Below are 72,089 nucleotides of genomic sequence, written 5' to 3' on the forward strand. Positions count from 1 at the left end.
GCACCGCTCGCGCAAGCGCAGTACAAGCCAGCCTCCAGGTGTGTATGTGTGTGTATGTACAGGTGTGTATGTGTGTGTATGTACAGTTGTGTTCAAAATTATTCAACCCTCAATACTGTAAAGGGTTTTAGGGAATTTAGTGTACATTTGTAATTGTGTTCAGAATGAAATCTTACAAGGACTTTTTAAAGAGAACCAGAGACGAAGCACCCTCATGTATTTTATTACATTTATCAGTGGGAACATGACAGTAAACACCTACCATGCTTTTAAGCTGGCCATACACTGGCCCGATTTGCCGACGTTTCGACAGCAGATTCGATTACTGGGATTGAATCTGCTGCCAATCGTTCACGCTGCACGCCGAATTTCGATCCATTCCGTCCGATCCCGTCGATTGCGCCGTGCGGAAAATAACCGTCGATCGCCCGCGGGTAAAGAGCGCATCGCTAGCGGCGTTCGAGTGCCCGACAACCGACGTAATAGAGCTGCTGCCAATCGTTCATGCTGCACGCCGAATTTCGATCCATTCCGTCCGATCCCGTCGATCGCATCGTGCGGAAAATAACCGTCGATCGCCCGCAGGTAAGGAGCGCATCGCTAGCGGCGTTCGAGTGCCCGATGACCGACGCAATAGAGCCGCATACATTACCTGCTCCGCCGGCGCGAATCCCGTGTCTCCGCTCTTCTTCTCAGTCTCCGCTCTGGTCTGGTCTCCGGCATGCTTCCCTTCTTCCTGTCCCGGCAGGAAGTTTAAACAGTAGAGGGCGCTCTACTGTTTAAACTTCCCCCAGACAGGAAGAAGGGAAGCATGCCGGAGACCAGAGCAGACCAGAGCGGAGAAGAAGAGCGGAGACCCGGGAGTCGCGCCGGCGGAGCAGGTAATGTATGCGGGATGGGGGGAAGCGGCGGCAGCACCACCACCACCACAGATTGTGAACGGTTTCAGGTTGAAATCGGTTCACAATCTGTTTGCAGTAAAGGTAGCCATACGATCCCTCTCTGATCAGATTCGATCAGATAGGGATCTGTCTGTTGGTCGAATCTGATGGCAAATCGACCAGTGTATGGCTACCTTTAGTTTCATTCTTATCTGCTTAATTAGTCTATTATCAGCTGTGATAAGAATCCCCGACTGGCTCAGTCTAGGTTTGACCTGGAATCATTAGAGCTCAGTCACTCTTCTGTGGAGTCTTTTCAAGCCTAAGCCTGCCACCTCCTGACTCAGATTTCCTGCTTTGCATACTGAGAGCTGTGATGACATAAGAGGGGCTGCTGCTGCTGAGAGAGAATCTCTGAAACAGACACGTGTGGCAATATGATTTGTGTGCTCTGTGTGCATTCTGTCTGCATAGATACTGATGATGACTGCAGTTTTATTCCTATGAGAGAGACTTCCTACAGGCAGCTGCACATCATACCAAAATAAAAGCACACAGATGAAAGGCTGCAGCCTTTCTCATATAGCCTAGACAGCAGCCTAGTCTCATATAGCCTAGACAGCACATCCAGAACAACTCATAACCCGGAAGCAGAAGGGATTTGAGCTGGCGGCCATATTTGATTTTTCCTGGAGCAATAATGGATAACAAACACTAAAAAAGGCACACCAGAGCGGCGAAATTATCAGGTAGAGCATTTATTCTTTACAAGCTATGGACTGATATGTTTATTTTGTGTGAAACGTTCATCTCTGGTTCCCTTTAAAGAACCAAATGCAACTAAAATGACATCAATTGTTTTTGTAATACAGTATTAAATGTTTTTTGTGTGATTTCTTCATTGACAAAATTATTTAACCCCTTAAAGACTACCACTCTTAAGAACAGAGGTTCATTCAAGTGTTTTCGATCAGGTATTGAAAACACCTGTGGATGTTAACGAGCAGCAATCAAGCATAATGAGCACCAATAAGGCAGATTTAAAATGACTGTGATACTCAGCTCCTTCTAGACATTTACTGGTGTGTTTACAAACATGGTGAAGTCAAGAGAATGGTCCAGGAAGACAAGAGAAGAGGTGATTTCTCTTCACAGGAAGGGCAATGGCTATAAGAAGATTGCAAAGATGTTAAACATACCAAGAGACACCATAGGAAGCATCATTCGCAAATTCAAGGCAAAGGGCACTGTTGAAATGCTACCTGGTCATGGCAGAAAGAAGATGCTGACTTCGACTGTTGTGCGCTACCTGAAGCGCAAAGTGGAGAAAAGTCCTCGTGTGACTGCTGAGGAACTGAAAAAAGATTTGTCAGGTGCGGGTACTGAAGTTTCAGCTCAGATAATAAGGCACACACTGCATAATATAGGCCTCCATGCCAGAACTCCCAGGCGCACCCCCTTGCTGTCTCCAAAGAATAAGAAGAGTCGACTGCAGTATGCCAAAAGCCATGTGGACAAACGACAAAAGTTTTGGGATAGTCAATCATGCTTTGGGGCTGTTTTGCTTCTGCAGGTACAGGGAAGCTTCAGCGTGTGCAAGGTACCATAAATTCTCTTCAGTACCAGGAGATATTGGATGAAAATGTGATGCAGTCCGTCACAAACCTGAGGCTTGGGAGACGTTGGACCTTTCAACAGGACAATGATCCCAAGCATACCTCCAAGTCCACTAGAGCAGGGGTCCCCGACCACCGGTCCGCGGCCCACTACTGGTCCGTGGGACATTTGCAGTTGGGCCGCAGGACTGTCCTCTTGCGCCCCCTCCCCCGCCTGCTCCCCCCACGGCCGCCGCTGCTGTTACCTTAGCCAGTGGCCGCTTCCTCTATATTCCCCTCTCATGCCATGTAACTGATTCACAAAAGCATGCCCCGCGGCTGCTGTGAGGAGGCAGGAAGCAGGAGAGAGAGGTTCCCATAGTAACGGCGATACACATCACCGCTACAGGAAGCCGCGCTCTCTCCTGCTTCCTGCCTCCTCACAGCAGCCGCGGGGCATGCTGCTGTGAATCAGTTACACGGCATGAGAGGGGAATATAGAGGAAGTGGCCGCTGGCTAAGGTAACAGCAGTGGCGGCCGTGGGGGGGGGGAGGGGACGGCTATACTGGGGCACTACCTACCCATACTACGGCGCTATACTGGGGCACTGTACTACCTATACTGGGCACTACACTAGCTATACTGGGGCACTACCTACCCATACTGGGCACTATACTAGCTATACTGGGCACTATACTAGTTATACTGGGCACTACACTAGCTATACTGGGGCACCACCTACCCATACTGGGCACTATACTAGCTATACTGGGCACTATACTAGCTATACTGGGGCACTACCTACACATACTGGGCACTATACTGGACACTATACTAGCTATACTGGGCACTATACTAGCTATACTGGGGTACTATCTACCCATACTGGGCACTATACTAGCTATACTGGGCACTATACTAGCTATACTGGGCATTATACTAGCCATACTGGGGCACTACCTACCTATACTGGGCACTATACTAGCCATACTGGGCACTATACTAGCTATACTGGGCACTATACTAGCCATACTGGGCACTATACTAGCTATACTGGGCACTATACTAGCTATACTGGGCACAATACTAGCTATACTGGGGCACTACTTACCTATACTGGGCACTATACTAGCCATACTGGGCACTATACTAACTATACTGGGCACTATACTAGCTATACTGGGCACTATACTACCTACCTTTACTGGGTACTACTTACCTATACTGGGCACTATACTAGCTATACTGGGCACTATACTAGCTATACTGGGGCACTACCTACCTATACTGGGCACTATACTAGCTATACTGGGCACTATACTAGCTATACTGGGGCACTACCTACCCATACTGGGCACTATACTAGCTATACTGGGCACTATACTAGCTATACTGGGGCACTACCTACCCATACTGGGCACTATACTAGCTATACTGGGCACTATACTAGCCATACTGGGACACTACCTACCTATACTGGGCACTATACTAGCCATACTGGGCACTACACTAGCTATACTGGGCACTATACTAGCCATACTGGGCACTATACTAGCTATACTGGGCACTATACTAGCTATACTGGGGCACTACCTACCTATACTGGGCACTATACTAGCCATACTGGGCACTATACTAACTATACTGGGCACTATACTAGCTATACTGGGCACTATACTACCTACCTATACTGGGTACTACTTACCTATACTGGGCACTATACTAGCTATACTGGGCACTATACTAGCTATACTGGGGAACTACCTACCTATACTGGGCACTATACTAGCTATACTGGGCACTATACTAGCTATACTGGCACTATACTAGCTATACTGGACACTATACTAGCTATACTGGGGCACTACCAACCCATACTGGGCACTATACTAGCCATACTGGGCACTATACTAGCTATACTGAGCACTATACTAGCTATACTGGGCACTACCTACCCATACTGGGCACTATATTAGCTATACTGGGGTAACTATACTAGCCATACTGGGGCAACTGAACTCCCTATACTGGGGCAACTATGCTAGCTATGCCGCCGCACCCCAGCCCTCCCCCCCGTAACCCGCTGTGCACGACACTGTCCACTAGGACGCACCGCCGCCCCCGCAACACACACCCCACCCCCGGTCCCCGGAGAAAATTTGGTCAGGAAGTGGTCCCCGGGCCCGAAAAGGTTGGGTACTCCTGCACTAGAGCATGGTTGCAGATTAAAGGCTGGAACATTTCGGAGTGGCCATTGCAGTCACTAGACTTAAATCCGATTGAGCACACCCCCCCTGCAATAAAAAACCGTTAACTGTGGGCATGGTCATTGGTGGAGTCAAATGTACAAATGCTATTTATATAGCCAGATTTGCCCCCCCCCCCCCTTCCCCGTTTAGATAGCCAAATGTGCCCCCTTCCCCGTTCAGATAGCCAGTATGCCCCCATATATCTACCAGATGTGCCCCCATTCCCCGCTTAGATAGCCAGATGAGCCCCCCTCAACATAACCAGATGCAACAGCAGAAGAGTCACTGGCTCCAATGTTCCAGCGATGCCGTCACCTGTCCTCTACAGTGCGCCCAGCATTCTCTCCGTGGTAACGAAGGAGAGATAAAGCTGGAAGGTTGGAGCCGGTGAGTCTTCTGATGTTATTAATGTTTACTCACTCCACTGCAGAGGGAGGTAGGGAGAGAAGCAGTGGCACTTCAGGTGGCCAGCAAGCTGCCTCTCAAACGTGGGGGTGCGGCAGCCATGCTGAGCACCTTCACAATGCTGCGCCCGGGGACATTTGTCTTCCTTGCCCACCCTTAGCTACGCCCCTGCAGGTGGTCACTGAGTGACTGAGATTAATATTCAGGAAAATGGGTGTGGCCTACAAAAGCCAATCAAAATTCACCTATTGATTTTCAAGGGGAATATTTTAGGACCACAGTGTTAAACCCCCATAAAGTCCAGGCCATTTTTTGCTAAATTGGCCACTGCAGCTTTAAGGCCTCGCTGCAGGGCCGCACAACTCAGCACACTAGTTAATCCCCCCTCCCTTTTTTTCTCCACACCAACAGAGCTCTCTGTTGGTGGGGTCTGATCCCTGCAGGAATGTTTTTTTTTTTTTTAAATAAATATTTATTCTATTTTTTTTTTTTTTATAAATTTCCTTATTTATTTATTGTTTTCAAAAACCCTCCCTCCCCCAGCCAGCCAATACCCATGATCAGCTGTCATAGGCTTCAGCCTGTAACAGCCGATCACTTCTGTCTCCCCCATGAGGACAAGCGAGTCACACGGCTGTCCCCTGTACAGCGCAGCCATAGATCGCAGCGCTGTACCCCGTTAAAACAAAATAGTATGGGATCGCACACCACCAGAGAGGTGCTGGGACCAATAAAGGTCATGCAGAAAAATCCAAGAAGGTCCGCACACTCCAGGAATCAAATGCCAGACTTTTTATTCAGCCAAAGTGACACAAATCCATTCCTTACACCAACGATTTGTTTCGGGGCCCCGTGGGGTCCCCTTTGTCAAGGCAACACAGACAGAATGGTAACAGTGTTCTAATAGATCATTCACCTTATAAGCAGTCATGCGATAACATGCCACTCCCCCCATTAAATTCAAAAGAGGCTTAATTGCCATATATAAGCACACTGTACATGGCCCCAATACAAACATCATAATGCACTATACACTACATCGAGCAACTGTCAATGGCACTAGTAATGTCACTTCACATAACTGTTCAATAGTGTATATTCCCATTGTACCATTCCAGCATATTTTAGAAAATTAGTGCTGCTGGCCACAGTAACGTGCAATGGGCTGAAATCCCGCCTCTCCTGTGGTGCACTCGCGCTGGGCGGGTGTCCGTGACAGGCTCCGATGAGACCGACTCACCGAGCCCTCCATGACCAATCCTCGCCTCCTGCCGAGCTGAACCACCGCCATAGGCTGATCCCCCAGGCTGCGCCCGCTCCATGGGCCAGACCACATTCATGGTCACGCCCATTACCATGGCAACCAGTCAAGCCACTAGCGTAACCGCCGCCCTCCATGCGCTGATGACGGTATGCTACAGCCTCTGACAAGGCGCCACGTCACCGCCATCCTCCGTGCAGTGAGCCTTCCAGGCACGCCCAATTAGGGAGCGTGTCTGTTCTGCCCACAATGCCTCGCAAACAAGGCAAGCTGCACAGTTGCCACGCAACGTACGCAGCCTAAAGGGGGCCTCTACATATAAAAAGGCATTGTAATGGAGCTCAGCGCTCCAAAATCCTGAGGCCACACAACGTATGCAGCCTAAAGGGGGCCTCTACTAAAAAACAGCTAGCCAAGGAGCTAAAAGCTCCAAAAACGTAGGGCCAGCAGCGTTCTGCATACACACAAAACTTGTGAAAACCACACAAGGCAAAATGTTCATATGCACAATTATGACAAAGGGGACAGAGCATAAAGTAACACTCCACCATGGGGGGTGGGGGAGGAGACAGGGGGGTTGAAATGAGAGCAGACAACTACTTACATACCACCAGGAAAGAAAGAGATTGAGGTATAACACCGTGATAGAAAGCAGATCAGGAGTCCCCTAAGTAAAAGAGGAAGAAGTCCCTGTGAAACAGAGAAACAGGATTAGTAATATATACTGTACACAGTTACAATTTATGTACAATACATTCTTACAGTACTCATGATAAAATTCGTCATCTCACAGGTAGAAAACAGGCTAAACCATTATGACAATTCAATCCCGAGGGGGCCACTGTATTTAATGTGTAGATCCAAAAGGCCTCCCTTTGTAAAAGCAATCGTTTGCGGTCCCCACCCCTTCTAGGTGCCTGAACCCACTCTATACCCATACCTCTCAGAGCGTGGACTTGATGTTTGTGCTCTACAAAGTGCAAGGCAACAGGCTTAGTGGAATCGGGAGTCTCGCCTTTCTCAATAGCACTATACATAGTACGTATGTCACTGCGGTGGCGCTGAAACCGTTTTTTGAATGGACCAGTGGTCTTACCCACATATGCCATTCCACATGGGCATTTAAGGATATAGACCACGTGGTCTGTGTCACAATTGACATAATCCTTAATGGCATACTTTCTTCCGCTGTGAGGGTGAAAAAATGCACTGCCCGTAATTAGGGAGTTACATATGTTACATTTATAACACTTGGCAGAGATAGAGATGGACAGCACTCCTGTATGTAAATTCAATGATGTGCCACGGTCAAAGAGTCAGGCAGCACTCCTGACTCGCAAGTCCAAGTAGTAGTGTGGAGACCGGCACCATCAATTAGTAAATATGCTCTTTATTAAATAAAAAGACACATAGACATAAAGCACGACGTTTCGTAGGAGTGTCCTCCTTTCTCAAGTAGATGGCAGTGTCTAACTAAAAACAAACAAATACACATTTATATAGTACATCAACATGGAGTATAGACCAATCACATTAGAGTACGCCTGTGGCGACCAATCCCCTGTCCGCTACCCAGAGCTAGTGTTGGGCGAACAGTGTTCGCCACTGTTCGGGTTCTGCAGAACATCACCCTGTTCGGGTGATGTTCGAGTTCGGCCGAACACCTGACGGTGCTCGGCCAAACCGTTCGGCCATATGGCCGAACTAAGAGCGCATGGCCGAACGTTCCCCGAACGTTCGGCTAGCGCTGTGATTGGCCGAACGGGTCACGTGGTTCGGACCCGAACGCGCTCTGATTGGCCGAACTGTCACGTGGTTCGGGTAAATAAATACCCGAACCACGTCATATCTCCGCCATTTGTCTGTGGGTTTAGCTTTGGGTAGGCAGGCAGGGTAGTTCGCGCTCCAGCCACGCTAGCCAGGGTCCCCCCCAGTCATTGTGTGTCGCTGCTGGGAATAGTAGTACACCGCTCGCTCAGCATTCTGTTTACTGCCACTCTGTGTACCTCGCTCAGCCACACTATATAGCATTCTGTTTACTGCCACTCTGTGTCTGCTGGGAATAGTAGTACACCGCTTGCACAGCCACACTATATAGCATTCTGTTTACTGCCACTCTGTGTACCTCGCTCAGCCACACTATATAGCATTCTGTTTACTGCCACTCTGTGTCTGCTGGGAATAGTGGTACACCGCTCGCTCAGCCACACTATATAGCATTCTGTTCACTGTTCTGTGTCTGCTTGGAATAGTGGTACACCGCTCGTTCAGCCACACTATATAGCATTCTGTGTACTGTTCTGTGTCTGCTGGGAACAGTAGTACACCGCTCGTTCAGCCACACTATATAGCATTCTGTGTACTGTTCTGTGTCTGCTGGGAACAGTAGTACACCGCTCGCTCAGCCACACTATATAGCATTCTGTTCACTGTTCTGTGTCTGCTGGGAATAGTGGTACACCGCTCGCTCAGCCACACTATATAGCATTCTGTTCACTGTTCTGTGTCTGCTGGGAATAGTGGTACACCGCTCGCTCAGCCACACTATATAGCATTCTGTTCACTGTTCTGTGTCTGCTGGGAATAGTGGTACACCGCTCGCTCAGCCACACTATATAGCATTCTGTTCACTGTTCTGTGTCTGCTGGGAATAGTGGTACACCGCTCGCTCAGCCACACTATATAGCATTCTGTTTACTGTTCTGTGTCTGCTGGGAATAGTGGTACACCGCTCGCTCAGCCACACTATATAGCATTCTGTTCACTGTTCTGTGTCTGCTGGGAATAGTGGTACACCGCTCGCTCAGCCACACTATATAGCATTCTGTTCACTGTTCTGTGTCTGCTGGGAACAGTAGTACACCGCTCGTTCAGCCACACTATATAGCATTCTGTGTACTGTTCTGTGTCTGCTGGGAACAGTAGTACACCGCTCGTTCAGCCACACTATATAGCATTCTGTGTACTGTTCTGTGTCTGCTGGGAACAGTAGTACACCGCTCGTTCAGCCACACTATATAGCATTCTGTTCACTGTTCTGTGTCTGCTGGGAATAGTGGTACACCGCTCGCTCAGCCACACTATATAGCATTCTGTTCACTGTTCTGTGTCTGCTGGGAATAGTGGTACACCGCTCACCCGTCACTGTATAGCATTGTGCTCTGTGTCGCTGCTGGGAATAGTGGTACTGTATAGCATTTCTGTACTGCCACTGTACTGCTGCCAGTCAGCGTGTACTGTAAGGATAAGTGAAATGAGGAAGAAATCCGGTGAAAGAGGGAGGGGCAAGGGAAGAGGTGTTTCCCCTGACGGTTCACGTACAGGCCACAGGGGAGCACCCAAGAAAACCCACTCAATACCACCCATGTTGTCCAGGACAACAACCCTCACAAATCCAAAAGAACAGGACCAGATAATTACTTGGATGACCTCTCAAGCGTCCAGCAGTGGGTTAAGCAGCACCAGCACATCACGCACGAGGTCCGAGTCCTCAGCCAGTTACAAGGAGCCAGTGGGCACAAAGCTGACACAACCGGCAGCGACACCACGCACACAACTGCCAGATAACCAGTCCGATGAATTACCTCAGGACACAATGGGGTATTCGCAGGAGCTATTCCCAGCCCAACAAACTTCCACCTTTCAAAGGTCAATGGAGGAACAGCCAGAAATGTTGTGCCTGGATTCACAACCGTTAACTGTGGGAAATGTACCGCGCACTGAAATACGAGGCGAGTCCGAAGAGGACTCGGAAACCCAAATCCCAGAGCAATTTGGGCAGGAGGGGTTGCAATTGCAGGAGGTCGGCCGACAAGATCTGGAAGACGACGTTGGAGTGTGCTGCGCAGAGGTTGTTGTGGGGAGCTCTACTCCACGGCGGTGGCCCACAATGACATATGACGAGTTTGAGGAGATGGAAGAGGAGGGTATGGACAATGTGGACAGAGACCCAGATTTTGTTTGTGAACGAGAACATCGCCGTCGTAGCAGCAGCACAGATGAGTCTGTTGAAGAACACACTGCTGCACGAGTTCGCCTTGTGCCACAAGGTAGGCGGCGCGCAATTTCAGGCACCACAAGCGTGGAAGTTCAAGTGAGAGGCAAAAGAGGAGCAAACAGAAATCGCCAGCAAGGAGGCAGGTGCTCCAAAGTCTGGGCTTTCTTTGAAGACTGCACTGAGGATGTTACCATGGCGATTTGCAAGGTGTGCAAGACCCGCCTGAGCAGGGGGAAAAATATTAACAACCTCTCCACCACCAGCATGAGCCGTCACATGCTATCCAAACATCCCACTCTTTGGGCAAACGCGTCAGGACAGGGTACCAGAAACAACACTGCCTCCCTTGGGTTCACCAGACCCGCCTCAGCAGCAGCAGTAGCCCAGCCATTGCGTGGTTCACAACATTCACAAACATCAGACGACGCTGACACTGTCACTTTCCGGAGTAGTGCTCTTGAGGTCTCCCAGTGTTCATCAAACACAACAACCAACAGCCCTTCCGTGTGCAGCGCTACGGTTCAGTTGTCTGTGTCGGAGATGTTTGAGCGCAAGAGGAAATTGCCAGCAAATGACCCCCGGGCCGTGGCAGTAACAGCCAGCATAGCCAAGCTTCTGGCCTGCGAAATGCTGCCATATCGATTGGTGGAGACAAACAGCTTCAAGGGCATGATGTCAGTGGCCATCCCACGTTACGTGGTTCCCAGCCGCTACCACTTTGCACGCTCTGCAGTGCCTGAGTTGCATGAGCACGTGGTCAGCAAAATAACCCGAAGCTTGAAGAATGCCGTTGCCTGCAAGGTTCACCTCACCACTGACACCTGGACGAGTGCGTTCGGCCAGGGTCGATACATCTCCCTTACCGCGCACTGGGTGAACCTTGTGGAGCCTGGCAGCGATTCCTCACCTGCTACGGCACGGGTGTTGCCCACGCCACAAACAGCTGCACCGCCGTCCCTCCCACTGGATAACAGCAGCACCTACCTCTCTGACTCCTTCTCCTCCAACGCATCTCAAAGCTGTACCTCATCCGGAAACGCTAACCCAGCAGCAGTAGGATCGTGGAAGCAGTGCAGCACAGCTGTTGGCATGCGTCAGCAAGCGTTGCTGAAGCTAATCTGCCTTGGGGATAAGCAGCACACAGGGGAGGAAATTTGGAGGGGAATAAAGGAACAGACGGATTTGTGGCTGGCACCGCTGGACCTGAAACCGGGCATGGTTGTGTGTGATAATGGGAGTAATCTCATTCGCGCTTTAAGGTTGGCTAAGCTGACACACATCCCTTGCCTGGCGCACGTGATGAACCTAGTAGTTCAGCGGTTCCTGAGGACATACCCAGGCGTGCCCGATCTGCTGTTGAAGGTGCGTCGAGTGTCCAAACATTGTAGAAATTCCAGTACTGCTTCGGGGGCACTCGCCAAGATGCAGGAGCGCTTCAATCTCCCCCACCATCGCTTGCTGTGTGATGTCCCTACGCGCTGGAATTCTACGCTGCACATGCTAGCCCGCTTTTGCGAGCAGAAGAGTGCAGTGGTCCAGTACATGACGGCGCAGTACCGAGGCGCATCCGGCCAGCTGCCAAGCTTCTGTGGATCCGATTGGGCCAACATGTTGGACCTCTGCCAAGTCCTCCAAAATTTTGAGCAATCCACGTTGCTTGTGAGCAGTGACAACTCTTCAGTCAGCATTACCATACCACTGCTGTGTTTACTGAAGAGGTCGATGTTAAAAATCAAGGAAACAGCTGTCATGATGCAACTGGGGGAATCTGAAGGAGAAAACGATCAGCGTGATGGTACCAACATCAGGCCATCCGCCTCAGGGAACGCTGGCCCCAGCAGCTATGACGAAGAAGAGGAGGAGGAACAGCTGGAGTTGGAGCAGGAATTTCATGCCACCACTGACGAGGGCCAGAGCGGTGCACGTTGGACTTCCACAATTCAACGCGAATGGTCAGCAGAAGCAGACCAGGAGGAAGGTGACGACTATGATGCATCACAACAACTATCACAACGCTCACAAGAGGATGATGAGGATTCTGGTAGGACTCTGGCACACATGGCTCAATTCATGCTAGACTGCATTGAACGTGACCCACGCATTGTGCGCATTCTGGACAACACCAATTACTGGGTTTATACCCTTCTGGATCCACGGTACAAACACAATGTTCCAAAACTGCTTGAAGAAAGAGTCAGACAGGTCAAAATGGAAGAATACCAGCAGGCCCTTGTGGAGACTTTAGAGAGGAGATTGACATCCTCCCCCTCCTCTAGCCAGTTGTACGCAGACAGACTGACTTCCGCAAACCCAGGACGACCAGGAGGGCAGCAAACAACGCAAGCCGCAGCTAGTACCCAAAAGGGAATGGTATCGGCAGTGTCCTTGGAGTGGGAAAATTTTCTGACACCCATGCAGCCGCAGCCCACTGAACAGCAAGCGTGCAGATCCACCTCCAACACCGATCGCCTGGAGAAGATGGTCAAGGACTACATGTCAGATGGCGTAGCTGTGTCGAACCATCCATCTGCACCCTTCAACTATTGGGTATCGAAGCTAGACACCTGGCACGAACTGGCAATGTACGCAATAGAGGTGCTGGCTTGCCCGGCAGCCAGCGTTATGTCGGAACGCTGTTTCAGTGCTGCCGGAGGCATCGTCACAGATCGGCGTATCCGCCTCTCTACAGACAATGCAGACCGTCTGACTCAAATTAAAATGAATCAATCCTGGATTGGAAATGACTACGCAACACTCCAGGACCCCAACCAAGTAACATGACCAATGAACATCTGGGATGGTGTTGCGTTTCCGGGCCCTGTTTATTGAACCTCTCATCTGTATTACATTTATGACTGCATGGCGGCAAAAAGCATTGCTGCTATATCCGCACGCTTTTTGTCCACATGCAAGGCCTGGGTTGTTGTGTCTCACAAAGCGTGGCCTTCTCCTCCTGCGCCTGCTCCTGTTCCATCACGTCTGCTGCTGCTGGGTTAGCGTTGCCGCGTGGTCCCTGTTTATTGAACCACTTATCTTTATTACATTTATGACTGCATGGCGGTACAAAGCATGCTATCCGCACGCTTCTTGCCCTCATGCAAGGCCTGGGTTGTTGTGTCTCACAAAGCGTGGCCTTCTCCTCCTGCGCCTCCTCCTGTTCCATCACGTCTGCTGCTGCTGGGTTAGCGTTGCCGCGTGGTCCCTGTTTATTGAACCACTTATCTTTATTACATTTATGACTGCATGGCCGTACAAAGCCTGCTATCCGCACGCTTCTTGCCCTCATGCAAGGCCTGGGTTGTTGTGTCTCACAAAGCGTGGCCTTCTCCTCCTGCGCCTGCTCCTGTTCCATCACGTCTGCTGCTGCTGGGTTAGCGTTGCCGCGTGGTCCCTGTTTATTGAACCACTTATCTTTATTACATTTATGACTGCATGGCGGTACAAAGCCTGCTATCCGCACGCTTCTTGCCCTCATGCAAGGCCTGGGTTGTTGTGTCTCACAAAGCGTGGCCTTCTCCTCCTGCGCCTGCTCCTGTTCCATCACGTCTGCTGCTGCTGGGTTAGCGTTGCCGCGTGGTCCCTGTTTATTGAACCACTTATCTTTATTACATTTATGACTGCATGGCGGTACAAAGCCTGCTATCCGCACGCTTCTTGCCCTCATGCAAGGCCGGGGTTGTTGTGTCTCACAAAGCGTGGCCTTCTTCTCCTCCTGCGCCACCCTCCTCCTGTTCCATCACGTGTGCTGCTGCTGGGTTAGCGTTACCGGTCCCTTTTCCTGGAACCTCTTATATGTATTACATTTATGACTGCATGCCGACAAAAAACATGTTACCTGTGCAAAGAAAACAGACATTTCCCGCATTTAAAAGACAGTTTTCCCTTTGAAACTTTAAAATCGATTTTCTCAAAAACTATAAGCTCTTTTTGCTAATTTTTTTTTCCTCTTGTACCCACTCCCAAGGTGCACATACCCTGCAAATTTGGGGTATGTAGCATGTAAGGAGGCTTTACAAACCACAAAAGTTCGGGTCCCCATTGACTTCCATTATGTTCGGAGTTCGGGTCGAACACCCGAACATCGCGGCCATGTTCGGCCTGTTCGGCCCGAACCCGAACATCTAGATGTTCGCCCAACACTACCCAGAGCGGACCTGATGGGGAACTTCATTCTTAATATTCTAATGTGCGCTGACGTAGACTACCCAAAGAGCACAGCGCAGAGACGGACGGAGGCGCCCGCAGTTCAGCCAACAGTGTCAAGACGCCGACCAATCAGCCGACAGTCTCAGGTGACGTCATACTGGTACCGCCTACAGGACGAGGCGGACCAGATGGGAGACTGTATTGGCTCAGGAACGTCATAACAACACGTGGGTGAGATGTAAACAAACTACCCACGTGATTGTAACACCGAAGGAATCGCTGCCGGCACCACCCCCGTCCCAGCGTGTGTTGTCAGACAGTACAAGCACATAAAGGAACCTAGAGCTAATAGTAAATTCTAAACACAATATATGGGCAAGACATAATATAAAACGGAAGGATGATAAATCACATAAATGGCTGCATGTCATATTCCCTATTCATCCCGCGGGGTTGCAGAGTATCTAATCTCTTTATCCAGACAGCCTCCCTATATAGTAGCCTCTTTAGTCTGTTACCACCCCTCCTCAAAGGAGGAACATGTTCTAATATTTGAAACCTCAGTTGACTAACTGTATGGCTCGCCTGTATAAAAGGAGAGAGAACTGATAGATCACTACATCTATTACATATAGTACTCTTGTGGGCCGCAAGTCTAACCTTCATAGGCTGGGTCGTTTGGCCCACATATAGCAGGCCACATGGACATTTTAGTGCATACATGATAAATCGTGAATTGCAATCAAATTGTCCCTGTATCTTAAAGGCGGTACCTAAGTGGGGATGGCGAATGACAGGTCCTCGAATGACACTATTACAGTTAATGCAATTTAAACAAGGGTAAGTACCATTAGGACAATTAGAGAGAGGCTGGACAACACGACTAGAACCCAAGTTGGCCCATACCAATTTGTCCCTAAGTGTCGGCGCCCGCTTGTAGGACATAAGGGGAGGGGCCTGAAATTCAAAAATGTCGGGAAAACCTTCTTTCAAGATATGCCAATTATGGCGAATGACATCAGCTATTTCCCCACTATGAATATTAAATTGTGTAACAAAGGGAATCCATTTATTGTGTCCACGTCTACAATTAGTATTGTCACTTCTAGGACAATGTAACCTCTGTCTGGCCCTGCTCAAAACTTGCTGGGAATAGTGTCTCTGCAAAAATCTATGTTCCATTTCGTCTAATCTCTGTTCTCTTAATTCTGAATCCTCAACAATACGGCTAACATGCTGAAACTGGCTACCTGGGATAGAAAGAATCATACTAGGTGGGTGAAAGCTCTCAAAACACAACACTGAGTTGGTGTCTGTGGGTTTTTTATATAAGTCTGTGCTCAACCCACCATCAGACAACCGTGCAGTTGTGTCCTGAAAGCTCACCTCATCCTTATCACAATGTATAGTAAGACAAATAGCAGGACATTGTACCTGCAACTGATCCACAAATTGAACCAGGCTCGAATGTGGCTCCACCCACACGCAAGAAACATCATCTATATAACGGCGCCAATAATGGGCAAATGTAGTGAACAATTCATTAGTATAAACAAAAGATTCCTCATAGAGGTTCATAAAGATGTTTGCATAGGATGGGGCCACATTCGATCCCATAGCTGTTCCCCACACCTGTAAAAAATACTGATCCTCAACTAGAAAATAGTTATAAGTTAACAAAACTCTCAGCAGATCACACAGGAACCGTATCTGTTTCCCATCAAAATTGGATGCACAGGTAAGTATATGTTCCACAGCCTCTACACCCCCATCATGTGGGATGGAGGTGTAGAGGCTTTCCACATCTAGTGTAACCAAAAGAGCCCCTTCTGGAATAGGTGGAAGTCTATCTAATGTCTCAAGAAACATTGAGGTGTCCCTCAGATATGATTTACCCGCTATAACAAATGGTCTTAAAATACAATCAAGGTATTTGAAAATAGGGGAAAAAATAGATTCAGTACAAGCTACAATGGGGCGTCCCGGCAGCAGTTCTCGATTCTTATGAATTTTGGGACAAATGTAAAAAACAGGGACCACTGGATTTTTTTGAATTAAAAATTCAAACAGTTTTTTCGTCAATTATCTTGTTGGTACGTGCTTGAGACAGGAGATCCAACAAAAGTGTTCCAACAGAAAATACTATCCCAGGTAGCCAGTTTCAGCGTGTTAGCCATATTGTTGAGGATTCAGAATTAAGAGAACAGAGATTAGATGAAATGGAACATAGATTTTTGCAGAGACACTATCCCCAGCAGGTTTTGAGCAGGGCCAGGCAGAGGTTACATTGTCCTAGAAGTGACAATACTAATCGTAGACGTGGACACAATAAATGGATTCCCTTTGTTACACAATTTAATATTCATAGCGGGGAAATAGCTGATGTCATTCGCCATAATTGGCATATCTTGAAAGAAGGTTTTCCCGACATTTTTGAATTTCAGGCCCCTCCCCTTATGTCCTACAAGCGGGCGCCGACACTTGGGGACAAATTGGTATGGGCCAACTTGGGTTCTAGTCGTGTTGTCCAGCCTCTCTCTAATCGTCCTAATGGTACTTACCCTTGTTTAAATTGCATTAACTGTAATAGTGTCATTCGAGGACCTGTCATTCGCCATCCCCACTTAGGTACCGCCTTTAAGATACAGGGACAATTTGATTGCAATTCACGATTTATCATGTATGCACTAAAATGTCCATGTGGCCTGCTATATGTGGGCCAAACGACCCAGCCTATGAAGGTTAGACTTGCGGCCCACAAGAGTACTATACGTAATAGATGTAGTGATCTATCAGTTCCCTCTCCTTCTATACAGGCGGGCCATACAGTTAGTCAACTGAGGTTTCAAATATTAGAACATGTTCCTCCTTTGAGGAGGGGTGGTAACAGACTAAAGAGGCTACTATATAGGGAGGCTGTCTGGATAAAGAGATTAGATACTCTGCAACCCCACGGGATGAATAGGGAATATGACATGCAGCCATTTATGTGATTTATCATCCTTCTGTTTTATATTATGTCTTGCCCATATATTGTGTTTAGAATTTACTATTAGCTCTAGGTTCTTTTATGTGCTTGTACTGTCTGACAGCATGCGCTGGGACGGGGGCGGTGCCGGTGGCGATTCCTTCGGTGTTACAATCATGTGGGTGGTTTGTTTACATCTCACCCACGTGTTGTTATGACGTTCCTGAGCCGATACAGTCTCCCATCTGGTCCGCCTCGTCCTGTAGGCGGTACCAGTATGACGTCACCTGAGACTGTCGGCTGATTGGTCGGCGTCTTGACACTGTGGGCTGAACTGCGGGCGCCTCCGTCCGTCTCTGCGCTGTGCTCTTTGGGTAGTCCATGTCAGCGCACATTAGAATATTAAGAATGAAGTTCCCCATCAGGTCCGCTCTGGGTAGCGGACAGGGGATTGGTCGCCACATTCGTACTCTAATGTGATTGGTCTATACTCCATGTTGATGTACTATATAAATGTGTATTCGTTTGTTTTTAGTTAGACACTGACATCTACTTGAGAAAGAAGGACACTCCTCCGAAACGTCGTGCTTTATGTCTATGTGTCTTTTTATTTAATAAAGAGCATATTTACTAATTGATGGTGCCGGTCTCCACACTACTACATTTATAACACTTGTAACATCCCAACCTGTTCCTCATGGACAGAATCTGTTTATTCCTCTCCTCATCAATATTGCAAATCCGCAGAACCCGAAGGAAGTGCGATATTGGCAATGAGTTGATGAAGTGTGGAGGATGATAACTTTCAGCACGCAACAAACTGTTGCGGTCTGTTGGTTTTTGGTACAAGGTGGTGTTAAAGCCCTCCTCCCCCTTGCTTACACTGACATCAAGGAAAGTAATGCTGTCACCTGATATTTTTGTGTTAAACACAATGCCATCGGCCATGCCGTTCAGGAATACAATAAATTCCTGCAACGTATCAACATCTCCTCCCCAGATCAAGAACACATCATCTATAAACCTCAGCCACAATTTGGCATCTTTTCTAAAGTGATCATTTGGATAAACCATAGTCTCCTCGAGGTACCCATGAAAAGGATTGCAAAGGAAGGGGCAGCCGAGCTGCCCATTGCTGTGCCTTTGATCTGTTCGTACCAAGTGTTTTCAAAACGGAAAAAGTTATTAGTCAAAACAGTCAGCAAACATTCACTGATAAACTCAGCCGGTACACCCTGATCATTATCCTGCAACAAAAAATGGTTAACGGCCCTCAGCCCAATCTCAATGGGTATGCTCGTATACAGTGCTGAGATGTCCATGGAGCATAATACAGATGAGTCTACATCCCCTTGGAACCTCCTGAGCTTGCTCAGAAAGTCACCTGTATCCCTGAGATATGCTGGTAGTTGCTTGACCAAAGGCTGTAAGTAAAAGTCTACATACTTAGCCAGGGGGTTGTGTGGCCGATTCAGACCCCGAGATATTGGGTCTGTATTTAAGGGGAGCCACACCCTTGTGCAATTTAGGAAGTCCATAAATGACCGGGTTTTGTGGGGTTTCACATAAAAGATATCCCCTAGTTTCTGATGTAATCCATCCTTGTTTATAACCCCTTTCCACAAGTAAAGTGATCTTGTCCAAGATAGAGCTAGTGAGATTCATCATGACCTTTTTATAGCTCTGAGCATCATTCAGCATATCCATCATGGCTCCTCTGTATTCTCCGTAGTCCAATACTATGATGGACCCTCCCTTGTCTGCAGGCTTGATTATAATCGAGTTGTCATCCTTGAGATTTTTAAGGGCATCTCTTTCATTCCTTGTCAGGTTGTGCTTTGGCCGGATTGAATCATGATCTATTAGAACACTGTTACCATTCTGTCTGTCTGTCAAAGGAGACCCCACGGGGCCCTGAAACGAATCGTTGGTGTAAGGAATGGATTTATGTCACTTTGGCTGAATAAAAAGTCTGGAATTTGATTCCTGGAGTGTGCGGACCTTCTTGAATTTTTCTGCATACCCTGTTAAAAGACGGCGTTTTGCCATCTAAAAGTCTCCTAGCGGCGATCTTTGCTGGGAGGCTAATGGTAGAGCAGAGCTCCGTCATTGAAGTGGGGATGCGCGCGCACATGCAAACTCTGCCCCCAGGACTGCACGCCAATTGGCATTAGTCGGTCCTGGTGCTGCCGCCACGTCCACGCCACTTAGCGTGGAGCTGTCTTCAAGTAGTTAAATTGCTGCCATTCTCACACTGTTAATAGCTGATGCCTCAAACCTGCTACAGTTGGTCGTGGGGTGACCGGGGTTCAAATATACAAAAGGGGTGGAGTCGCAAACAGCCAATTGGATTTCTTTGCTTGATAAACTGCTTCTATTCTCACATTACTGATGCCAAGGACCCCACAGCTCTCAAACTCGGTCATTTAGTGACTGTGTGTGAAGGTTAGAGAAAGTGGGTAGAGCCAAAAAAAAACCCATATTTTTAATTGGGAAAATTTAAACTGCAGCAATTCTTACACTGTTAATGGCAGGGTTCTCAAACTTGGCACATTTAGTCACTAGGTGACTGGGATTAGTATTCAGGAAAGTGGATAAAACAGGCAAATTAAAACTCACCTATTGATTTTCAAGGGGAATATTTAAATTGATGCCATTCTTATACTGTTAATGGTAGAGGCATCAAACCTGGATCAGTAAGTCATTAGATGACTGGAGTTCAAACTCAGAAAGGGGGGGGGGGGGGTGGAGCCACAAACAGCCAATCAGATTTGTTTTTATTTCGATGGGAAAATTACATTTTTGATGCCAAGGACCCCAACACTTATTAACTTGGTCATAGAGCCACTGCGTGTACATGTTAGAAAAAGTGTGTGGAGCCAACAACAACCAAATATATACCCGGGCAACGTTGGTGAAAGGAATTGCACCTTTAGACCACTAGACCCTCAGAAAGAGACAACGGTTTGTGGTTTCTGACCTGGTACCAGTCAACCTGCTTCAACTAGCAAATGAAAGACAGACATAGTATTGCAGTTGATATCAGCTAATTGTTTATATAGCCTAACTACATGCTTATTTTGCCTTTTTGGCTCAATACAGCATATGCAGAGTTAAAGAGTCAGCTGTTACCAGGCAGTGCTGGATTTTTTCTTCCATGTGCTCCAAGCTGGCTCCACTTCCTATTGTGCACAGCATGTAATGCATACCACAATCACTCTGCAGCTCCTCTAAGCAGTTACTCATGCAACTCATTACTCATGCAGCTGGGCTCATGCAACTCTCTCACATCCATGCGGCCCATTTGGAGTTCTGGGCACTGGACTTCCATGTGCTCCTGCTTTAAGAGATGCATGCGCACATTTTGTCACACTCACACCAATTGCCGGCCACTCCTGCTTGATCTGGTATTTAACCTAATGTGATTGCCCACAATGCAATTCGCTCCTGACAAAGTGGTCATGTGGACCGTGCCACGCATGAAGCGTTCTTGCTGCCTCTGCTTGCCTTACCATTAACTGCTGCATGGGTCCAAGGATCACTTACTGGGGTATGTTCTTTTGCCTGTTTATTTGAATGTCATTGATTCAGTATATATGCTGTTCATTATCAGTCCACATCACTTACCATTGCTGGTTATGTTCTATGAGCATAGTGTTGCTCCCCTTTTGCACTCTATTTAAAGAGACACTGAAGCGAAAAAAAATATATGATATAGTGAATTGGTTTTGTACTATGAATAATTACTAGAAGATTAGCAGCAAAGAAAATCCTCATATTTTTATTTTCAGGTATACAGTGTTTTTTCTAACATTGCATCATTCTCTAATATGTGCAGATTACACAACACTCAGCATTCAAAATGATTCTTTCAGAGCAGTCTGTGAACTAATGAACTCTCCTCTGGCAGAGAAAAAGTTCACTAACAGTTGAGATAATAAAAGTCAGATAACAGCCCTCTCCACGACTTTGAAAGTCGTAGAGATTAATGGCTTTTTTGTATAGAGATAACAACTAGAGTTTCTTAACTCTTCCTGTACTGGAAACAATTAGACTGATATATCTGATCTTAATGTTTTATTTCTTAGCTGTACTACACATACAAATCATAATATCATCATTTTTTTTTCACTTCAGTGTCTCTTTAAAGCACTAACATGACGGTGAATTGTCATGCACTATTGTTGTAAGGTATATACAGATCTACACAGACCCATATATTATGCTAGGAACAAACCATACAATTTTGTGTTAGATAGATGGTTCGATAGATAATTTCCAACATGTCCGATCTTATTTTTGATAGTTTTTTCTGATCAATTTCTCATAGAATTGAATGGAAATAGATAAGAAAAGATAACAGTATAGAGTCGGAAATCGATCCGAAAAACAAATCAGAAATCAATCGGAGGGAAAATCGACCGAAAAAAAACGCATCGTGTGTACCCAGCATTACACTGTGGCACTGCTCTGGTTCTAGTGAACCAGTCAGTCACTCCTTTGCAGCAGCAGCAGGGGCTTCTTTGTGAGTTTGAGGCAGCCTATGTTTGACATCCCTTGTACAGGTCATCGCACAGGATTGTTGTTTTGGTGCCTAGCACACTGTTTTAATTGTTTTAAACCTCCGTATTGTACTCCACTATCTAATAAAGAGCATTTATTTACTGATTTTGTTTGTGCAGCCAGTTGTATCAGGACTTCTTTTCTCTTTCTACTTTTCAACAACAAAAATCACCTGACAGCTGTCCCAATACCCGATAAACAATAGTATACAATTGCCAAGTCAATTCAATGAGTATTTGATCAAAGTTATACCAATGGCACAGATGGATACCAACTAAAAGGCTCAATGACCTGATGTTGTTGAGTCTGTTAACAAGTAAATGTGGTCCTACCGGTAATTATTATACTAGCTTGATATTAAACTCACTATGCCTATCATCACCCTAGCCTTAGCTGAGCTAGAAGCCATGTATATCCCTAATGCTGGGTACACCATATGATTTTCTGTTCAATTTTCCGTTCGATAGATTTTCCGATAGATTTTCTGATCGATTTCTAAACAAATTCTGAATTGACCAGAAATACGATTAAAAATAAGATAAAAAATAATGGAAATTATCTATCGAACAATCTAATAGAAAATTGTATGGTGTGTACCTAGCATAATACTCTGTTAACCTCCTGAGCGGTATGCCTGACACTGTGCCGGGCATGCCGCTCTAGAGGTTTTAACTGCCTCAGGACTCCCCCACTATAAAACTGATGAGAAAAACAATTGTATCTATCCTCCTTCTCCTGAAAATGACTTTTTAAGATATCCCACAGTTTTATTTTATATTTAAATCTAGTTTTTAAGTTTTTGCTGTTTCATTGTCTCTGCTCAATGACACCTTCATTGAAGTATGCCAGAGCTCAAATCTATGAATTATTGACCCTTTTTATCCCTTTCCTGCTCTCAGAAGCCATTTACTGGCAGGAAAGTGTTTTATGGCTATAATTACTTATCAGTGAGGGTTATGCTATAGTCTGACCCAGTCCAACGTGGTTCCCTCCCAAACAGAAACTTTCACTTGCATACCTGGTGATTAACTTTTTCAGGCAGAGAAATAAAGAAAAAAGGAACACAGCCTAGTTATTTGCGTTGTTGCCACTATACATACACATGTCTATCTCATCATGTCACATGTCACCTCGGTTGTCCTTTAAGAGGAAACAATAAACTTATGATATAATTAATTGTATGTGTAGAACAGCTAAGAAATAGAACATTAATAACAAAGATAGAAAACCCATATTGTTTCCAGTACAGGAAGAGTTAAGAAACGTCACTTGTTCTATGCAAAAGAGCTTCTTTGAGCTCTCTGACTAATTTAGTCAGAGAGCAGTGATATTTTCTGAAAAACTTATACATCAAAGAAACAGTGAAAGACAACTTCGGATAAGATTTTACTGCACGGAAGTTCAAAGGGTCATTAGCTCTTCTCTGTTTCTGTCAAACTTACGCTTCAGCAGTTCGGAGTTGGCGTTCGTCTCGTCTGGTGCGCATGAGCTTCACTCACCGCAGCTTGAAGCCTGTGGTGAGCGGCGTGTGTACGCTTGCGTCACGTCGGACGTGACTCTGCGTACACATGCATGGAGTATAGCGTCCGTATGTGCGCATGTGTGGCGTACGTACATACGAGCCAATCAGCTGTCCTGCTTGTATAAAAGGCCAGTCTCTCCAGCAGTCAGGTGCTGTTCGTTCTGACAGCTAGTGTGGTTCCTATGTTCCCTACTGCGACCTTATCTGGTTATCTTGCTGATACTCCCATTGTGACCCGGCCTGCCTGACTACTCTGATTCTCTCCACTGAACTGACCCTTGCTTGTGACCTCGACTACTCTTGCCTGCTGCCTGCCTCGACCATAGCCTGGGTACTGGTTACTCTTGTCTGCCGCCTGCCTCAACCCTATCCTGGATACTGATTGCTCTTGTCTGCCACCTGCCTCGACCCTAGCCTGGATACTGAATCTCTCAGCTTCCACTCCAATGTCCGGTATATTACCTGTGATCATCTGCATCTACTAAAACTTCCACATCGAGGTGTCCCATACCTCTGTACCCATCTGGGATTCCAGTCCTCTACTACGTGGTTGTTAAGCTTGGGGGTGTAATCTCCACAGTCAGCATACAACACATAAGCTGACGTGAAGGAGGTACACACACCAGCACAAGGGATCAGGATATCCCCAGTCTAGTGGAGGAGAGGACTGACTCCAATAGGAGATTGTGGTGCACAGAGCCGGTGCAGATCTGAACAGCCACAAACACTTTCGTAATAACGTCTCAGCGCAAGGTAGCGCTGAGCGCATAAACCAGGACTGAGGAGACCAGGACAGGTAGACAGAATGAACGCTTGCTAGCTAGCGATTACTTAGCGACAGCAAGCGTCCAAAACCAGACAGACTGGAATGAGGCAGCCAATGCGTTGCGGCGATGGCGTGCCTCACAAAGACAGGACAGGAGAGACAGGAAATAGCAGGATCGAGATAGATGAACGCAACACAGATAAATATACAATAAGTATGTTTTCCTAGCGTATTACAATTACAGCTATCAATGAAACTATTCGTAACGTCTGACTAACATATGTATATATTGGCAATGAACCGATATATGACATAAGCAGGAACTCTGACTAAGACTGAAGTAATACAGGGAACAGGACTCAGAAGGATTCGCTATCTCTTCGCAGAGATGAACGCAATCCACAAACAGGACCAGGAACAGGATTCAGAAGGATTCGTTATCTCTTCGCAGAGATGAACGCAATCCACAAACAGGACCAGGAACAGGATAACTAGCTCAGCACGGGTGTTCACGATACGCGCAAACTACCAAAACGTGCTGGAAAACTGACTAGCTGAACACAGGAAATAAACAGTTCGTGTACGTATATATCAGCGACACTGATATATTAACGTAACACGAATACAAGGAAAATAACAAAATGCGCAAGTATGCGTATATATTGGCGATGAACCAATATATGACACAAGACAAGCAAGTAGCAACTTCTAGAACAAGAGCAGAACTAGGAGGACTCGCTGACCCCTTCGCAGGAGTCAGCGCAGTCCACACGGACCAGGAACGAGGTGGGGCACGAGCAGAGTAACAGATAGAGTCTGAAACTATGATAGCCCATGAGGCATTGCAGGAAGCAGTTCTTTATACTGAGGTCATCCAATGGGAGCAGACCTGCAGATTCCCACACAAGTGAATGGTAATTAATCACAGGCTGATAGCAGGAAAAGGCAGACAATGATATGCAGCCTGCAGGAAAGGGACCGCCCCTCCACTGCAGCAGACAATGTTTGTTTACACAAAAGCATATTAAACTGTCATAAACTTCAGAGCGACTGCAGATGGAATCAGCAACTAGTTTAAGTGCAAACCAAACTATGCAAGCAAATGCATGTAATGACATTAGAACTGCTTGGTTTGCAATACCAGTGCAGTCAGCAGTAAACGCTGCAGAAGCGATCATAACAGTACCCCCTCCCTTAAACGCGGCCTCTGGACGCCTATGAAAACTGACATATTTCTCCTGAACCACCCAAACCAAAAAATCAGAAGTGGGAAATCCAGCAAACTGATCTGACTGAAAATTCATGAAGGTCGGATCCGTCCGACAAAACCAAATTCCCGAATCAGTCTCACCAAAACTAGACCAATTGGAACCAGAACCTACCGAACCATGCCCGTCAGCACTACAAGCCTCAGTGTGACACCCATCAGAACCACGACTTCCAGAAAACAACCCCAAGAAACTCTCTGCGCGATACCCACCGCCTTCCAAGGACTGTCCAAAAACGCCAAAGCCTTTGCAATGCCCACCGGAACTGTCCCTACCAACACAAAACCCACCGTTGAACCAGTCCAAGGTACCAGGACAAGTTTCCTCAGAGATCTCCCAGAACACTTGGAAGCTCCAAAGAGATCCCCACAGGTCAGAACGCCCCTTAGGCTCACATGGAGAACTATCAAGAACCCCTATGGAACCCAGGGCAACTCCAGAGTCAGGGTCACAAGGACAAACATCAAGATCAGGGCTTTTAGGGACCAGAACCATCTCCGGGCATGCAGGCCAACCGGCAACATCAGAACATGTCTCCACTAGGGAAGCACGTGAGCACGCTAACACAGACACATCTGGGCAGTCTGGCATACGAAGCACATCTGGGCACACCGGCACAAGAGAAACCTCTGGGCATGTCAAGGAACTGCGAACCTCAAAGTCAGTCAAGACAGGACCGAAACCAGAACTGGGCAAAAAAAATTCATCATGACTAGACTTCATAGTTACTGGATTCTCACTAAAAACTGCAGGATCAGACTTAGATGTCGCTGATTCCAGCAGGGTTATTAACAAATCATGTTCAGGGGCATTTACAAGACAGGGCAAATCTTCTGATGTATGCACTGAACTAGACAGGGTTCCCATAGCTTCTTCTGGACTAGACAGAGACTCATCAAATACACTGGACTGGAGCTCATGAAGGGCAGCAAAACAAGTCAATATTGCAGCAATCCCCACTGAACTAGGCAAAACTGAGTAACTCACTGGACAGGAAGGGGGCTCTGGAACTTCTGCCACACCGGCCAGAGAACCAGAATTTTCCAGGATACAGGGCTGGGTTTCAGAAACACTCATTAACCCGGACTGAAATTCTGAGATTTCTATTATTTTTTCCAGCGAGTCAGAATTATCCATGTTACAGGGCAAGACTTTTGAAACATTCAGAGGACAGGGCTGGAGTTCCTCGGCTGTTACAACACTGGAGAGGGACTCAACATTGGTTAAATCAGACTGTGTACAGGGCAAGGTATCTAACACACTTGCTGACAAGGACAATATTTCAATGACCTCTGCTTCGCTGGGCAGAAATTCATCAAGTTTTATTAGAGCAGACTGTAATTCCAAAACAGCTGCTAGACAAGTGAATATTACTGCAACACCAACTGAGGTAAGCAGTGCCTCAGACTGTTCTGCTAGAGGGTTTGAAGTATCCAAAGTACTGGGTGAAGCATAAGACTCTGTGACCACAGCTTCACTGGACAGGATCACCGAACAGTCCACACTGCAGGGCAAAACCATGGAAGCACCTGCTGGACAGCATAATGATTCTGTGACCTGAGTTTCATTGGAGAGATCTACTGCACAATTCATGGTACAGGGCAAGTTCACTGGAACATTTTCTGAACACGGTAATAATTCTGCGATTTCGGACTCACATAGCAGACGCTCTGAGTTATTCATGAAACTAGAGTGAGGTGTAGAAACAGGAAGATCAAAACACAATGTTTTCGCATCTAAATCACCATTCAATTGTGAAATTGGAAAATTCAGATGCTGGGGTTCTGAGATTTCTGGACAGGATTGTTGGGACTCAGAAACTGATGTAGTGCATCTATTGGCATCTGCTGGATCAGACAGGAGTTGAACTTTATTAACACAGGTAATTTCTGCAGAAGTGTTTGCAGAGACAGGTAAGATTTTTCTGGTGTCTGTTTCACTGAACAAAGATTCATGAGTACTGGCTAGGCTGGACTCAGAAGTCAGCAGGACCTCTGGGTCCTCTGCTGAGAAATTTGTGCAGGGCAAGATTAAGGAAGTATTAGTAATTTCTGTTTTACTGGGAAGTAACACTGAGTTATCCATGGTACAGGGTGGAATTACAGGAACTTCGATTTCACACAAAAGGAGCTCTGAATCACTCGCTGAATCAGCCAAAGGTGCTGAAGCAGGCGAGTCCTCAGGAACTGAGGAAGTGGAACAATCTCCACTTGACAGTGTGTCTTCCCTGGTATCAACTGATTGAATCGCATAAAAATCGTCCAGAATCATTCTCCACACATCGATCAATGGAGCCACAAAGTCATACCCACACACACCAGTTTTTATTAGGTTATAGGCAGACTTAATGCATGCATTCAATACTAATTCACTTTTTGCACTGTAAAACTGACAAAATGAACTTGCATCTTTCTTCCATTCATAGACCAGAGCTTCCATCTCTCCTTTCTCAAATGGAGGATCCCATGCATATTTAACAGCTGAGCATTCCGGCTGATCATAGTTTGCAAATGTGTTAGTGGCAGAAACATACATTGGGTTATTTAGCAGGTGATTGGCCGATTTCTTATTCCTAAGGATCTCCAATACCTGTAGCAAGTATTGAACTGTAGTGTATGCAAATCTCCCTTGCTGCACGAATAAATTGATCTGTTCAATACTCTGTAATATATCTTCATAATCATATTCAGATAATTCATTTAAACAAGAACTTTTATTTTCCCTGGCTAGCAATGAAAGTTCATTAGTAGTTTCATAGGTCCATTTGACTCCCCTGAATGGTGACTGAATTTCATTATCTACTACTGGCGGAGTCTCATTACAGATCTGATGCGCAGTCGCCAAGGGCAACGACTCCGCTGATTGTAACGCTTTTCTTTTGGAGCGTTTACGTTTGGCTTTAGACCCTGCTGCCTTAGCAGAAGAAAAGTTATCAGAACAATTATCTGCTTGCTGATTATTTTTGTAGGCAGTAGAAGGAGCAGCTGATTGACAAGCTGCCAGGAGCTTATCAAAAGGGCTAGGCAAATCGGTTTTGCGCAGCCAGTTATGGATCACAAACGCTAGAAATTCCAGTGGTCTTTCTTTTAAATTGGTATGATCCAAGACATCGTAGGCCCACTGAAACAATCTTCCCTTAAATAAAACATAAACTAGCTGGGGGGCCCACGTTGAAACAGGAGTAGCCTGGAGCTCAGGATTGGCCAGGAACCTGGCACATTCAGAAAAAAACTCATTTTCTGTTTCAGAATTGAGCTTCTCAAATTTCTTAAAGGAACAGGAACCATAACAAACAGTGTCATTTTTGCTGGGAACCCCCCCCACAATGGGGATTGGTAATGGGGCTATCATAATGTTAAGCTTGGGGGTGTAATCTCCACAGTCAGCATACAACACATAAGCTGACGTGAAGGAGGTACACACACCAGCACAAGGGATCAGGATATCCCCAGTCTAGTGGAGGAGAGGACTGACTCCAATAGGAGATTGTGGTGCACAGAGCCGGTGCAGATCTGAACAGCCACAAACACTTTCGTAATAACGTCTCAGCGCAAGGTAGCGCTGAGCGCATAAACCAGGACTGAGGAGACCAGGACAGGTAGACAGAATGAACGCTTGCTAGCTAGCGATTACTTAGCGACAGCAAGCGTCCAAAACCAGACAGACTGGAATGAGGCAGCCAATGCGTTGCGGCGATGGCGTGCCTCACAAAGACAGGACAGGAGAGACAGGAAATAGCAGGATCGAGATAGATGAACGCAACACAGATAAATATACAATAAGTATGTTTTCCTAGCGTATTACAATTACAGCTATCAATGAAACTATTCGTAACGTCTGACTAACATATGTATATATTGGCAATGAACCGATATATGACATAAGCAGGAACTCTGACTAAGACTGAAGTAATACAGGGAACAGGACTCAGAAGGATTCGCTATCTCTTCGCAGAGATGAACGCAATCCACAAACAGGACCAGGAACAGGATTCAGAAGGATTCGTTATCTCTTCGCAGAGATGAACGCAATCCACAAACAGGACCAGGAACAGGATAACTAGCTCAGCACGGGTGTTCACGATACGCGCAAACTACCAAAACGTGCTGGAAAACTGACTAGCTGAACACAGGAAATAAACAGTTCGTGTACGTATATATCAGCGACACTGATATATTAACGTAACACGAATACAAGGAAAATAACAAAATGCGCAAGTATGCGTATATATTGGCGATGAACCAATATATGACACAAGACAAGCAAGTAGCAACTTCTAGAACAAGAGCAGAACTAGGAGGACTCGCTGACCCCTTCGCAGGAGTCAGCGCAGTCCACACGGACCAGGAACGAGGTGGGGCACGAGCAGAGTAACAGATAGAGTCTGAAACTATGATAGCCCATGAGGCATTGCAGGAAGCAGTTCTTTATACTGAGGTCATCCAATGGGAGCAGACCTGCAGATTCCCACACAAGTGAATGGTAATTAATCACAGGCTGATAGCAGGAAAAGGCAGACAATGATATGCAGCCTGCAGGAAAGGGACCGCCCCTCCACTGCAGCAGACAATGTTTGTTTACACAAAAGCATATTAAACTGTCATAAACTTCAGAGCGACTGCAGATGGAATCAGCAACTAGTTTAAGTGCAAACCAAACTATGCAAGCAAATGCATGTAATGACATTAGAACTGCTTGGTTTGCAATACCAGTGCAGTCAGCAGTAAACGCTGCAGAAGCGATCATAACAGTGGTGTGGCTGGCTTGTTCTCTAACTCACTGTTAGGGTCTTTCCTTGAGTGTAACCTGGTGAACAATAGGCCACTGAAAGTCCATCGTCCCTTGCGGGGCGCTCTGGTGAACACCCGTGAGCACTTAGACTCTACACTCTTGGGGGACCCTCACCTAAGTGGGAAGGTCAACAGGTTCTCGCCATAACAGATACGAACAGCCATTGGATGCCTCTGGAAGTTCTGACACTGAATGATCTCCTATTGAACAACTCTGTCAGCAGATTTCGGAATTACAAATTTCGGTGCAACAAGTTCAACAAGGCTATCATCAGCTTCATGGCCAAATTCGTAACTTAGCTCCTGCCCCAGCTGGTCCGGTACCTGTTCCAGATTCAGCTCCTCAGCCTAAAATTCCTCTCCCGGATCGGTTTTCTAGAGATCGTGGTAAATTCAGGGTGTTTAAGGGAGCATGTCTCCTTTACTTCTATCTACAACCTCGGACATATACGACAGAGCATATTAAGGTGGGAACAGTGATATCCCTTCTTCAAGGAGAGCCTTTGGCATGGGCCCTTCAACTTCGGGAACAAAATGATCCTGCCCTTGTTTCAGTCGAAGAATTCTTTAAAGCATTAGCTGAACTTTATGATGACCCTGGCTGTGTCGCGTCTGCCGAATGCTGCACTGTGTGCCCTTCAACAAGGAAACTGGCCTGTTGAGGACTACATTTCAGATTTCCGTCGATGGAGTAATGAGATGCAATGGAATGAGGCAGCTTTAAAATTCCAATTTCGACTAGGTCTTAGTGATCAATTGAAAGATGAATTGGCCCGAGTAGGAATCCCAGACTCTCTGAAAGATGTTATTCAACTGGGCATTACTATTGACCGAAGATTCCGGGAAAGACGTCAGGAATGGTCTGGAGGTCCCTGTTTTGCTTAGGGGTCTTATTATCCGGCCCCTCTTCTGACACCTTCAGTCTCAGTTCCGGCAAGCTCTTCTAATCATGTGGTAGAACCCATGCAGATTGGGTTAGCCAGAGCCTCTTTATCTGCTGAAGAACGCCAGCATCGTATTTCAGCTAATCTATGCCTTTACTGTGGAGCTGCTGGACACTTTCGACAGGCCTGTCCTGTAAGACCTTCAAGTAAGGATAATGATGGTATATGTGAGATTTCTAGTAACATCCAGATGAGTGCATCTGCTCATGTATCCTTATTCCTCTCTTTGCAGGGTCCAAGAGGAATGAAAGACATTAAAGGGACTCCGAGCAGTGCAGAAACTATGGAAAGATGCATATCATTTTTAAAGCTCTCTTTCTCCTCTTTCCAATGATTTATAAACCGCCGCCCTATGCCATTTAGTTTTCGCTATTTTCACGATTGAAATTGCTGCGGCCGCGATTTCAATCACGAAAATATAGAAAACTAAAAGGCGTAGGGCGACGATTTCGGTGTCGCCAGAAAGAGGCGAAAGAGAGCTTTAAAATGATATCCATCTTTCCATAGTTACTTGTATTACACAGGGCGACACTTTCCCCAGTGTCAGCAGCTCCATTCAGCAGAATGGAGCTGCTGACTTTAGGAAAAAGTCGCCCTGTGTAATACAAGTAACTATGGAAAGATGGATATTATTTTAAAGCTCTCTTTCGCCTCTTTCTGGCGACACCTAAATCGTCACCCTACGCCTTTTAGTTTTCTCTATTTTCGCGATTGAAATCGCGGCCGCAGCAAGTTCAATCTCGAAACTAGCGAAAACTAAAAGGCGTAGGGCAGCACTTTATATATCATTGGAAAGAGGAGAAAGAGAGCTTTAAAATGATATGCATCTTTCCATAGTTTCTGCACTGCTCGGAGTCCCTTTAAGGCCATCATCGATTCAGGGGCATGTTCATGTTTTATCGACATCTCGCTGGCCCAACAACTTGAACTACCCCTTCGTAATAAGACCCAGGCCTTTCCCATTCTGCTGGCTGATGGATTATCAATTAGTACCAGGCCTGTTACTCAAGAAACATTACCTCTCCTTACTCTTGCCCAATCTGGACATCAAGAATATCTCAGCCTGGATTTACTTCCCTCTCCTTTGTTCCCTGTTATTCTTGGAATGCCTTGGCTCCAGGCCCACAACCCCTGAATTGACTGGTCTTAGGGTGAAGTTTCATTTCCTTCCAGTTACTGTGCTCGTTATTGTCTTCCGGAGATTGGTCATGTTCTTTGTCTAAATGAAGCTACCAAGAATCTTGTCCCTTCTATTTACCATGACTTCCTGGATGTATTTGATGAGAAAGGGGCAGATACTCTTCCCCCTCACAGAATCTATGACTGTCTGATTGAACTGCTTCCAGGGGCCGAGATTCCCTTTAGTCGTACATATCCATTATTTGAACCTGAAACCAAGGCTTTAACCTCCTTGGCGGTATGGACGTGCTCAGCTCGTCCACGACTGCTGGAGGGCGCCGCTCAGGCCCCGCTGGGCCAATTTTCACAATTTTTTTAAAACACGCCCCGATCGCCGCCGCTTGCAGCCGATGTGCCGCTACCTGGCGCGTAACCGCCGCCCCCCGCCGACACCCCTGTGCAACCTGGCCAATCAGTGGCAGGCAGTGCTGAGGGGTGGATCAGGACTCCGTCTGACATTGACGACGTCGATGACGTCATCGCGATCGTCTTCATAGCGACGGGGGAAGCCATTAAGGAAATCCCGTTCAGAACGGGATTTCCTTACATGGGTACGCGCCAGCGGCGATCGAAAGTACGCGCCGGAAGCCTCAGGGAGGGGGGCATCATGTAGCTAGCACTAGACTAGCTACATGATTTTTAAAAAAAATGTTTAAAACTGCTGCGCCGCCACCCTGGCGCAGGTAATAGAACACCAGGGTGGTTAAAGAAGTATATTGATGAGAATCTACTTAAAGGGTTCATCTGGCCTTCTAAATCTCCAGCAGACGCAGATATATTTTTTGTGGAAAAGAAGGATTGTTCACTTTGACCTTGTGTGGATTACCGGGAATTAAATAAACTTACAGTCAAAAATCGATACCCTTTACCTCTCATCCCTGATCTTTTACAGAAATTAAGAGATGCTAAGATTTTCACTAAAATGGATCTTCGAGGGGCAAACAATCTTGTGCGAATTCGGGAAGGGGATGAATGGAAGACAGCTTTTCGCTCCAAATTCGACCACTATGAATACCTTGTTATGCCTTTCGGACTGTGAAATGCCCCAGCAACTTTTCAACATCTAGTCAATGATATTTTTAGGGATTTCCTGGATGAGTTCATGATTGTTTATTTGGATGACATCTTGATTTATTCCAACACTCTGGAGGAGCATCGAGTACAAGTCCGAAAAGTTCTGGGTTGTTTAAGAGTACATGGGTTATACGCCAAACCAGAGAAATGTGAGTTTGAGAAGAAGCAAATTCAATTTTTAGGTCTCCATATCTCTCCGGATGGAATATCCATGGATCCACAAAAGGTTGCAGCAATATTAGACTGGCCAGCTCCAGTGGACAAAAAAGGAGTTCAGCGATTCATAGAATTTGCTAATTTTTATCGCAAATTCATGAAAGGTTTTTCCTCTGTGGTTGCTCCCATTACTCGCCTCAGTAAAGCTCATCAGTCTTTCAAGTGGACATTGGAAGCTCAAGCCGCATTTGATCATCTAAAAAGATTGTTTACTTCGGCCCCTATTCTTCGTCATGCTGATCCCAGTCAAACATTGTTTTGGAAGTCGATGCCTCTGAAAGCGCCACTGGAGCAGTTCTGTCCCAACATTTTGGGCCAAAATCTCTGTTGCACCCTGTAGCTTTCTTTTCAAGGAAACTTAACCCTGCTGAGAAGAATTATGATATCAGAGACAGAGAGTTGTTGGCTATTAAACTTGCTCTTGAGGAATGGCAATATCTCTTGGAGGGAGCACAGCATCCTGTTCTTATTTTTCCAGATCACAGTAATCTTGAAAATCTGCTAACGGCAAAATGTCTCCACCCTCGTCAGGCTCGGTGGGCCTTGTTTTTCTCAAGATTCAATTTTCATTTGACTTATCGACCTGGAGCCAAAAATGTTAAATCGGATGCACTATCAAGGATGTTTCCTGGGGATGATTCTACTCAGATTCCGGACACTATTCTCTCACCTAATAATTTTTTCATGATTCAACCCGATATTATCTCTCAGATTAAACAAGCCGCTGTGTCCCTTCCTCTGGATCAGTTCCCAGGGATGTATTTACAAGAAGGCCTACCTGTGCTGGAGGACAAGATCTTCATCCCTCAGGAACTCAGAGTCAAGGTTTTTAAGTTATGTCATGATCACATGTTGGCTGGCCATGGAGGTGTGTCCAAGACTCTTGAATTACTTCAGAGAAACTTCTATTGGCCAGAAATGAGGAAGGACTATGCGGAGTATGTTAACTCATGTTCTGTCTGTGCAAGGGCTAAGAGTCTGAGGTTAAAGCCTTGGGGGCTGTTGTCTCTGCTTCCCGTTCCATCCTGCCCTTGGGATATGATTACAATGGATTTTATACAGGGAGTGCAGAATTATTAGGCAAATGAGTATTTTGACCACATCATCCTCTTTATGCATGTTGTCTTACTCCAAGCTGTATAGGCTCGAAAGCCTACTGCCAATTAAGTATATTAGGTAATGTGCATCTCTGTAATAAGAAGGGGTGTGGTCTAATGACATCAACACCCTATGTCAGGTGTGCATAATTACTAGGCAACTTCCTTTCCTTTGGCAAAATGGGTCAAAAGAAAGACTTGACAGGCTCAGAAAAGTCAAAAATAGTGAGATATCTTGCAAAGGGATGCAGCACTCTTAAAATTGCAAAGCTTCTGAAGCGTGATCATCAAACAATCAATCGTTTCATTCAAAATAGTCAACAGGGTCGCAAGAAGCGTGTGGAAAAACCAAGGCGCAAAATAACTGCCCATGAACTGAGAAGAGACAAGCATGCAGCTGCCAAGATGCCACTTGCCGCCAGTTTGGCCATATTTCAGAGCTGCAACATCACTGGAGTGCCCAAAAGCACAAGGTGTGCAATACTCAGAGACATGGCCAAGGTAAGAAAGGCTGAAAGACGACCACCACTGAACAAGACACACAAGCTGAAACGTCAAGACTGGGCCAAGAAATATCTCAAGACTGATTTTTCTAAGGTTTTATGGACTGATGAAATGAGAGTGAGTATTGATGGGCCAGATGGATGGGCCCGCGGCTGGATTGGTAAAGGGCAGAGAGCTCCAGTCCGACTCAGACGCCAGCAAGGTGTAGGTGGAGTACTGGTTTGGGCTGGTATCATCAAAGATGAGCTTGTGGGGCCTTTTCGGGTTGAAGATGGAGTCAAGCTCAACTCCCAGTCCTACTGCCAGTTTCTGAAAGACACCTTCTTCAAGCAGTGGTACAGGAAGAAGTCTGCATCCTTCAAGAAAAACATGATTTTCATGCAGGACAATGCTCCATCACACGCGTCCAAGTACTCCACAGCGTGGCTGGCAAGAAAGGGTATAAAAGAAGAAAAACTAATGACATGGCCTCCTTGTTCACCTGATCTGAACCCCATTGAAAACCTGTGGTCCATCATAAAATGTGAGATTTACAAGGAGGGAAAACAGTACACCTCTCTGAACAGTGTCTGGGAGGCTGTGGTTGCTGCTGCACGCAATGTTGATGGTGAACAGATCAAAACACTGACAGAATCCATGGATGGCAGGCTTTTGAGTGTCCTTGCAAAGAAAGGTGGCTATATTGGTCACTGATTTGTTTTTGTTTTGTTTTTGAATGTCAGAAATGTATATTTGTGAATGTTGAGATGTTATATTGGTTTCACTGGTAAAAATAAATAATTGAAATGGGTATAGATTTGTTTTTTGTTAAGTTGCCTAATAATTATGCACCGTAATAGTCACCTGCACACACAGATATCCCCCTAAAATAGCTAAAACTAAAAACAAACTAAAAACTACTTTCAAAAATATTCAGCTTTGATATTAATGAGTTTTTTGGGTTCATTGAGAACATGGTTGTTGTTCAATAATAAAATTATTCCTCAAAAATACCACTTGCCTAATAATTCTGCACTCCCTGTAGTAATTGCCATTATCTTCTGGGAATACTTGTATCTTCGTGGTGGTGGACAGGCTTACTAAGATGGCCCACTTTATTTCGTTAAAGAAGATTCCATCGGCGGCTGTTACTGCAGAAACCTTTATTAGAGAAATAGTTAGACTCCATGGACTACTTTCTGACATTGTTTCAGATCGAGGATCACAATTTACTTCTAAATTCTGGCAGAAGTTGTGTAAAAAGTTGAAGATCAGTTCCTCTTTATCTTCAGGTTTCCATCCTCAGTCCAACGGGCAAACGGAAAGAACCAATCAGACCCTGGAGCAATATTTAAGATGTTTCTCTTCTGCAGCACAGGATGAATGGTCCTCTTTGCTACCATTAGCGGAGTTTGCATATAACAATTCTGTTCATTCTTCTACAAGTCAATCCCCCTTTTTTTCTAATTATGGATTTCATCCGACGACATTTCCTAACATTAAGACAGTAAGTTGTTTCCGATGGTCCAGGAAAGACTTACCTGGTTGTTAGAAAACTTTAAGCATCTCCAGGAGAATCTTTCAAAAGCACAGGCAAGGGCTAAGCTTCAGTCTGACAAGAGAAAAAGGGAGAGTCCTGTCTTCAGGCCAGGAGATAAAGTGTGGTTATCTACAACTAACTTGAAACTCCGTTGTTCTTCCAGAAAGCTTGGACCAAAGTTTATTGTCCTTTATACGATTTCTAAATAGATTATTGGTGTTGCTTTTAAACTGGATCTACTAGATTCCTTACGTATACATCCAGTGTTTCATGTGTCTTGCCTGAAGTCAGTGGTACAGGATTCTTTTCAGGGCAGAGTGCTGGAACGTCCTCAACCGATCTTGGTCGATGGCAGTGAGGAATTTGAAGTTCAGAGGATTTTGGATAGCAGAAGACGGGGAAGGATGGTGCAGTACTTGGTCAAGTGGCTGGGATTTGGTCCTGAGGAGAATTCATGGGAACCTGCACGTAATATTCATGCCCCTCGACTGGTCAATTCCTTTCACAAAAAAATTTCCTGAAAAGCCCAAACCAGAAGGCACTCAGAGATTGCCCTTAAGGGGGGGGGGGGGGGGGGCAATGTCATACTTACGCTCCACTTCAATTTCCGGTATATTACCTGTGGTCATTTGCATCTACTAAAACTTCCGCATCGAGGAAGTATCCATCTGGAATTCCAGTCCTCTACTACGTGGTGTGGCTTGTTCTCTAACTAACCGTTAGGGTCTTTCCTTGAGTGTAACCTGGTGAACAATAGGCCGCTGAAAGTCCATCATCCCTTGCGGGGCGCTCTGGTGAACACCCGTGAGCACTTAGACTCTACACTCTTGGAGGACCCTCACCTCAGTGGGAAGCAGGGCCGGGCCGAGGCATAGGCTGGAGAGGCTCCAGCCTCAGGGCGCAGTGTAGGAGGGGGCGCAGAATTCATTTAGCTGTCATTCCTAATTGTGTTTGAAGCAGAAAGAAATAAGAAAATGGGGATATATGGCAGTGACTGCAAGCCAGATAACTAGATATTAAGGTGTTGGGGAGGTTGTGGGCCCTGTGGCGCCTCTTAATCTAATAGCAATCAGTGTTTGATGGCTCGGGTTGCAGGGATGGAGGGGCGCACTTTGGTGTCTCAGCCTTGGGTGCTGGCGGACCTTGTCCCGGCTCTGGTGGGAAGGTCAACAGGTTCTCACCATAACAGTTTCATAGTTTAACCACTTCAGCCCGCGGGTTGTTTTCACCTTATGGATGAGAGGAATTTTCACATTTCAGCACTGCTCCCTTTCATTCCTCAATAACTTTAGCACTACTTATCACAACAAAATGATCTATACCTTGTTTTTTTCACCACCAATTAGGCTTTCTTTAGGTGGTACATTATGCTAAGAAATATTTTATTATAACTGTATTTTAATAGGAATAATAAGAAAAAATTGTAAAAAAAATCATTATTTCTCAGTTTTGACGAATATAGTTTTAAAATAATACATTTTACTATGGATAAAAGCCACACATTTTATTTGCCCATTTGTCCCGGTTAGTGCAATGGTTAAATTATATCCCTAGTACAATGTATGGTGACAATATTTTATTTGGAAATAGAGGTGCATTTTTTAAGTTTTACATCTATCACTAATCACAAGCCCATAATTTAATAACATTACCTCTTGACATACATATTGAAAAAATGTATTCCCTAATGTATGTAGGTGTAATATTACTATTTGGTCACAAGATGTCCTCACGCATGATTTCCTATTCACGTAAAATAAGTACGCCAAATAGGAAGTAATACGTGGCTGTGTTATGCAGGCATCTCATTGATGCTGGCGATCACGGGGGCCTAGAGGAGAAAATAGGTATCAGCAGCACCGCTTCAGTGGAAAGTAGCTCTTTATTGAGCATGCAATTCAAATTACGTGTCAGAAATGGATTGAAGACAACTAAAGGAGGGGCCTAGAGGAGACATAAATGAATGGGAATTAAGTTCCTATTCCTTAATCTCAGGATCAGCGGCAGGAGCGGTGGAAACAAGCAAGCAGGAGGGAGTGCAGGGGCACCATTTGGGAATGATCACTGTTTTTGAATAAAATCAGTAATCATTCTCAGCAGACAAGCACGGATTGGCTCAGGGGACTTGCCACCAATTCCCCGTCACTGGGACCATCGTGATCGCACACACAGCCCCGCAGACTGCACGGACATGAGTCTCGCGTCCCTACGGCTGTAGCCGCAGCAGCCGCGGGTGTGAGACTTACGTCTGTGCAGTCTGACTCATGTCTAAAGTGGTTAAATTGCAGAGTGTAGTTTGTAAACTGAAATTATAAGAGAATGATGCAATATTATTTAAAGGGGAAAAAAAGCTACTATATAACCAAAAATAAACTATGAGAATTTTTTGTTTGCTACCAGGGGCGTTCCTAGGGTCCTTGGAGAACGGGGGCACCTGTGGGCACTAGGCGGGGGGGGGGGGGGGGCACGGAATGGGTGTGAACCTAGCAATGGTGGGACATTAGATTAGGACAGTGGAGGCGAACCTTTTGGAAGTCGAGTGCCCAAACTGCAACTGAAACAATGCTCCTGAGCTTTTGTTTAATGTTCTGGAGGTCTCCGAGTTCCACCCAAAGGGTGCACAACTTTTAGGGGGTGACTCCTGTCCCGCAGGGCCGTCTGAAGTATAGCCCACTTCAGTAGGCATCGCTGCTATATTGACTACTTTTGCAGCTCTTGTGGAGCTTCAGTCATGCGTAGTCAATGATGAGTGTTGGTTAGATACCAGTACAGTCACAGAAATTTCTAAGTCGGAGTCCAAGTCTTCTTTTGAAAGTCCAGTGCTTGTGACCACTACTCGTGATGATTCTCTGCCCGGTTTTGGTTTTGATCTTGTCGTGACAGACTCTGAGGTTGGCAGTTCCTCGACGTTTCCTGAGTTTTCTCTTGTGCTAGTGTACCCCAATGCGCTCTGTGACTCAGAAAGCCCAAGTGTGTCTCGGTTGCCAGCATGCTCAGATGCTTCCTCGGTGGAGACATGTTCTGATATTGCCTGCCTGCCTGCATGCCCAGAAGTGGTCCCTGAAAGCCCTGATCGCCCTAATCTTGATGCTTGTCCTGGTAATCCTGAATCCGGAATTGTCATTGGTTCCATAGGGGTTCTTGGTAGTTCTCCATGTGAGCCTGGTGATTGTTCTGCCATCTTGGGATCTCTGCGGAGCTTCAAAGTGTTCTGGGAGATTCTGGGAGAAATATTTCCTGGTACCCTGGATATGATCAACAGTGGCTTCTCTGTGGAAATGGACACTTCAAATAGGTATTGTGGCAGGTTTGGTATTTTTGGACGGTCCCTGGAAGGTGGTGGGCATTGCTCGGAGGGTGTTGATGGGTTCTTCTCTGGCATTCACAGTTCTGATGGGTGTTACGCTGAGACTTGTAGTACTGATGGGCATGTTTCGATGGCTTCTGCTTCCGACGAGGTCGGTTTCGGGAGGATTGACTCTGGAATTGGGCCTTGTCGGGCTGTCCCGACCTTCATGAGTCTTCAGTCAGAGGTTTTTGCAAATATCTAATATATTTTGAGAGACGTCTTGAAGCCCTCTCTAGAGGGGGGGGGGGGGGGGGTACTGTAATGATCCGCTTAGCTGTCTGCACAGACAGACAGCTGTTTGACCATTCCTTAAGTCTGAGCGCTGGAGGTCTCTGGAAAAGAGACCTGTCTGCACTTTGCAAGTTTCTTGTCATGCAAATTGCCTAGTTGTCTCCTTTGAAGGCTTGCAGTATAAATACCATGTTCTCCCAGAGTCCTTTGCTGGTCATGATGGTTTGTTCCTGCTAACACCGGGAGTGTCAGCCTTGCTATTGTTTGCTAAAGATTATCTTAGAGTATTCCTTGGAACTGCACTAGGCATCCCTTCTAGTGCAGTCAGGTTGTATTATCTGTATTGCCGTGTTCTTTCTCTCTGTCTCGATTGTCTTGTCGCCAGCGGTGGTCGACAGGAAATCGTTCTGTCTGTCTGGGAGTGTAGGCCAGAGCTGCGGTTGCTACTGGCTGCTCCATCTGTTTGGATTGCATTCGCCCTAGTGGTAGTGGCTGTGCTTCCTCCTGTGTTCTACCTTGGGGGTGCTAACCAGAGCAGCGGTTGCTACGGGTAGCCCCATCTGTTGTCTGTCTGGATCGCATCCGCTCTAGCGGTAGCAGCGGTGCTTCCGTCTGTGTTCTGCCTTAGGGGTGCTAGCCAGAGCAGAGGTTGCTACTGGTAGTCCCATCTGCCTGTCTTGTCTGGTACGAACGCTTGCTGTAGGCTCGGTGAGGTAACCGTTTAGCAAGCGTTCGCGTTCTCTATTTCGTGTTTGTGTTTCATTGGTTAATTAGGGTGGCATGCTTATCACTGGGCGCCTAACGCGTGCTGATCGTGCTTAAACGCGTTCGCTGTTGCGAATGAGTGCGGTGTTCGCGTTTAGCTAGCGTTTGTTTTTTTCCTTGACGTTCTGATCATTGTTATTGTTATGTCTTTCCTGCTACACTTGTGCTCTGTCTGATCTGGTCTTGTGTCTCTATTGTGTCTCTATCTTGCGATTGCGTTCCTACTTCGTTTCCGTTGTTGTATGTTCACCATCGCTGGGTGGCGACTGGATTGGTGGACACACATACATTCTATCTCTATGCTTATTCAGTCTTGTTTCCCTGTTGGCAATCGTCATCTCTTGAGATTGCGTTCTCACTTGGTTTCTGCTGTTGTGTGTTCGCCGTCGCTGGGTGGCGACTAGATTGGTGGACATACATACATTCCTTCTCTGTGCTTACTCAGTCTTGTTTCGCTGTTAGCAATCGTCATCTCTTGCGATTGCATTCTCACTTGGTTTCCGCTGTTGTGTGTTCGCCGTCGCTGGGTGGCGACTAGATTGGTGGACATACATACATTCCTTCTCTGTGCTTATTCAGTCTTGTGCCGCTGTTAGCAATCACCATCTCTTGCGATTGCTTTCTCACATGGTCTTCACTATTGTGTGTTCATCGTCGCTGGGTGGCGACTAGATTGGTGGACACACATACATCTTGTCTCTGTGCTCACTCTCTTTAAGGGCTATCTTGCCCTGCATTGCTTCCCCTCGTACAAATTCCTATCTGGCATCTGTGGCAGTACAGAGGGGTTGTTTCTCTGTTCTCCACAGCACCATCTGCCGGCAGGAATTCCCCTCTACAGGTGCATAGCACCATTGCTGGATTCTCTCAGATTATATGCTTGTGGAGGATTTCCGCAGTGTCAGCGCGCATCCTGTGCGCTGACCACGGAAATTATTACACAATCGTTACACCCTCTTTCTCATCTCAAAAAGTTGGGAGGTATGCAATCATGAGGCCCCCAACAAATCATGAGGCCCCCAACAAGACAAATTCAGCAGTCATGAGGCACATAAATAGACAGCATTTCACATAAATAGGCAGAATGCCCCCTTAATATGGTAGACACCTCTCACCTGGCTTCTGAATTCTCCTCTACTGGCTGCTGTGCCTGGCAATACTGTTTTTGGCTGGATTGGGGATGATGTGTGGGCTGAAAAGCTTGGCGGTGATGCTGTGGCTGGGTTGGCTGGTGGTGATGCTGTGGCCGATGCTGTGGCTGAGTTGGCTGGCGGTGATGCTGTGACCTGGCTGGCAGTAATGCTCGGCTGTGCTTGGCTGGATGAAGTAAATGCTGGCCTGACTGGTGGTGATGCTGTGGCCTTTTTGACAGTGATTCTGGGCTGGTTGGCTGGTGGTGATGGTGGGCTGGCTGGCCTGGATAGTTTAGGTAGTGACAGGTGCCCCGTAGTTAAGGTAGCACCAGGAGTCCCCCAGTTTAGGTAGTGACAGGAGCACCCCAGTTCATGTAGTGACAGGAGCCCCCCAAATCAGGCAGTGACAGGAGCCCCCCAGCTCATTTAGTGACAGGAGCCCCCCCAGTGTATGTAGTGACAGGTGCCCCCCAGTTCAGGTAGTGACAGGGACCCCCCAGTGTATGTATGTTTAGGTTGAGACAGGAGCCCCCCAGTTTAGGTAGTGAGTGGTAGGGACCCCCAGGTTAGGTATTGAGTGACAGGGACCCCCAGGTTAGGTAGTGAGTGACAGGAACCCCCCCGGGTTAGGTAGTGAGTGACAGGGACCCCCAGGTTAGGTAGTGAAAGGTGCCCCCTAGTTAAGGTAGCGCCAGGAGTCCCCCAGTTTAGGTAATGAGTGACAGGGACCTCCAGGTTAGGTAGTGAGTGACAGGCGCCCCCCAGGGTAGGTAGTGAGTGACAGGGACCCCCAGGTTAGGTAGTGAGTGACAGGGACCCCCAGGTTAGGTAGTGAGTGACAGGGACCCCCCAGGTTAGATAGTGAGTGACAGGCACCCCCCAGGTTAGGTAGTAAGTGACAGGGACCCCCAGGTTAGGTAGTGAGTGACAGGGACCCCCCAGGTTAAGTAGTGAGTGACAGGCGCCCCCCAGGTTAGGTGGTGAGTGACAGGCGCCCCCCACGTTAGGTAGTAAGTGACAGGGACCCCCCAGGTTAGGTAGTGAGTGACAGGCGTCCCCCAGGTTAGGTAGTGAGTGACAGGCACCCCCCAGGTTAGGTAGTTAGTGACAGGGACCCCCAGGTTAGGTAGTGAGTGACAGGGACCCCCAGGTTAGGTAGTGAGTGACAGGCACCCCCCAGGTTAGGTTGCGAGTGACAGGCGCCCCCCCAGGTTAGGTAGTGAGTGCCAGGCGCCCCCCAGGTTAGGAAGCGAGTGACAGGGACCCCCAGTTTAGGTAGTGAGTGACAGGGACCCCCAGGTTAGGTAGTGAGTGACTTTTGCCCCCCAGGTTAGGTAGTGAGTGACAGGTGCCCCCGAGGTTAGGAAGTTACAGGAGCCCCCCACGTTAGGTAGTGAGTGACAGGGACCCCCAGGTTAGGTAGTGAGTGACAGGGACCCCCAGGTTAGGTAGTGAGTAACAGGGACTCCCAGTTAGGTAGTGAGTGACAGGGACACCAGGTTAGGTAGTGAGTGACAGGTGGCACCCCCCAGGTTAGGCTAGGCCGCCCCTCCCCCCTGGGCCCACTCAGGGCTGTTTTTGGGGACTGGAGGGGTCGCAGCATCAGGGGAGAGCTTGGTGGCACGTTGGTGGGGAGGGGGGACAGTCCCCCCCTCACCTCGTGCTCTCCCCTCTGCGCTCCCCTCCTGCATTGAATAGTGTGGGTATGCAGGCGGCGGGGCAGCAGCAGATACATACCTTCCATGCGTTCCACAGATGCTCCTCTCTCTAGCTTCTGACGTGACTTCCTGTATAAACAGGAAGTCGCGTCAGACACTAGAGGGAGAACCATCCGCGCTGGAACGCATGGAAGGTATGTATCTGCCGCTGCCCCGTTGCCTGCATACCCACACTATTCAATGCAGGAGGGGAGCGCAGAGGGGAGAGCCCGAGGTAAGGAAGGAGGGGGACCGTCCCCCCTCCCCACCGACGTGCCACCAAGCTCTCCCCTCATGCTGCGACCCCTCCAGAACCTAGCGGCGGCCGGTGGGGTACCCCTAGAAATAGATTGGGGGCACCCCAGGACATGTTGGGGGCACAGGCACCCCTAAAATAGGGCTAGCAACGCCCATGTTTGCTACTAATGTTCTATTAACTATCCGTACTAAACAAACATTTTTTTTACAATATGCATTTATAAATTATATAGCCAGTGCTTGCCCCTTGTAAAATCTTTCCTCACCCTGATTTACTTTCTGTAATCTGTCACAGGAGTGGATATCTTCAGTGCTGGCAGGTGATCTCTGCGTGATGTTTGGTTACAGAGAGCTACAAAGCCAATATAAAATATACCTGTTCTCCCAGAATGCTTCCCAGAATGTTTCTGGTGCTAAAACCAGGAAAATTAATGTAAAAGTGGGTATCCTGAATAATTTACTGCATTTTACTATATGTCACTACAGTGCCTCTTTAAATAAATATGGATTCTGACTGGCCACACTGGACAAATATTCTATTTAGCTCCTATTTTTTCAGTTTTTCTTGTACAGATTGATAAATAAACACAATTATTTTTCTTAGACTAAGACCAACATCTTTTCTTTATTTTTTACTTTAAGATTATTCCTTTGTGATATTTATAATTACTACAAAAAAGTGTTTTTTACCTGTCTCAAGGTTTCTGCTAATGACGACCGTTATGACAGCAACATTATTGTTTTTGCAATCTGCTTTATGTTTCCTATCCTCAAGGTGCTTCTCCCTACTTTGTTCCCTTGATTTCCCTCTGTTCTCCTCTCTCCCATTCTAACAATTAACAGGCTGGATCTGAGTTTACCACTTCTATGTGGGCTGAGTTTGATTATTAAAAATAAACACAGTCTCAGCTGCCGTACTCCCAAAGTAGGCACATAAAATAACTGCTGTACACAATGTATGTTGGGAATTTGCACAGCTTTTTAATGTTTAAACAAGCAGGTTATTATAGTTAAATATGGTTTTCCCAGGATCGTATTTGAATTTAATGTTCATCTGTGCTCTTCTTTAAGCCACTCCCCAAACTCGAAATTAGAAGAGAATGAGAAAATCTTTTACTGTCATTAACTTCAAACTGCTATTTCCAACATGTGATAAATATTTTCTCCTAGCCTGAAAAGGATGAGCTGTTTTTTTGTGTGAAATACAGCGTTAGGAAACAAAAACTTCAACCTTTCAATCTAAAAGTTCTGCGGGCGATATTTGAATTTAAATTTGCAGTTCTGATACATTTTGGGTCTGGATCTACTTTTTCAGAGATCCAATTATGGGAAGCATATTAGCACTAAAAATGGTGAAATGAGAAGTAAATAATTCTAGCTTGGGTGTAGATTTGAAGCTAAAAAGAGAAATAAAACTCTGGATAGTCCAGAGGCTTCCCAGATAAACCTGGTGTCCACCAATTCAGCGATTGGGACCGTCTAAACATATTTGACAAAGACTTGATGAATATGTTCTCGTGAGTGTTCTCCCGTCCGTGTACGAGTACAACCGCATTATGCATGCAGAAGCATGGAAACACACATGCACAGCTTTTTTGGGTCCATGCATGAGCGGCTCTGTGCTACTGTGCAGGCGTGGGCTGTACAGTGAGCACAGGCTTTCAAAAAGAGGTACATAGCAATAAAATGTGTAGAAACACTGCTTAAGACCATAGATGAAATGTAAGGTTTCATCCCACTTTATACCCTAGTTCACCCTAGTCGAAACTCAGGAACAAATCACATACTTACCTAAGAAGAAGGAAGCTTCTGGATCCCAATGAGGCTTCCCTTGCTGTCCTCTGGTCCCCGAGCACAGACCCTTCAAAGATTACCAACAGGGGCTTGTTGTTAATCTGATCGGGGGGAGCTCCTCTTCAGGCACAAGTACTGCCATACCGTGCCTGCACGAATATGGCCACACCCGTGCCTACGCCATAACATGCTACTGCACAGGTACTGCTGCAGCATGGCCGCGCTTGTGCCAGAAGAGGAGCAAGGCCCAGATCAGTTGGAGGGTCTGGGAGTGGCAACAGAACAAGAGGACAGTGAGGTAAGCCTCATTAGGATCCATAGGATTCTCTCTCCTTAGGCAAGTATGTGTTTCTGAACCCGAACTTGGGTTCTATTTAATGATGACAAGAAGGCTCGTTCTATTTGCATACTTTGTGCTGACCAGCGTCTGCTTTGTTCCAATAAATTATCTGGGTGTCACCTTCAGCCTAGTCATAGTCACATTCAGGAATTAGCAATGTTTGTATTGTTTGGATCCTGCAGTCAGCTGTAGGAGGGTTGGTTTACATTTTAAGGGGTCTGGCAACCCCTGCGAGTTTCTGGCATGCTTATTGCAACATTCTTATTATTATTAAGAGTCCTAGTGAAAGATCCATGGGTAGCACAGCAGGTTTGTAAATGCTAGGAATGGGCAGGCAAAATGCATTTTTGCTACTAAAAAAAAGGCAAATTCATGTGAGGCAAGATTTTTATGAATTTGCAGCCTAAATTGATTATTGACAGCTGGAGTTGATTATTTCCCTTTTTACATCCTGCAATGATCTCCTCCTACAACTTAGTTTCTGGTACACATATTTTCACATAAGAAAAGTCATTGACATTTTCACCTATGTAGAGTTGCTAAACAGTTCACGGCAATACATTTTTTTTAACCAAAATTTCACAAAATTGCATTTTACATTTTTGTTTATTCTTTTTCCCATAAATTTGCGATTTTTTTTTTATCTTTGAAAAATAAAGTTTTTTTTTATTTGCACTCATCCCTAGCAATTACTCCCATGGATTGAACATGCTATTGCAATTTCATGAGAATAATACCTGTTATTCTTATTTCAATTAGAAACAGGGATTATTGCAACCAGCTGGGGGTGATCTAAAATGTTTGTTCAAATGTGTCTGGTTTGTTCCTTTGGTCTTCATCTAAGTGATCATTTCTGAATGTGCTAATGACCAGGCTTAGTTTTGAATTATCTAGAGAATTGGTCTGGGAATTCAACACAAATCATAGCTTCAAAGTGAGAGATTGTGATTTATACACATTTCTTCGTGTAAAATAGTGCAGAATTTGGGATCTTGTGATCTATCCACAGTAGATATCATTGAAAAAACAAACAGGGAAAAGATTTGTACACAACAGGCAAAAGCCATTATTGGATGGCTGTGATTTTAAGGCCCTGCATGGATGCCAGTGCAGTGCTTGGATAGCACTGCATAAAAAACAGACATTATTCTGCAGTGGAAATCACTGCGTGTGTTCAAGAACACTTCCAAAAACCACTGGACAAACTTGTTCATTGGCGACCCATTCCTGGTGAATAACATTGGCCACATTTTTCGAGGCCAAAATTTGCATTCACATTTAACTTTGAAATCAAGAGCTGCTGATTTGGCTAATAGCAAAGCCCCTGTACATGCTAGAATCAATAACATGGGGTCCCCCCTCCCAAGCCTCTTTAACCCCTTGTCACCATGCAGACTAGGATAACCAGACTGCGGAGTCTGGACAGCATTGGGCCCTGCAGCCTGAGCTATACCATCCCATGTGGCCTATGGGAAATATTTGGTATCTTTAAAAAAAAAAAATAGGTGGTATAAAAAAACTGTAAACATGTTTTTTTTGACATATATTTCTAATACAACATTCAAAATAACCATATGTTTAGAAAAAAAAAATAGTAACATTTTTTTTCCAACATTTGATTTGTTGTCTTTGTTTTGTTTTCAATTCAAAATAAACATGAACTGCAAATGATCACATTATGTTTTTACATACATTTTACAAATTCCCAATATTTTTAGGAAATCAATTTGTAAAGGCATGTGAGCACCATTTGCTATCCAACGCTGCTCATCTCCTCTAGGGTGTAAGCTCTACTAGCAAATAGGTGTCATTGGGATGCCTTTTCTCATTATCTTTATTCCATACTGCTGATAGTAATTTCGAGCTTATTGTTCACACGGTCAGCTATTGGCTGTTTGTGTGGCTTATGCTAAATGCTTTTCTGCTCCCGGTGTTTTGTCATTGCGTTTTAAGCCCCTAGGGGGACACAGAACCACAAATGCAGCTAATGCTAAAAACTACTTGCAGCGCCTTGGAAAATTTGACTGACCGCGGCATTCGTGCAATCGTTGGCAAACAACAGTAAACGCATTGAGGTGAATGCTCCTATTCATTTCAGTGTGGGAAGGGGTGTATCCTGGCATTAAACCCTGTGCACAGCCGTTAGCAGTCGCCCATCTGAACCGGCTTTTAATAAGATATATATATATATATTACATCGCACAATGTAAGTGTGCATAAAATTATGTCATATGACCATTGTCGTATACCATTTGCATAGGCCATAGTCCATTTTTATTGCCCCACATTAATCACAACATAAATTATAAAAATATACAAAGTCCATCTTAATTTGAAGCAGTTCCATACAGTTACCAACAGATTCATTCATATTCTGTGTTGCTGTGACACTCCCAATAAAAATGAGGGCTTGTACTGGGATTGAGTCTATCTGAAAAGATCAAAGGCTTTGACCGACTGCTCCAAGGAGATAGGTTCCAGCAGCCCTTCCAGCGAGCAGAGAAACAAAGGCCTCTCTCCATCCCACTGAGGTGTCTACTTGTCATAGAGCTTGTCTTTAACCCACTTTCTGAAGATGAAGCTTTGGTAATGGGAAGGACACATTCTGCCCACATTTGTGTCCCCAAGGTTTCTTATAGAGCGGATATGGGCAGTTACAGCACCATAAATCAAGGCAAAGCATACATGAGCAGCTGGCACATGTGCAAATAACTATAATTATTAATCATGTCAATTTCACACCCTTCAAGTTTCCACTCAGTGTTTTCTCCGGGATGCACATCTCTGGCGCCTTCAACCATTAATGCTATAAAATTATGATACGTAGAGGGCCTTGAATAATTGTATTATGACAGTGTTGTTCAGCTAACAATTGGGTTTGCGGGGCATTACAGCCAAACAAAAGTTGTGTCTTTACCTTCTAAAATGTATCATTGTCACACGTCCCATGTTGTCAGTGAATGGCCTGAAATACTTTCACCATATTGCTGAGATTCTGGCTTCTAGGACACCATTGTTCCTGGCTGATGCCACTGTGCAGGCATTAGACAGGAATCCACTTTGATGCTTTCTTTAGACCAGGAGGGAGAGCAGCCATTACTGAACAACAATCTTTTTATATCACTTTATATAATCTTTTTGCGTCACTTTATGTACACTGAAGGGATATTAATGACATTTGTGCCTTGGCTATTTACATGTTTACAAGTCAAGAAAATCTACATTATAAAGGAGAAAACATTAAAATTGTCTTTGTATGCAAACTGTGTATTTTTCTCACCGGCTACATTTTAAAAAAGTGTATAAAGAAAATCTCTATTACTCAAACTGAAAAATGTATATTTACATAGATGCTCACTAAAACCTAACTTGTACACTTGCACTGTAATCTGAAATGCACTTTTGCTCCTTTCTAAAATATATGCCAGGCCATCCAAAATAAAGAAATGCATTGCTTTATTATGCATTGACGAAAATAAGTTGTAGTCTGTACACTCTATGCAGGGGCACAGCAACGGACGCCCGGGGCTCTTCCCATCCATATTATGGCCGCAATCCCCCTTCCCCCTGCTCATGTCAGAGTATCAGCCCAGGAGCCCTGTATACAGCACAGAGTATGTGCCTGCCAGGAACAAGAGGCAAAGCAGAAGGAACAGATACACAAGATAGCTCCATCACGCTAATGCTCTGCAAGGTGGGGGAGTGGTGGAGGAGTGGAACCCCAAAGCATCCAACCCCCCCCCCCCCCTCCCCTTCTCCCCCTGCCATTGACATGAAGCTTTTGTTAAATCCTGGTTCTATGCATGTTCTTTTCTATAACAGCCAACAACTAAATATATATCTAGGTGATCTCTGACTGTCTTGTGTCTAGGACTCACAAACACAAAGGATTGGCATTTGAAACAAAACTGGTATTTATTGTTGTTGATGATTACTACAGCCACCACCACTACTACTATAGTTACTAACTACATGGTTTGCTATTTTATTATATCATTTATCTTGAACAGTTACACTGCATTGTTCTCTCAAAAAGAAAAGACTGACACCAAAGCAATTTTGTGCCATCTACTGGACAGACTGAGAAATGCATATCTAAAATGTGTTCTTTCAAATAAAAGCAGTAAAGTGTTGTACCGTGTTAGCCATGAGTAAAAGCAAGAAGTTTTGAATCAGGATGATACTATTTATTGGCTAACTTAGAGATGGATAAACAGTGAGCTTTCGACTTATAAAAAGCCTTCGTCGGACTGGTTCCTGACCAAAACTGAAAAACTTTCCCGGGCATCCTATCTAAATTGATAAGATCAATAGAATCCTCAACATGACATAAAGCAGACTCTGGTGATGGGGAGACATATTTTTTATTAGCGTACGAAACAACCTAATAAAAATATGTCTCCCCATCACCAGAGTCTGCTTTATGTCATGTTGAGGATTCTATTGATCTTATCAATTTAGATAGGATGCCTGGGAAAGCCTCCTCAGTAACAGTTAAGGCATCTAATTACATTTATGTTTGCTAAAGAATGTTTCTCCTCTGTATGTCAGTGTATATGTTACGGCCAGAACCCGAAGTTTGGCCAGAACTAGAAGTGGCCGGCCACTTCGGGTTCTGGCCGGCCAATGTGCGAACTAGCCGCTGCGCTGCGGCCAATGTGAGAAATGCAACAATTCCTGTAAAGTTAATGGGATGTTGTGGCCGCAGCGCAGCGGGCAAATGTATCACACATCTTACTTTATTCAATGACATTAAGCCGACCGGCTTTTTCCCCGCTTTCTCTCTTCCCCTCGCCTCTCTCTCCTCCCCTCGCCTCTCTCTCTTCCTTCTCTTATGGGCAGCCGGGCGGGGACACGCGTGTCCAGGAGAGTCGTTCGTCGCGGCAGGAGAGCAGAGCGGGGAGGCTGCAGACATCGCTTCTGCCAGCACCCGCTCTGCAAGAACGGCAGGATTCCCCTGCCGCGACGAACGACTCCGGAGGGACACGCGTGTCCCCGCCCGGCTGCCTGCCCATAAGAGAAGAAGAGAGAGAGGCGGGGGGGAGGAGAGAGAGGCGGTGGGGGGGGGGAGGAGAGAGGCAGAGAAAAAGCCGGGCGGCTTAATGTCATTGAATAAAGTAAGATGTGTGATACATTTGCCCGCTGCGCTGCGGCCACAACATCACATTAACCTTACAAGAATTGTTGCATTTCTCACATTGGCCGCAGCGCAGCGGCCAGTTCGCACATTGGCCGGCCAGAACCCGAAGTGGCCGGCCACTTCTAGTTCTGGCCAAACTTCGGGTTCTGGCCGTAACATATATAAGCTGTGTTTTTCAGTTTTGGTCAGGAACCAGTCCGACGAAGGCTTTTTAGAAGTCGAAAGCTCACTGTTTATCCATCTCTAAGTTAGCCAATAAATGGTATCATCCTGATTCAAAACTTCTTGCTTTCAAATACAGTAATGTACAGTTAGAAAATAGGTCTTTAGCAGAGATGTAGGCTGCATTTTAGTGTTGAAATAATTACCAATTTATTAATTCATAATCAAACTTTAATATATTTTCAATATTTAGAAAAGGTTTGTCACTCTCTTTACTTAAAGTTGCATCATACCAATGATTAAAACAATTAATAGAATACAACTTAATACAATAATGTATTTATCCATTTTCATTTATAATATATTTAGTCAAGGTTTGCACATGGTAAAATACTATCACACTCTGATTTACACTGATTCACTCATCAGAGACACATCTTTACTGATGGTAAGTTGGGATGGCAATGCTTAGGAGAACTCATGGAGAAGCATGTGATCAGTTTGATCAGCTGAAAGATTTGTAGGGTTCTGATTGGCTGGTTATAATCATGTGTAAGGTGCCCATACACTCGTCAGATTGGCAGCAGATAGATAAGAAATGCATCTGATGATCTATCTGATGCGTTTTTAGAACATTTTTTACCAGGATAGAATTCCAATAGATTTCAGTTTGAAATCTATTGAAATTCGATCTGATGGCATTTTTTTGCAATCAGATTTCCATTAAGGCCAATGCAAACTGATAAGCAATCTCATCAGATCGACCTATATTTTCCACCCTGCAAGTTCGATGGAAATCCATCGAAATCGATCGAAATCGGCCGTCGATCGGTCGATTGGCCAACCGATTTGCAATCGATCGATCGGGATCGATCGGTCGGCCAGAAAATCGGCTGAGTGTATGGGCTGCTTTAAACCAGGAAGTCATCACAGTATTTCAGAATCTTACAAATCAGCTGATCAAACTAATCATATTCTTCTCCATGAGTTCTTCTATGCTTTGTCATCCCTACTAGTAAGGTGAATCTCTGTAAATGACCCCCCCCCCCCCCTCTTTAAAGTGAGCAGGAACATTACAAAATTTCCCAGAATGCTCAGGAAGAGAAGGCTGCATGACTTCACAGTCGCTAAGCATCTCCCAGAGGGCAGGGTTACCTACCAAAATACAGCAATATATAGATATAAAAAACATTGTGGGTGCTATAATCTGGATAATCGAGGTAAAAATGGGTATTCTGAATAATTAAGGAAGTTTTACTATTAGTCAATAATGCAAATTTCATTCTGTTAGTCATTAAGTTAAATCAAAATCCTTTTTGAAGTGATTTTCAATGCTGTATATGGGTAAATAAAATAAAGGGAAAGTTTAAAAGTTTAGAAGAATTTTAGACATTTGCAATTGTTTTTCTGTATACAACAACATTTTGACAGTATAGACAGACCAATAAAAGAGAGCACAATTATATGTTGGGAATGGGGCATTGCTGATCAAAGATTTCATCTCTCAGGGAATGTTAATGGAGATCTCAGACATGTACTGTACAGTTCTGTTTAGATGAAATCAGAAGCAATAAGGTGATATCCAATAAGAAATTAGAATGTAGTTTTATTTTTTGTTTACTTTTTGGTTGTTGTTCTAAAAATAATTGATTGAACATATACAGTTATGATGAGCTCAACCAGAACTTGTTGGCAGTAAAACCTACATAAAAGATTGCACATGAATTAGAATTTGGAAAAGTGTACTTTGGTAAAGGAGCTTGGCTTTCTTACAGTTTATTTTAGACAAGACAAATGTATTTATCTATTTATTTATTGTATTTATAAAGCGCCAACATATTACGCAGCGCTGGACATTAATTTAGGTTACAGACAATATTTAGGGGTGACATACAGCGATATGACAATACAGGACTACAAGAAAACCAGATCACACACCACAGTATGAGCACAAGGTAATACTTAGTCAGTCACTGGATGGGAGCATGGAGATTATGCAAGTTAGGTTCACTCAAACGCATAGCATGGGTTTACAGTAATGGAGGCATGATCAGGTAGGACACAAAAGGAGGAGGACCCCTGTCCAAAGGCTTACAATCTAGAGTGAGAGGTAGGGACACGAAAGGTAGGGGACCAGAGTTCAGCTGTGGGTTTAGAGCAATTGTGAGAGGTGGTAGGCCAGAGTGAAAAGGTGAGTTTTGAGGGTCTTCTTGAAGGTGTTGAAGGAGGGGGCTGCCCTAATGGGTAGAGGTGGGGAGTTCCATAGTGTTGGAGCGGCTCTTGAGAAGTCCTGGAGGCGTGCATGGGACTGGGTGATGCGGGGGACGGCGTCCAAAGCACCAGAGCTCTATAGGACGCACTCTATAGGCAGTAGCAGTGTTAGGGAGTCTTGCCAGCGGTCTCCTACTGAATAGGTGCAGCTTACTGAACAGGAAGAGCCAAGATTAGATCCCAGGTCACTTATGTCAGAGGCAGAGCCCTTCACCATTACACAACCCAGCCACTGCATGTCTGGAGGAGTAGTCATGCTGAATAATTCTATTTTCTGCTTTCATTATTTATGCCATTTAAAACATGACATTCACAAATATGCACTTTGTAACCAATAGCTTAGTGGTTTTAATTTATTTTGATTTTTGTCTTAGCCAAACAAAGGTTTTCTCATGTCAATTAATTTTAAATTTGTAATCTAAATTACAAATATGTTAAAGCAAATATGTGTATAACATATTCATAATAATGTTCTTAATAAGGTTAAATTATGGTCCACATATATTAATTGATATTAAGGATTTGTCTGTTGCCTTCTGTTTTTTTGTTTTGTTTGTTTTTTTCTGTGGCCTGTAGCTTTTTTTAATTCATGTGTTAAATCTCTGGCTGGCAATGGACTAACACAGTATACTTAAATGGTATTATCCTGATTTTAAACTTCTTGCTTCCACAGTATCTGTGAGACTGACCTTCAGCTTCCCTGAATTGTTTGTACTGCCTCCAACTATAATTGTCTACAGGGCTGATTTGCAAAACAAGCAAAAAATATGACTGTCTGCTGAAAACAACAAGCACAAAAGCTTTCTACACATGGCACCCTGGGTTACTGTTTTATCCCTTGTGCCTTTATGGCAGCATACCCTTGGATTCTGGCACCACACCTCAATTTGTTATATTGTCCTCCTTAATTTAAATTTGAGGCCTAGCTATGTCCCTTTTGTAGACATATCCATAACAGCTAAATCAGGAAATCCCCTTACCTACTAGATTGTAAGCCTCTGGCAGCACCCGCCACAACCACCATAGACTGAGTGAGATCCCAGTCAAAGGTCACTCAGGGCACCAAGATGTACTGACATAGGTATTTTTGAAGATGTTGTCATTTTTGCTATACCTTTTTCTGGTTTCCAAGGTCATCTTTATTGTGGATGCTATTTCAAGACTACAAGATCTCACATGCATGGCACTAATTCAAACATCTTTAGGAAAGAGATTCAAGCACTTTGTCATTGTGTAACACACTACTTTTCATGACAGCCACTCAGCACACATAAGGAACATAGTGATAGTAACAGAGGTAAAAATAGAGGAATTATACAAGTATGCCAGGTATTTCAAATATTCTAGGATCTTTGCCTTGACATCCAGGTTGACGGTCGTCCATGCTATCTAGAGAGCAGAATTTTGGGCTATACCAAAACCTAGTTAAATAAGAATAAGTTTTTTTTTTACTACTGACAGCCTTAATAAACTTCCTTGTGCTGCCAAGATGGCTTCCATATTTTTAGATACTGGTTTTGTAGTTTGACTACTAAGCATCTGGCTCATGCCAGTTGAATTGTAATTTTTTTAGGTGTGCTATGATAATACCCTATCATATATATATATATATATATATATATATATATATATATAAGACATTTAGGCTGGGAACAGTGTATTGTGGCTTTGAGTATGCAGGTTAAAGTATGCTTATCTACGACACTACAAGTTTCACCACAGTAACATTTTGGCTTTTTACTGCCATTTTAAATCTGTTCATGTCACTTTTTTGTCATGAGCATATACTATATTCTTTGCAGACTCCTCAGAGGCTCAATCTAATGCCTTGGAAGCTGAAAGAGCAAGGTCAATAAGGCAGGATGTTTGCAGGAAGTGATAACCGTGCTTTTGGAAACTTGGAAGGGAACAGCTAATCACTATATTAACCATTTCACAACTGAGGGGTTTTACCCCTGAAACACCAGCGCTATTTTTACCTTTCAGCGCTGCCTCCATTGTAGTATTTATGTACTATGATTGGTTATTGGGGACTGGAGAGTCCCCATAACCAATCATTGTACTGCAGAGCCGGGGTGTGTGCGCGCGCGTGATCGCGCACTGCACATTTGTTTACGTTACATTGTTTTGAATGTAGACGGCTTCTGTTTGAAGCAGTCTTCATTCTACTCGCAATCGGCGAGGCTAATTGGATTTAGGAACGCTCGTTCCTAACATCCAATTAGTCACCTGCTGTGCGGGCTGGCTGGAGTGTGCGCGAGAGTTCCCCGCCCACTCCCAGCCAGTAAATAAACAAGTGCGCCTTTCTCCGTCCCTGGGGGTGAAGCGGTGCGCAGAGGGACGGAGAAGTTTAGCACTGGGGGGGGGGGGGTGAAGTGGTTAATCATATTTTTAAAGTTTTCTAAGTGTTTGCCTCAAGAAAAAAAACTTTACTTTGCAAGAAAGTCTCAATACTTATAAATTACAAGTATCAGCCATTTCAGCCTTCACTGATGGTTGGTTGTATTATGCAATGAAGAACAGCACAAGGAGGCTAAGTCAACGAGTTAAAAACCTAGTCTGGTGCAATCTAGTAACATTACAGCCTTGCTAACACTAGTGAGTGACATCAGCCCAAGTGTACTTTACAGAGCTGCAATAGCCCCCAACAGCCCCTCTTTTGATATGACACTTCCTCTTTGTCAATCGAATCCCTTTGCCCACTTTATTGGTCATATGTCCCTCTTTCCGAACCAATGTACATATCTATGTAAATATATGTATTTTTGTATTGAAAATAAGTGTTTGACTGACTCTAAACTCATCCTTTAAATTGATATATTTATATATTTTCAAATGCAGGGATGTGATTAGAGGCATGGCAGGTACATGTAGTAAAGGCATCCTTCTTTTTTATCTCACAAAGGTCTGCACTAGTATGCTAGTTGCTGCAGCATTTACACTAATGAGTGAATTAGAATTGCTCAGCTGCTACCCACTTCCTCTGCAATTTTCAATGTGAAATATGCAGGTCTTTCTTAGTACTTTAATTTTTAGCACTCTACAAAATAATTTGCCTATTTTGCATTGCATCATGTTGCAAGTTTTACAAGGAGGCCCCCCAAGCACTCTATACATAACAATTGATACAGCGCACCAAATCTGCCAATGGCAACTACAGTGTCAGAGGTGCAAGAAGGGGATGGGGAACAGTTTGTTAATGATTACCAATATTCAAAGTATCTACAGAAGTGATTATTATGAGCACAGGACCTCTAGAGAGCTAATACTGTAGTTAAGGGAGGGCCGTTTGGGGCCCCTCTGGCCCAAGAGCCCAATGCGGTTGCAACCTCTGTAACCCCTATGGCTAGGCCCCTAATCATGTTTGAACAGGCAACAGCAAAGTTACATAGCTACATAGTTATTTGGGTTGAAAAAAGACATCCATGCATCGAAAAGTAGAACACCAGCCTGCTCCCTCACATATCCCTGTTGATCCAGAGGAAGGCAAAAAACCCTTACAAGGCATGGTCCAATTAGCCCAAAAGGGAAAAAAATTCCTTCCCGACTTCAGATGGCAATCAGATAAAATCCCTGGATCAACATCACTGGGCATTACCTAGTAATTGTAGCCATGAATGTCTTTCATCGCAAGGAAAGCATCTAAGCCTTCTTTAAATGCAGATATAGAATTTGCCATAACTACTTCCTGTGGCAATGCGTTCCACATCTTAATCACTCTGTAAAGAACCCTTTCCTAAATAAATGGCTAAAACGTTTTTCCTCCATGCGCAGATCATGTCCCCTAGTCCTTTGTGAAGGCCTAGGGACAAAAAGCTAATCTGCCAAGTTTTTATATTGCCCTCTGTAACACAGAGGCGCTTAAACCTACTGCTTGACCCACTGAGTTGTGCTCCCATTTTTGCCTGAGGAAGCGTGGTCACGCCCGCGATACGCATTGCATTTGTGGAGTTGAATAAATTATTTGTCAATTCTGTTTTATCAAGACTCAAGTGAGTTTTTCTTTTTTGTAAGAGGGAGGTAAGTCTACCATAACATCCCCCTCTGCTTTTAAACGGTTTTTAAAACATTTTACTCTACTCTGGCGCCTCTGTGTACCGAGCTTTTGCGAATATTATGCTAGCATCTCGAGTTTTTATTTCCCTTTTAATGAATCCCAAAATTGTATTAGCATTAGCTGCAGCAGCTTGGCTTCGAATACGATTATTTAACTTATTGTTGATGAGTACTCTTAAGTCCTTTCAAGTTTGATGTCCCCATAAATCAAATCGATTTTCTCAAAAACTATAAGGTCTTTTTGAAGAAAAAAAAATGTTTCCCTTGTTCCCACTGTTCTACTTAACATATTGCAAATTTGTTTTTTGTTCCCCTTGTTCCCACTGTTCTACTTAACATATCCTGCAATTTGGTGTTTATATCATATAAGGGGGCTTTGCTATTAACCGCTAAAGTCATCTGGTTTTGGCGGGTTTTTAATCACAAATACTTTTTCATTTGAACCTTTAAAAATGATTTTCTCAAAAACCATATACATATTGATTTTTTTTTTAAGTTGTAGCCACTGATCACCTTTATAATCCACTAGTAGACCTAAGCCCGCACGTGCGCACCCGCTGCTCGTGCGCACATGCACCCTCGTACGCACACGCCTGCCTGGCTCACTGGCCCCGTCCTCTACTCCCAACTGCTGTCTGGGTCTGTGCTGCGCACATTCGCAGTAGCACAAAGCACGGACCCAGCTACACAGGGACAGCGCTACGCAGGGACACAGGGGTTTTATTATAGAGGATGCAATTTTGGTGATTGTAGCATGTATGGGGGCCTTGCTATTAACGTTAAAGTAAAATCCATGATCACAGCCGTGATAACGGATTCTACATGTACCGTAATCTGAGTCGAATTTCGGAGCTGCGATTGAAATCCAGATAACGATCACAGCATATCCGGATTTTGATTCTGCTGTGGCCGGATTTACTCGAAGTTGTGATTGGGGGTATCCGAGCATCACTAGTGAGGAAGGATGCAGTGGCAGAGGCAGCAGGGGCTACAGCATGGGTGTCTGCATAGGAACCTAATAGGTACGGTAATCAGCCTGCCTGGAGAATCTGTGCCACTTATGGACTCTGATTTCAATTGATGGTCAGTAAGTAAATGGTCTGTCACTAAGTCTGTTCTTGAGGGATGCTTTACTAAAGTCTGTTGCTAAAAGGTCTGTCACAAAGGGGATCTGTCACTAATGGGCCTGTCACTTATGATATGCAGATAATACAAAGGACAGTTAGATATCAATGACATGCCCATATTGCAAATGAAGGGCAAATACCAATGAAATGCACAAAATATACATGACAGGCAAATATTAATGACATGCAGATATTGCAAATGACGGGCAAATACCAATGAAATAAACAAAATATCCATGACAGGCAAATATTAATGACATGCAGATATTGCAAATGACAGCCACATCTCATTTAAATTATATGCATATGCTAAGACAGACAAATACAAATGATATTCCCATAATGTCAAAGACAGGCAGATATCACAAGCAAATACCAATAATAAGTAAAAAAACACCAACAATTTATTATTATTATTTATATAGTGCCAACATTTTACGCAGCGCTGTACAAAGTATATTGTCTTGTCACCAGGGCCGGATTTGTACTTTTTACCGCCCTAGGCCAACAGTCAACAACCACCCCAGTCAGTGACATGACTATACATTTTATAGTGCTTCAGAAGATGTCAGCAATATATAAATACATAATATGGTAGGTTATGGTATGTATTAGATTGTGAGCTCCTCTGAGAACAATGACATGATTATGTACTCCGTAAAGTGCTGCAGAACATGTCGGTGCTATTTAAATGCATAATAATAATAATAATATGGTAGGACGTTAGACTATGGTAGGATTATATTGCGAGCTCCTCTGAAGACAGTCAGTGACATGACTATGTACTCTATAAAGTGCTGCAGGAGATGTCACTGCTATATAAACATCAGAATAATAGTATGGCAGGACAATAGACTATGATTATGGTAGGGATTAGATTGTGAGCTCCTCTGAGGACAGTCAGTGACATCACTATGTACTCTGTAAAGTGCTGCAGAAGATGTCAGGGTACTTATCCGTTAGCCGGGCGCATCCGGCAGGTAGCGCTAATTACTATTCCCTCTCCAGGCCGCCATGGATAGTAGGGAAAGATTTAACTCTGGTGGAGTTTTGTCGCCACCTGCCGGATGCGCCCGGCTAACGGATAAGTACCGATGTCAGTGCTATATAAATACATCATAATAATAATATGGTAGGACATTAGACTATGACTATGGTAGGATTAGAGTGTGAGCTCCTCTGAGGACAGTCAGTGACATGACTATGTACTCTGTAATGTGCTGCAGAAGGCGTCAGTGCTATAAAAATACATAATAATAATATGGTAGGATATTAGACTACGACTATCATAGGATTAGATTGTGAGCTCCTCTGAGGACAGTCAGTGACAAGACTATGTACTCTGTAATGTGCTGCAGGAGATGTCACTGCTATATAAATACATAATAATAGTATGGCAGGGCAATAGACTATGATTATGGTAAGGATTAAACTGTGAGGTCCTCTGAGGACAGTCAGTGACATCACTATGTACTCTGTAAAGTGCTGCAGAAGATGTCGGAGACGGAGCTACAAAATGCATAATGATAATAGGATAAACAGACTATGGTAGGGATTAGATTGTGAGTTCCTGTGTGGACAGTTGAAAGTCAAAAGAGAGAGGGGGAAAGAATAGAGATGAGAAGGAGGGAAAAGCAAGGGAGAGACAGCACAAGATAGAATAGGAAAAAAGAGAGAGGGAACAAGATGGAGATGAGGGGATTGGGAAAAAGACAGAAATAGAGAATACATGGGAGAGGACAAGAGAGGGAAAGTGTGATCTGAAGGAAAGTAATGGCCCGTACTCACGGGCTGCAGAAGTGGCCTGTCGCCAGCACACGTGAGCGTGTGGGCGACAGGCCGGCGACAGCTCCTCGCCAGGTCCCTCCGCGTACACACGCGGAAGAGGGACCAGCGGCGAGACGGAAGCTGTCGCCGACGTTCCTCCTCCCCCCGCCGGAAGCTCCATTTACCACAATGGAGGTTGCTGTCGCTAGTCCGCGTACTCACGCGGACTAGCAACAGTTGCGGGGGAGGTGCGGCGGCGACTGTGGCCATGCGATTGAAACTTTCAATCGCATGGCGACATGAGCGACGGGCGACAGTTCGGGGTGCGCGCGCGCGCGACGGCCCATACTCACGGGCGACCTGTCGCCGCAACACGCGCGCGCCGCGTGTTGAGGCGACAAAAGTCCCTCGTGAGTATGGGCCATAAAAGGCTGGATCAGGAAAACAGACCCTTTACCCGTGACAGTGGAGTGACTGAAAATAGGCAATAAATCAGGCAAGCTTGTTTACTTAGAAGTGCTGACCTCTTTACTTTGATCTGTTTTCTAATGACCCCTGTGTGTGCACAGAGCTTCTGTATCATAGCGCTGTGCTTCCTGACCATTGGCATGCCTGCTTGCATCTCCATCACAACGTTCCCCTCACTTACTTCACTGCTTACAGAGCTTGCAGATCGTTAGCATCGTGGTGGTGGTTCACAGTGATGATGAGAGAGGCAGTGAGTGATTACTTCTTGAATTATACAGCTGCCGTTCGTTACAGGGCACCGCTCTCTCATCACTGTGAGCCTTGCTGTTGATGACCTGCAGCTTTCTGCATCCAGTGCAGTGAGCGGGGAGCTGTAAAGGAGGGCGAGTAGATAATAATCACTCTGATCATGAGGGCGGGCGGGCGGAAAGACGGACCAGCTGCAGTACGGAGAGGACGCAATCAAAGCATTGCACACAGGGCAGATATGAAGCAGCTGATTGGCTGTCAGCTGCAGGCCGCCCTAGCACAAGCCCCGCCCTAGGCCCCAGCCTACTTGGCCTGCCCACAAATCCGGCCATGCTTGTCACTAACTGTCCCTCAGAGGAGCTCACATTCTAATCCCTACTATAGTCATATGTCTATGTATGTATCGCGTAGTGTATTTATTGTAGTCTAGGGCCAATTTAGGGGGAAGCCAATTAACTTATCTGTATGGTTTGGGGACGTGGGAGGAAACTGGAGTGCCCAGAGGAAAGCCATGCAGACATGGGGAGAACATACAAACTCCTTGCAGATAGTGCACTGGCTGGATATCGAACCAGGGACCTAGCGCTGCAAGGCAAGAGCGCTAACCACTATGCCACTGTGCTGCCTATATCTCCAATAGGAGATATCAAGAACCTGCAGATGTAGTGACATACAAATACTAATGGCATTCACATAATATCAACAACCAGCTGATAATGGTAGATATAATGATCAGAATCAGACCGATCAGAATCAATTTATTTGACCAAAAAAGTTTGTACTGATAAGGAATTTGACTTGACCTAAACAAAACAATACAAGGACAGACAGCATAGATATGACAAGCCAAGGACAGTATATCAGGTACAGCTATGTTCTGAATGCTCAGTATTTGTTCACTGGTGAAGGTTATCTGGGTTGGGATGCATAAGGCCAGTCATTGAGACAGTCACTGGCTCAATGATGGAGCCTTGATCTGCCTCTGTCAGAATAGCAGACGGTGGTGATTGGATGGGCATACTGCCGCTCCCCCACCTGATTGGCCACACCGCGCTGCCTCACGCTGAAGCAAGTACTGTGGAGCCGGAGATGAATGGCTGAATCTGCAGCTTGCCGTGGGACTCCTCTTTATCTTCAGCTGATTGGTGTGCATCAGGATGCCGCGACACAGAGACACATAAGGGGGGAATGGACAGGTATAAAAGGGGACATAAGATATGCAGGGGAAAGAGGACACGCACAAGTGATACAGGGGGGGGGGGGGCAGAGGAAACACATAGGGGCAGAGGAAACACAGAGGGGCAAAGGATACACAGGGGGCAGAGGAAACACATGGGGGAAGATTAAACACAGGGGGGGAAGAAGAAGCAGGGTGGGGCAGAGGAAACACAGAGGGGCAGAGGAAACACAGGGGTGCAGAGGAAACAGGGCAGGGCAGAGGAAACACAGGGGTGGCAGATAAAACACAGAGGTGGCAGAGGAAACACGGGGGGGGGGGGCACAGAGAAAACACAAGGGGGGCAGAGGAAACACAAGGGGGGCAGAGGAAACATGGGGTGGCAGAGGAAACATGGAGGGGGGGGGGGCAGAGGAGAACATGGAGGGCAAAGAAGGACACAGTGGAACAGAAAAGACATGGGAACAGAGGAGGCACAAGGTGACAGACCAGGAGACAGGATAACAAGGGGCAAAGGAGGACACAGGGAAACAGAGGAGGGACAGGAGGGACAGAAGGTCACAGGAGGAACAAGGGGGAAATAATTGGGGGGAAGGGGAGAAGGTTCACAAGATGCCCATGCACCATGGACGCACCAGGTTTAGTATACTGTATATATATTTTTTCCCTCGATTTTGTCCTCTAAACCTAGGTGCATCTTATGGTCCGGAGCATCTTATGGTCCAGAAAATATGGTACATTTCATGATACATTTCATGAATGTACACTGACTTTTCAGTGGTGCTGGATATTGTTATGAAAGTCTGTGTACAGCTCTGCAGGTCCTATATAATGACCTGCAGAAGCATCACCGGCTGATCTGGCTACACACACAGGCAAGTCAGGGTTAAGGACACAACTGGTCCAGCCCAGCTTCAAGGGCGGGAAATGGAAAGGGAAGAGGAGGTTGGCACTGAGGGACTTAGTTATCTAAAAAATTGTATGCCCAAAAGGCAGGAGGCGTGAGAGGGAGGGATATTTGTAAGGGATATAAAAAAAAGACATGCTAGGCAGCTGGCAGCTTTCACAAACACAAAGCATCGTATGGAACTGGGCTGAGGAGGGGAACTTTTTCATTACCCAGCAAGCAATGACCCTCTTGGCAGTCAATGATGGCCATATATTATTTTGACATCATGATTTAATGGTGCCAATTGCATAGTGAAAAACAGCAGAGATGACTCCTGGTGGCGAACCCAGTTCTATTAGCACACACTAGTTTAAATTTGTCAGTTCTCCTTAGAGCCCTGTGCAAAAATGCAGCTCAGGTGCTTGGTTTGGGCTATCATTTTTACTGATTGACTAAAGAACCCATGTCTGGCTCAGACAGTCGATTGAAGGGAACACAAGTGCAGATGCAAAGTCAGTAGTAGACTGTCTATCAGTAGCAGCATATTTCTCATATTAAAACTATTGGCAAAATTTGATGCCCAAATAACCTTTCATAGAATTCATACGTTACCACTGGAGCCAACCTTGCACCCCAAGTACAAACATAAGGTGGCAGGCTTCCTGACCACATCTCAGTCTGATGCCAATCCTACTAATATAATAAATGGGAAAGTTCGGATGTTTGGATGTTTGTTACTCGATCACGCAAAAACGGCTGAACGGATTTGAATGAAATTTGGCACACACATAGTACATTACCTGGAATAAAGTATAGGATACTTTTTATTCCCATAACCAAAAAGAGACAAATACAAATTTTACTGGAAAATGTAAACTGCAGCCATTCTTACACTGTTACACTGGAGGTGTGTTTAGCTTCTAAGGGTAGAATGATTAATTTGCATATATTCAGCAGTGATGAAGCTCACTCCAACCTGAATTATCGCAAATTCTTTCTGTTTTAAGAAAGCAAACTTTTGTTTTTCTTAACATCTTAGTAAGGGGGCTTTTAGGACCATTGTAGTCCCTTACATACTCCAATGAGTTCTGGGTCACCATGAGCTTGTTGGTTAGTCTGTGCCTCTCGGTGTTACCAGCCCTACTGCATAGAGCCATGCACTGATGAGGATCAAACAATCCAAAACAGTCTGTGCATCGCTTCTCGGCCTTTTGGCTAGGACCAAGTGAGTTGGTACTTGCTTGTTTTTGGCCAGAGGGTTTAGGGTGGGGTCTCCTTTTGGGGGCCCCAGGAAGATCAGAGGGGCGAAGGCGGTCTGGTGTGCTGTGAACAATGGCAGACTTTAAGAAGCCGCTGAGGAATTCGATGAGGATTCAGGTCGGGAAGGAACATTTGAAGGTGATCGGGATGAGAGTCGTGGCTGTCGAAGTTTTGAAGGAGATCCTTGGTGTCCAGGTAATGGATATATATGCGATGCAGGATTTTGTGGATATAGGCCAATATGTTGTCTTCTTTTATTCGGAGGAACGCTGTCTGGCTGTCTTTGAAAATTGGAAAATGGTGAAAGCTGAGGGGAGGTATCCTGTTTTGGAGAAGATGGAGGTGGACTTGCTGTTTGATGCGACGGTTAAGTATCTGACAGTGCATCTGTTTAACCCTTTCTTAGAGACTCATACTGTTAGATCTTACCTGAAGAGATACTGCTCTGAGATAGGAAACACTGTGAAATTGACTAATTTGTATGGGATGTATCGCAGCAAGTTAAAATTTGAGGTGAAGCTGAAACCAGATCCGGATGGCTATGGTGGCATTGTACACCCCCCGGCAGTGTTTACTGTGGCGGGAGAAAAGTGCACCATAAGCTACCAGGGGCAGCCGAAGTACTGCCGTTACTGTTATATGTATGGGCACATGAGGGAGCATTGTCCTAATAAATCTACTTGCAGGTTCTGCAGGCAGAAGGGTCATCAGGCTTACGAGTGTTCAGCCCCCCGTGTGTGTGACCTTTGCGGGTTGGCTGAACACTTAGCCAAGGACTGCCCGTTGAATAGGGGGAGGAGTCTCTTCTCCTATGCTGCTGTTGCGAAGGAGGGGAGGAGTTGGTTTGGGAAGTGAGCATACTGTAACTGCTGCTGCTGCTACTGTAGTTACTGAGCAGAGGGAGGTGTCTGAGCTGGTGGCTAATGAGAGTGTGGGTGTGGATGAGCCGGCTGCGGAGCCTCCTGTGTCGGGTGATAGTGCTGTGGAGAGTGGGGTGACTGCTGGTGCTGTGAGTGATGTGATTGGGCAGGTGAGTGATGTTACTTGTGAAGGGGCGAGTGGCGTTGTGGAGGAAACTGAATTGTTTTCTGCAAGTGGCAAGGATAGGATGGCGCCGGAGGAGACTGGAGATGGCGGGGGGGCGTGGCCAAGTGCCGAGTACCTTGCCGAGTGATTCTGTGGCGGTTGTGCGGGAGGAAAAACCTGTGACTGGGGAGGTGATTGGTGCGGATGGGGTGAAGGTTTCCGCTGTGAAGAAGTCTGTACAGGGGAGTATGGAAATCCCTGCAAAGCCGAGCGGAGAAGGTGGGGGGCGTGGTCAAGTGCCAGTGAGTGTCCCGAGTGGAGTGACTGTTGAGAGAAAGGAGGAAGGTGTGTCTGCTATGAAGGAGAAGGTGGAGTCTGGTAAGAAGGAGGCTGGGTCTGTGGCTGCAGGAAAGCAGAAGGAAGCGATCGGAGGTTCCGGAGGGCATGGTCAGGGGCCTGCTATGCAGAGTAGTGGGTGTGGCCATGCGCAGGTCCCAAAGTTCGCTAAGGAAGGTTCTGCTGTGAGCAAAGAGCCTGTGAAGAGCGGGGTGACTGGTGGTGACAGTGGAGTGACTGTTGTGGAGAAAGGAGGTGCTGTTGCTGGAGGGAAAACACTGGTGAAGGAATCGGAGGGGCGTGATGGGACCAGTAGTTCCTCCAGCAAGGTTGTGACTGGGGGGTTGCAGAGTTCTGGAGAGAAAGTGGCGGAGAGTGACAGCTCTGAGGAGGAGAGTGAGGAGGAAAGTATGGATGAGGTAGATTGGGGGTCGCAAGTGGAGAGATTGGAGGCGCTGCTGGAAAAAGAGAAGGAGGAGGAGATGGACACCAGTGATGCTGGAGGTGGATGGACGCAGGTGGGTAAGAGTCAGCTTACGCCTGCACAGAGGAAGCAGACAGTGGAGAGACAACACAGTGAGTCTGTAAGACTGACGAAAAAGTTAAAGCTGGAGGAGGGGAGTGCTCCAGAGGTGCTGCTGTCCCCGAGTCCCTATGAGGTTTTCAGAGGGTTGCCGGATTCAGGAGAAGTTGGGGGGGGGGCCTCTAGTCAGGATGATACACCACCTTTGAGTCCGTTGGGTCCTCTAAGGAAAGCTGTATCCAGAGAGTATGAGAGGAATGCTAAATGTGAAAACTGCAACAGTGTGGGGCATTTGATGTGTTACTGTCCAGCAGGGCTTAAAAAAGGGATGAAAGTGGAGGGGCGTCCAAATATGAATAGGTGGGGTTCAAACCCAACGGCAAGGGACTTGTATTTTTTTGTGAATCTTGTGGATGAGTGGTATGCCTCACTATCAGCTGAGGAATATGCACAAAGGAAGGCTGATGTTTGCAGATTGTGTTTAAGGTGGACTTCAAAGAAACTGCGAAGTTTAAAACTATGCCAGGTTGGTTATATCAGAGATTGAGAGAGTATTTCATGAAGGATTCTCAGTGGTATGCTAATGCTGAGACAATGCGTATGATCTGTTTTCATATGTTTAATTCATTTTGTTTCTAAAACTCTGTGTTTTTATTAAAAAGTAAAATACCTATTATGCTAACATTCTGGTAAAACATCAGGATTATTCATGATGTAAAATTACTGGTTAAAGTTCAGCTCGCCTTCCCTTTGGGGTTGGAAGGGTTTGGGCTATGCTGAGGTAAAAAAAAAATAAAAAAAAATCCAAAACAGTCTGTATGCATGTCGGATTATTATGGCTCTGTACAAATTAACAAGCTGACACATCATTGCATTCCAGTGGTTCTGGAGGTGTATTTAGCTTCCAAGAGTAACAATGGTTAATTTGCATATATTCAGCAGTGATGCATTGGGAGACATGTCAAGCTCACTCCAACCTGAATTATTGCAAATTCTTTTTGTTTTAAGAAAGCAAACTTTTGTTTTCCTTACACTGTTAATGGTAGGGTCCTCAAACTTTGCACAGTTGGTCGTTGGGTGACTAGGATAATTATTCAGAAAAGTGGTTGGAGCCTATAAAAGCCAATCAAAATTCACCTATTGATTTTCAAGGGAAATATTTACATTTCTGCCATTCTTGCACTGTTAATGGCACAAGCCTCAAACCTGGTATAGTTGATCATTGGGTGACTGGGGTTCAATTTCAGAAAGGGGGTGGAGCCAAAAATAGCCAATCAGATTTGTTTCATTCCAATGCAAATTATTGTTGCCAAACACCGCAAAGCTCACAAACTTGGTAATTGAGTAATTGATTGATTGTGTGTTAGGGTTAGGAAAGTGGGCACAGCCAAAACCAGCCAAATACATAAGCGGGCAACGCAGGGTCATAAGTGGGCGGAGACAAATACAAATTTTACTGGGAAAATGTAAACAGCTGCCATTCTTACACTGTTAATGGTAGGGTTCTTAAACTTTGCACAGTTGGTTACTGGGTGACTGGGGTTAATATTCAGAAAAGTGGGTGGAGCCTACAAAAAACAATCAAAAATTACCTATTGATTTTTCAGGGAATATTTCATTGCTGCCATTCTTGCACTGGTAATGGCACAAGCCTCAAACCTGGTACAGTTGATCATTGCGTGACTGGGGTTTATATTTATATAAGGGGGTGGAGCCCCAAACAGCCAATCTGATTTGTTTAATTTTAATGCAGGTTATTGATGCCAAAGACCGCAAAGCTCACAAACTTGGTCATTGAGTAATTGAGTAATTGTGTGTTAGGGTTAGGAAAAGTGGGCGCAGCCAACACCAGCCAAATACATAATCGGGCAATGCTGGGTCATCAGTAGGTGGAGACTAGTGTTGGGCGAACAGTGTTCGCCACTGTTCGGGTTCTGCAGAACATCACCCTGTTCGGGTGATGTTCGAGTTCGGCCGAACACCTGACGGTGCTCGGCCAAACCGTTCGGCCACATGGCCGAACTAAGAGCGCATGGCCGAACGTTCCCCGAACGTTCGGCTAGCGCTGTGATTGGCCGAACGGGTCACGTGGTTCGGACCCGAACGCGCTCTGATTGGCCGAACGGTCACGTGGTTCGGGTAAATAAATACCCGAACCACGTCATATCTCCGCCATTTGTCTGTGGGTTTAGCTTTGGGTAGGCAGGCAGGGTAGTTCGCGCTCCAGCCACGCTAGCCAGGGTCCCCCCTGTCATTGTGTCACTGCTGGGAACAGTAGTACACCGCTTGCTCAGCCACACTATATAGCATTCTGTTTACTGCCACTCTGTGTACCTCGCTCAGCCACACTATATAGCATTCTGTTTACTGCCACTCTGTGTCTGCTGGGAATAGTAGTACACCGCTTGCTCAGCCACACTATATAGCATTCTGTTTACTGCCACTCTGTGTACCTCGCTCAGCCACACTATATAGCATTCTGTTTACTGCCACTCTGTGTCTGCTGGGAATAGTGGTACACCGCTCGCTCAGCCACACTATATAGCATTCTGTTCACTGTTCTGTGTCTGTTTGGAATAGTGGTACACCGCTCGCTCAGCCACACTATATAGCATTCTGTTTACTGTTCTGTGTCTGCTGGGAATAGTGGTACACCGCTCGCTCAGCCACACTATATAGCATTCTGTTTACTGTTCTGTGTCTGCTGGGAATAGTGGTACACCGCTCGCTCAGCCACACTATATAGCATTCTGTTTACTGTTCTGTGTCTGCTGGGAACAGTAGTACACCGCTCGCTCAGCCAGAGTATATAGCATTGTGTTTACTGCCACTCTGTGTACACCGCTCAGCCAGACTATATACCATTGTTTACTGACACTCTGTGTACACCGCTCAGCCAGACTATATACCATTGTTTACTGACACTCTGTGTACACCGCTCAGCCAGACTATATACCATTGTTTACTGCCACTCTGATTCTGCTGGGAACAGTAGTACACCGCTCGCTCAGCCAGACTATATAGCATTGTGTTTACTGCCACTCTGTGTACACCGCTCAGCCAGACTATTTACCATTGTTTACTGACACTCTGTGTACACCGCTCAGCCAGACTATATACCATTGTTTACTGAAACTCTGTGTACACCGCTCAGCCAGACTATATACCATTGTTTACTGCCACTCTGATTCTGCTGGGAACAGTAGTACACCGCTCGCTCAGCCAGACTATATACCATTGTTTACTGACACTATATAGCAGACTATATAGCATTGTGTGTACACCGCTCAGCCAGACTATATACCATTGTTTACTGACACTCTGTGTACACCGCTCAGCCAGACTATATACCATTGTTTACTGCCACTCTGATTCTGCTGGGAACAGTAGTACACCGCTCGCTCAGCCAGACTATATACCATTGTTTACTGACACTCTGTGTACACCGCTCAGCCAGACTATATACCATTGTTTACTGCCACTCTGATTCTGCTGGGAACAGTAGTACACCGCTCGCTCAGCCAGACTATATACCATTGTTTACTGCCACTCTGATTCTGCTGGGAACAGTAGTACACCGCTCGCTCAGCCAGACTATATACCATTGTTTACTGACACTCTGTGTACACCGCTCAGCCAGACTATATACCATTGTTTACTGCCACTCTGATTCTGCTGGGAACAGTAGTACACCGCTCGCTCAGCCAGACTATATAGCATTGTGTTTACTGCCACTCTGTGTACACCGCTCAGCCACACTATATAGCATTGCGTACTCTGCCAGTCAGTGTGTATATTGCTGGGATCAGTAATACTCCACTCACCGTCAACCACTATATGAGCTCAACATGAGTTCCCCAGAGACCTCCGCTGTGAGCAGCACTCCCAACAACAGCAACAGCCAACGCCCCACGCAAGCTATAACATCCACCCCAGCAGCCAGTGGTCAGCAGCAGCCCTCCCCGGAGGAGAACGTTGTGTCCATCAGTCCGTCGCCAGAGCGATTAATGAGGGCTGCCATTGAGGAGATGATGGGGCCTGATGTGGAGGAGGAGGTCTGGCTCAGGCCAGCATCCCAAGTTAATGTTGAGGACGATGAGGGGTCTGTGTCTGGGGATGTTGGGGTGGCAGAGGTGGTGGGTGGGTCAGACTCAGGAGAAGAGTTGTATGATGAGGATGATGATCGGGACCATCTGTATGTGCCTCAGAGTCCGACCCCGGAAAACATGTTGTATCGTGTGTTTAGGTACTAAAATCTGCGTTCCCTCCCAGTAGTGTTGGGCGAACAGTGTTTGCCACTGTTTGGGTTCTGCAGAACATCACCCTGTTCGGGGTGACTATATAGCAGACTATATAGCATTGTGTTTAATGCCACTCTGTGTACACGGCTCAGCCACACTATATAGCATTGTGTTTACTTCCACTCTGTGTCTGCTGGGAACAGTAGTACACCGCTCACCCGCCACTGTATAGCATTGTGCTCTGTGTCACTGCTGACAATAGTGGTACACCGCTCACCCACCACTGTATAGCATTTCTGTACTGCCACTGTACTGCTGCCAGTCAGCGTGTACTTTAAGGATAAGTGAAATGAGGAAGAAATCCGGTGAAAGAGGGAGGGGCAAGGGAAGAGGTGTTTCCCCTGACGGTTCACGTACAGGCCACAGGGGAGCACCCAAGAAAACCCACTCAATACTGCCCATGTTGTCCAGGACAACAACCCTCACAGATCCAAAAGAACAGGACCAGATAATTACTTGGATGACCTCTCAAGCGTCCAGCAGTGGGTTAAGCAGCACCAGCACATCACGCACGAGGTCCGAGTCCTCAGCCAGTTAAAGTCTGGGCTTTCTTTGAAGACTGCACTGAGGATGTTACCATGGCGATTTGCAAGGTGTGCAAGACCCGCCTGAGCAGGGGGAAAAGTATTAACAACCTCTCCACCACCAGCATGAGCCGCCACATTCTATCCAAACATCCCACTCTGTGGGCAAACGCGGCAGGGCAGGGTACCACCAGCAACACTGCCTCCCTTGGGTTCACCAGACTCACCACCAGACCCGCCTCAGCAGCAGCAGTAGCCCAGCCATTGCGTGGTTCACAACATTCACAAACATCAGACGATG

This window comes from Hyperolius riggenbachi, chromosome 4, assembly GCF_040937935.1.
Source record: "Hyperolius riggenbachi isolate aHypRig1 chromosome 4, aHypRig1.pri, whole genome shotgun sequence".
In the NCBI taxonomy this organism is placed as follows: Eukaryota; Metazoa; Chordata; class Amphibia; order Anura; family Hyperoliidae; genus Hyperolius; species Hyperolius riggenbachi.